The sequence below is a fragment of the Tachypleus tridentatus genome, chromosome 1 (assembly GCF_004210375.1).
Source record: "Tachypleus tridentatus isolate NWPU-2018 chromosome 1, ASM421037v1, whole genome shotgun sequence".
NCBI classification, from domain to species: Eukaryota; Metazoa; Arthropoda; class Merostomata; order Xiphosura; family Limulidae; genus Tachypleus; species Tachypleus tridentatus.
This window is the reverse complement of record NC_134825.1, coordinates 42042632-42114720: the sequence shown is the minus strand read 5'-3', so window position 1 is coordinate 42114720 and position 72089 is coordinate 42042632. Positions and strand designations below refer to the sequence as shown.

Sequence of the window (72089 nt, the reverse complement as noted above, 5' to 3'; positions counted from 1 at the left end):
TGTCTTTGTTCTTGCTTCTGAGGAATTCTATCACCTCATTAATCAACTCCCAGAATCTTCTGAGCATCTTCCCTCGACTCAGCCAGCGTACTTCATAGTGATACACAAGGTCACCATAGTTTGAATCAATTTCTTCGAGATAACTTCGAAACGGACGGCGATTGAGCCCTCGTGATTTGATGAAATTAATGGTTTTCGTCACTAATGCCTCCAGTGCCTGAAAACCAAGTTCTTTATTGCACAGGTTCTGTTGTTGAATAATACAGTGCAACTTCACCAACTGTCTGTTCTGCTTTCCTCGATGCTTCATCAACAGTTCTACCAGCCCGCTACTTTCTCCGGTCATAGCTGGTGCTCCATCAGTTGTCACACTTACCAGTTTCGTGAAATCCAATAAAACACTACTACACAGTCGTACTGTCTCCTCGAATAGAGCAGACCCAGTTGTCTGACCCATCATGGAATCCATACCAATTAGTTCCTCTGTGATATCAAACGAGGACGACACACACGAACAAAAACTAGTAGCTGTGCTGTTGAACTGATATCAGTCGACTCGTTTGCTGCCAAAGAGAAGGAGACAAAGTTGGCTGCTTTATTTGTAAGCTGCCTTGTCACGTCTGCTGACAGGTGTGAAATTCTTCGTTGAACTGTCATTCGATTCAAAGCCACCGTCTGTAGCTTGTGAACTGCTTCCGGACAAAACTTTTCCGATGTGGTAATCATACATTGCTTGACAAAATCACCGACAGTGAACGGTCGGCCAGATTTCGCTATCATCAATGAAATATCATACTGACCTCACATGCTGCACTTAAATCTGCTGATTGCTTTGAGAAAACGTTCTGCTGGTGACTCAGCAACCGCCGCAGAGATTCAATTCGAGCTGTTCATTCATCACCGACTACGTTGTGGAAATCTTTATGCTTCGACTCATAATGACGTTTATATTGGATACCTTCGCCACTGCTACTGTCGAATGACAAATCACGTTCTTCTGTTGTTGAATAAAACAGTATTGCGCAGTCTAATCATCATGAAACTGCCGGTTTTTGTCGTCAACTTTTCTTTTACGATTAGCTGCCATTTTTGTTACGAAATAATATCAAAATAGGGCTCGTAAGTAAATCTCGAAGAACAATTGGAACGCGTGAGATTTCGTAATTACGGAAATGTTGCATTATTGCACCAATTATTAAATGCCTTTGCATTAACGAGATTTGCTTATTAAATCTGCTCCACGCTAGTACAGTGGTATGTCTACGGATTTACAACGCTAAAATCAAGGGTTCGATTCCCCTCGGTGGGTTCAGCAGATAGTCTATGTGGCTTTGCTATAAGAAAAACACACATACGCTTATTAAATTTTCTTTATTGCTTAACACAAATATGGAACCATCGAGTATCTAATCTAATGCATATTCTTCTATAGCGCTTAATCTTCGCGCAGGAGCGAACACTCTATGTTTGAATTTCCCGTTGGACATCACGGGCCACTCGGCGACTCGTCGTGGGCCGGACTTTGTGCACCATCGTTCTAAGTTTTTCTTGTTATTTTTATCGAGTATTGTTGTATCATAATGTCTCGTAGTGTGTTGAGCATTTTAGATCTCTGTTGGCTAAAAATACGAGTCCAAAATGTAGTTCGATATAGATAGATAGATCGAGATTGCACGATATCAAATTTAGCTGCAAAGGTCGTATAATCACAATTTTTAAAGCGAAATTATCACGTACTTTTTCCAATAACAGAACAGAAAGAAAAATTCGTCTTGTCAAATTGTGTTCCAAAGAAATTGATCCAGCCTGTGTGAACCTTTACGAGAAATAAACAATTATTTAAACCTTTGGATAGAACTGTAGTAATCAATTCTAGAACGAATGTTTGTATATACGTTTGAATTATTTTTATATATTATTTCAATACAAAGTGGACTGTGTATGTGTGTTTAATGTTGAAGTTCGTCACCAACAAGTCACAGACACCTATGTTAAGAATCAGGCACATACGTAAAACCTGATGTCTATCATTGGAGGTGTTACTTAAATAACTAAGTATTCTTTCCGTCAAACAATTTGCATAGTCTTTCAATTTTAAAATAAGTAATTTCCAAATAAATTTATTTAATTATTTATCTTGAATATGTCATTGTAAAGTTTTGCTGACAAAATATTTAGTAATAGGTTTGGTTTGTTTCGAATTTCGTGCAAAGATACCTGAGGGCTATCTGCTATAGCCGTCCCTAATTCAGCAGTGTAAAACTAGAGGAAAGACAGATAGTCATAACCGCCAACTCTTGGACTACTCTTTTACCAACGAATAGTGGGATTAACCGTCACATTATAACGTCTTCACGGCTAAAAGGGTGACTATGTTTGGTGTGACGGTGATTCAAACCCACGATCCTCGGATTAAGAGTCGAGTGCCTTAACCACCTGGCTATGCCAGGCTTTAGTAATGGGAAAAATAATACGCGTACGTTTCTTACGTACCTGCTATTTTTCTTCTCTCTGATGTATTGTAAAGCAGTTACTTCCGAAAGTGATGTTTGTTGCTGTTTACTTCCCACTTCCCTCATGTATTACTGGTATTTTACAGTTTCACTTTGCATGTATAAAGGTAAATAATACAGTGCTAATATATTTACGTGATCTGCTTGTCAATCTAAAATTATGTAACAATAATCAGAATAGATCAATACATATGTTTTAAATGTAATGTGGAATTGATAGACAATTCTGGTGCGTGTTATAATTTTTTTCGAAACTCTTTGACGCTAGCATGAATAAAAACGAAAGAGAGTATAAAATACACAGTTGATTTTTGTATGTAATAAATGTCTAGTTTAACTATTGTTTCTAGTACTTAAGTTGAAAGAAACTACTTAATTTTCCTGGAAATAAAGATATCTTTAAGAAATTAATGTTAGTATACAGAGTGTTAAATATGTTATGTTAAAATGATTTTGACTATGGCAAGTCACGTGACAACAACAGCTGATATAAACGCACAGTTGAATGGCATTAAAGGTAACACTGCTTGGGAATTTTAGGCTTTATGTATGTGACCATGGAAATTTGATCGCTTTTGAGAATGGTATTTAACAGCCCTTTCCATGCAAATTATTCATGGGCTCTCATCATTAAGATGTTTTCAGATCGAGAATTTAGAATTTTCAAGATGAAGATATCCTTTGCACTTACTTACATTGGAAACAAAGTAATATGGATACATTTGGAGTACCCGAAAAACTCGTAAAGAGACCTGGAACGTATCGTACTATAGATATCGTGAGTGTAACTTATTGTAACAGACAATTATCTGCTGATAAAGTCTGTGGCAAAAGCTAACCAAAAGCAATATAATCAAGAATCCGTCTAAAAACTGATACAAGTTGTTCTAACGACTAATCTGTTCAATCATCGCATACCACAAGCAGCTGGATAACGAAATGGATATTCATGCTGTTCCGTATGAAGACACACTGATCAAATCTACTGATGCGGCGCCTATAGATTTTGACGTGATTAGAATTTGAAACAGATGCTGGGATACCGTCGTCCTAGTACACCAGATGACTTATGGAGAGTATACACAGAGTTCTAGACACAACAATCTTATGTGACATTCTTTTGCAAGAAAAACTATGTTGGAATACTATTGACAAGTTAAATGGTCGTCAAACAGAACATGATCAGAAGCAATGATCAGATAATGTATGAAAACCTTCTAAACATTTGTATAAAATTTAAAACAGATGAGAAGCTGAACAGCAGATATTTAGGTTGATCTTTGAATTAACAAATTTCTTTTAATATTCCTTAATGACCAAATTTGTCTCCTTCTGTAAAACGAGAAAAAAAAAAAATATTTGATAGACAGGTTCCGCCCATTCTACAAAATTCCACCGAGAAAAAATTATCTTACAATTATTGTTCATAAAAACAGCACAACCACTCTAGTATTTGTTTGTTGGAAATGCGTTTGGGCATAATTTTACGAATTGTTTAATAATTAAAATTGTCTCTTATCCTAAAACCAGAAGTACCTGCTGGAACAGCGATAAGTCTTCAGATTTACAGTGCTGCAATCAGAAAGTCGATTCCTCTTGGTAGTCACATCAGATAGCCCAATCTCGCTGTGTTGTAGGAAAAAACAACAACACACACACACCTAACACCAGAAAGAAATATGATAACAAACAAATATTTTCGTCTTTTTATATATGTTGTATTTATTATTTATAAAAACAGCAGTATTTTTCCAGAAGCTGTTTATTGTAAATGTACTTGGATATAATTTTACAAATTCATACTATGCTTTCTGATCTTTAAAAGTTCATATTTTATTTCACAGTTTATCATTAAAAAATCCAATAACATTCTAGTTAGTTGTATTCACAGTAAAATAATATTTAAAAATATATGAAGTTTGACAAATGTTTAAAATTGATTTCTGCTTGGCAACAGTTATAGGATTTTTTATTTAACTTCGCGAAAGTTTCTTGTATCAATTTTCAAGGAAATCAAACTCTCATTTTCCATCAGAATGTTGAAAATCAAAGAAATTTTTAAGATATGTTTTCTATGAATCAACTTGGTTATCGCTTTTGGTTATCCTTTCTCTTACATTAGTCTCTTAATAACATGTGAATGTAAATGTAGAAACGAAGGTATTCTAACGTCTTATCTATTAAGATTCCTCTTGGAACAATCACACATTGTGTCCATCTGAATATAATGCGTTAAATCGTTTCTAGCTTCTGGAATAACTAAGTGTGTCAATTATTTTTCAATGAGTAACATACTGAACTGAATTGTTAATTTAAAAATATAATAACAGCAACTTTTACAGAAGACAAGCTCTGTCTTTAACCATTACAACATTTCGACTCACGTTATCGAGTCATCGTAAGATAAGTGTTGTATCGAAACGACATCTGCATTCAAAAAGAACGCTACCTTAAAGAGCCCTCTATTGGCTCAGCGGTAAGAAGAGAATTTATTTCGCTAAAATCCGGGTTTCGATACATGCTAGATATGGGTGAGAGAGTACCTTGTATGGTTTTGTTTAATAACAAACAGATTCGTAATGGCCAGAAATGTTTGTAGGTGGCGTTAAATTACTTACTAGTAACATGAGATAGATAAACTATTTGTATAGATAAAGGAGGTTTCGTTTGGTTTAATATCCCGGTATGGCCAGGTGGGTTAAGACGTTTGACTCTCCGTCGCACCAAACACGCTTGCTCTTTCAGCCGTGGGAGCGTTATAATGTTTGTTCGTTTTGAATTCGCGCAAATCCACACGAGGACTATCTGCGCTAGCCGTTCCTAATATAGCAGTGTAAGACTAGAGGGATGGCAGCTAGTTATCACCGCCAATTGTTGGTCTACTCTTTTACTAACGATTATTGGAATTGACCGTTACATTATAACGCCCCCCACGGCTGAAAGGATGACTATGTTTGGTGTGACGGTTATTCAAACCCACGTTCCTCGGATTATGAGTCGAGTGCCTTAACTACCTGACCATGCCGAGCCAAGTAAAGGAGGTGCCTGAACATTCATTTGTCGAAGACCCTAAACACAAAATTTCCTTATTTTTCTAACGTTGTTTAACTACACCACGGAGTTTGTTTGCTTTTTTTATTTAACGACGTCACCTACTGTCAAATCGAAAGCGTCTATGTGATTGAAACACTATCAAATACTCTACAAAATATAGTTTTAATTTAGTTGGAAAACAGATCTTAAATACAGCAATCTCTCTTATATTGGTTGAGATATGTCCACGTGTTTTGCTGTGGTTTCAATTTTGACGAATAAAAAGAAAGACACTCAAATCACATCAACGATTTACACCTAAACATTCATTTGAGAACTGAAAATGATTAAAATTTCTTTATAACTCTTTAAGCATCTAAATCATAAAAAACCATCAAGATTTAAAAATCAAGTTCACAGAAAATGAACGAATCCGTAACAACACCGTGACTGAAAATCCACATGCCACTTACAAAAGAAACCAGGAACCTTAAAGCATATTATGTAAACAGTATTTTGCATATGCCCTGTAAAGAATGTAGGCGATAAAGTGCAAGAAATGTTTGAAATCTTTATTCAAACCAACAAGTATCTGGGAGAAGTTGTTAAAAAATAAACGACACACAAAATGAAATATCAAACAACTAAAACTGACATAACTTCAAGCTTATTACCACTACAAGTCTAGCATATATTGGGAAATCTAACTGGATTTTGGAAAACAGTCGTCAAGAAACATACCATCGACGTAAATTATCCTAATTATTCCAGAAGCCAGGCGTGGAAGTCGAAAATATCATTACTACTCATTACCTCCTTGAGAATGAAATCCAATTCATACAAGCACTTTTATATCAGAAAAACAAGGGTAAAAATGAACCTAAAATTTAACAAACATTTTAAATGCCTCTCAAAATATTTTGAAAATTTATAAAGAAACAGAACGCATTACTGAAAACAATGTTTATCCGAAGAGAATCAAGCATCAACATGAGACAAATAGCTGAAGCACTACTGATAAAGTTATCAAAGCTAACGTGAAATACAAATCCACGATCCTTCCTCTTATTTATCTATATTAATATTTTATACACCTGACTTTACAAAATCCTTATTTAATGTTTCCTACCAGCTTGTTCTGATCATTACAACTCTGTAACGTTCTCTGGCATCCAACTGCCATTTTGAATATACCTTTGGCCAGGTGGTTAGGGCACTCGACTCATAATCTAAGGGTCGCGGGCTGAAATCCACGTCACACCAAACATGCTCATCGTTTATGCCGTGTGGGCTTTATTATGTGACTGTCAATCCCATTATTCGTTGGTAAAAGAGTAGCCTAGGTGTTAAGGGTGGGTGATGATGACTAGCTGCTTTCCCTATAATCTGCTAAATTAGGGACGGCTAACGGAGTTAACCCTCGTGTAGCTCTGTGCAAAATTCAAAAACAAACAAAAATAAACCATAACACTTACCTTGAAAGAATCTATTTAGTTCTCCTTGCAGATCATCATGGAAATGCCAGTTCCAGTCTTCAATAAAACGATCTTGAAGTAAAATAATGTTCCGAGTTTGCGTGGGCTGTCAGTCATTTGTATAAAACATGTTAAATAATAAAACTATAGTCATATTACATTTTTAAGTAACTTGTTCATCATTAAGATGTACTTTGATAATTGTGTGGCCCGGCATGGCCAGATGGTTAAGGCACTCCAATCGTAATCCGAGGTTCATGGGTTCGAATCTCCGTCACATGAAACATACTCGCCCTCTCAATCGTGGGAACGTTATAATGTGATGGTCTGTACCACTATTCGTTGGTAAAAGAGTAGTCCAAGAGTTGGCAGTGGGTGATGATGACTAGCTGCCTTACATATAGTCTTACGCTGCTAAATTAGGGACCGCTAGCGCAGATAGCCCTCGTGTGGCTTCGCGCGAAATTCGAAAACAAAACAAACAACTGCGTAAAATTAAGTGTTACTTTTGTTGTATTGAATTAATACATTACATTAAACAATATAGTTATTCAAATATTTTATATCATACATACTGTATATTTTAAATAAAACAAAATAACTCGAAAAAGTTGATATGTTCGAAGTATACGTTAAGTCTCGACGTCTTAAGACCTTTAACTTCTGAGACCCTTTGGTCTAACAGTGCAGAGGCACTAATGGAACTCTGTAAACAGCCACACAAAGTCTTAAATACAAAAAAGTAATAATAATAAAAATTACAAGTTAAAGTTAATTAAGTTTCAGTTTTGGTTACTAGAAAACAATTTACAAAAAGAATACATGCAAAATATCTGAACAAATACTTTAATTTTTTCTTTTAGATGAGTGGTGCAAAAGACATCATGTAATAGTCAAAACATGTTATTTCTCTTCTTCTTTTACATGAGTAATGCAGAAGACATGTAATAATAAAAATATGTTGTTTCCCTTCTTTTTGACGAATGATGCAGAATACATCATGTAGTGATCAAAACATGCTGTTCATTTTTTTTATATTAGGCAAGAGATACAAAAGATATTATATCCTAGACAAAAGTGTTGTTGACAAAAATCGCTTTTCAATACCAATAGATTTCAGACAAACAAACAATCAAAAATAATTTAATGAAAACTCTCTTCAATATCAGAAAGGATGAAAAACTCGAAAGTATTTCCTTTTAAGAAGACAGTTGTTTGTTTGTTTTGGAATTTCGCACAAAGCTACTCGAGGGTTATCTGTGCTAGCCGTCCCTAACTTAGGAGTGTAAGACTAGAGGGAAGGCAGCTAGTCATCACCACCCACCGCCAACTCTTGGGCTACTCTTTTACCAACGAATAGTGGGATTGACCGTAACATTATACACCCCCACGGCTGGTAGGGCGAGTATGTTTAGCGCGACGCGGTCACGAACCCGCGACCCTCGGATTACGAGTCGCACGCCTTACGCGCTTGGCCATGCCAGGCCTTAAGAAGACAAAGGAGGGTATGAAAAACAGACTGTTGAAACTGTTTGCGTCTGTTCTCAACGATCAGGAATATAATCGTCAGGTACAACCTAGGAAAATAAAGCTTTAGGTATTTGAATTTTCTTTTTTTTATTTTGAAACGTGTGTTAAAAGAACAAATTTAGATACCCCAAGGCTTAAGTCATATTTGGTTATCAGATGAAGGTTAATCTGTCATGTGTACCTTTTGTTTAAACTGTTGTTTTTGTTGTAATATTGGGATTAACTTCAGCTTAATGAGCTTAAAAACTGAAAGTTCTGAGAAAAATTGGTAGAATATGCTGAGTTTGATATTAAACATTCTGGTCAACATCCCGCGCTAACCAGTAGACAACGTTTAGCCTACAAAACTTTAGGGTTTGAAATCGCATAGAAAATGAACGAATAACTTTTTAAAGGTAAAAAGGTAACGTAACATACAAGTGCACATATTGTTTGCTGGTTTCATAATTTTACGTTAACCAACAGAATGAATATTTGTGCATAACGGTTTTTAACTTTAAAATAAGATTATTCCTAATAATGAAACGTCTACCATTTGAGAGCACTTGGTTATGGAGTTTCATATTTTTGTCCCAAATTTTGAACTTATTGTCTGAAGGGAAATCGGCGAATCAGTAGTGGAATTTGAAAATAAATCTTAAAGTGTATCTACAGCCCCAAAGTGTACTGCACGTTTTTGCGGAAAGGAGTCGCAAACATTTAGTTCTCGAATCCATAGCTCTGGAAATTAAGACGTTGGACCACGCCAGGCTTATGCACATATATATAAAACCTAAAAGTATAAAACTGTTACAAAGAATTTTCTAGTACACAGATTGAAAATGATCGCACCAGTGATCGAAACGTTCTACCTGTATTAAAATATTCTTCCTTACTGTGAAAGCTGTAACTTGTATTAAAATAATATTTGTAATTAGTAAGTAATCTTAAAAAGAAACTATTGTAAAAAATGTTTTACTTTCTAATTTGCACCATTTCATGACGTTAAACATTTTCTGGAAACAATGTAATTATGGCATTAAATGATTATTGATTAAATTCACTGACATGACTATAAGTCCTGAAAATTATTTATATTTTACTAAGTTTTAATATCAAGATTAGAGGAATCTACGTTATTGAAATATGTTAGTTTTGAGAAACAGGAGAACAGCATAAGGTCATGATGAGTTTATCCATCAAGTAACACGGAGACTCCTCAAACCTTATATAACATGTTCATTAAATTATATGAACTATTAATTTCATTCTATTAAAACATTTATGTCCGTTTTATGGGATCCTCATCAGAAATACTTTAACAGAGAAGCTAGTAAACACTTTAGTGTCCATTTAAACTTTTAATAAATGACATATTGCGAAAGGAAGTAAGTTTTGTTTGAATATTTGTTATAGATAAGTGTTTATTTCCTTTAGGCCCGGCATGACTAGGTGGATAAGGCATTCGACTCGTAATCTGAGGGTCGCGGGTTCGAATCCCCGTCACACAAAACATGCTCTCCCTTTCAGCCGTGGAGGCGTTATAATGTAACGGCCAATCCCACCATTCGTTGGTAAAAGAGTAGCCCAAGAGTTGGCGGTGGGTGGTGATGACTAGCTGCCTTCCCTCTAGTCTTAAACTGCTAAATTACGGACGGCTAGCGCAGATAGCTCTCGAGTAGCTTTGCGTGAAATTCAAAACAGACAAACAAATTCAATATTTCCTTTATCGTAAGTGTGGATTACGATTCAACTATTAAATAAAACCAAACAACTATAGAATTTGATGGCATATTGAAGTTAATTAATTATTATGCTTTTCGTTAGTATAAATTAAACACTTTAAAATTCAAATATATACCTGTCACTACGTGTTTGTGTGCTTGAAGATTATGTCTTTTTGATGGCTTTTTTAAAAAGAAAGCGATAAATGAACCACCACGTTCAACCGAATTTAATAAAATAGTTATGAAAGTTGAACAAGGTGTTATTAAACTACAGAAATTAAATATCAGAGACTTACCTCTTTTTCCATTACATTCGAACTCGGTCTAATAACGTGTTAATGCCGTTACTTCTAAAGACCGTCGAAAGCTGAGTGTACGTGAAAGCAAACATAGCAGTCTCCTCGACCGATACATCATTTAAACACCTCTAACATGGAAGTAAAACACTAAAACGTTTGAATGTTACAATTTTTTCGTCGTTTTATTTTAATTTTAAAATCCTTGGTAAAGAGTAAAAACTTTCGTTCTAATTTGTACATTTCTGAATAACCATATCTGTCATTAAAACTGTAATGGGTGTGTGTGCGTTATTGGTAGGCCTTTTAAACTTCAGTAAACCACATAAAAATTAAATTAAAACTAAAGAAGTGCTGACAACGTTGCCATATGCCTAAGGGGCGGATGGGTGCAGAAAGTATTATGTATTGCAAAGGGAAAGATATTTGGGAGCCATCATCTCAGACAGCGGTGTTTATGTTTTAAAGTTTGTGTGTGAATTCTTCATTTGTTGACTTTAATTCTCGACCCCAACTCCCAGGTTTTTAAGGTTTGTCTAGATCTCGTGTCTCTTATTAGATAAGATAGTCACTTTGTTATTATTCTTTGTTTGTAATTAATCACAAAGCTACACAGTGAGCTATCTGTGCTCTGCCTACCACGGGTATCGAAATTCGGTTTGTAGCGGTCTAACTCCGCAGTCATATAGCTGTGCCATGAGGGGCTTATTATTATTGATTAGGCTCAAAGTATATGGTGGCTTTCACGTGCTGTGGAAGATATTTAATCTTGCATTCATTGAGACGCAAATAAACGGACGCAGGTAAATAATCAAGTCATGTCATTGAACTGTTTTAGTTTCTTTAAGTAACATCACAGCCCTTAAAATTTATAAATTTTCTGCATTATAATATAAAGTATCACAGCCTGAAAAGGTTTTGTTGGCAAAGCAAAATTTTTTCTCCTAGTGTTCATTAAATTAATTGTTCAAAAACTTAGGTTACAAACATATCTTTGTTATTTCAGTTAACTAGTGCTTGAAAAATGCGTTTTATATTTTATTTGTTGTAACCTTTTGAATTATAAGTTCCCACAACGTTCAGTTTTCAACAAGCTCAGTTTTGCTCAAATGTGTATGACTCAAGCGTTAATTTTATCAACTCTCTTTTTCACTACAACATTTTATATTATTTTCAATTATGTTTGGTTGTGTACTACTGGACTTATCTGGTTTAAATAGTCAGTACATTAAGAATGTTCATAAAAAAGGCGCAATCACTAAATTGTGTATTAAAGTGTTTAGTGTAAGGTTGATTATTTTTCTCTGGTTTATTCACTTGAAAGTCACTGATGATTACGAAAGTATGGCAGGAAGTAAATTTTAACATGTAGATTGTTGGTTCGTAAATTATACAATGTTATCTGTATCTTGTGTTGAGCATTTTGTCCTCAAAACTCTTCAGGGTTTATCTGTACAACAGTAATTTCAATATATAGTCTACTTTTAAAAAGAGTTTGGTGCACTACTGTATTTATTTTTACTTGTCAGGTGAATGATTGTAAGTTGAAGTTAATAAACGTAATCGTTTAACTGTAACATTGTTGCAAATGGTAATACGCGACTGAAAATTATGTAGAGGCACTACACTGAGCCTCATATACAGATACCAGGTTCAGAGATAAGCAGATTGGTTGTTGTTAAGCGCAAAGCTACACAATAGACTATCTGTATTCTGCCCACCACAGCTATCGAAACTCGCTTTTTAAAGTTATAAGACTACACACTTCTAATGAACCACTGGGAGAGAGACAATTCCGGTGGCCAACATATCTTCTTTCAAATTTTTCCATTACTCTCTACGTTACCAACGTTATAATAACTGTAGTTACAGAAAACTGTTTTGAACATTTTCTCCATAAGCTGAACAGTAATCCAGTTATGAAATTTCAAAAATAAAAGCTTCAACAATCCATATAACCTTGCATTTGCATGTAGATGCCCAAGCCGTTCCCTTATCTATTTACATATTAAGCTTCAAAAGGCATATTATACCAACTTTAATGGCAAAAGGGACGCTTATTGTACTGAAAACACCTGGTGGCCATAGCATGAGATATTAAAGATCATAATGAACCATTTCTTTTCTTATCGGAGAACTCACACACGAAACCAAGACTCAAAATATCTTTCGTGTTTCATTATTGCAAACAATTATCGTTTATACTGGTTACTTACAGGTTCTCGTGACGTTTCCTCTTAAGATAGAAAAACATAATTGTAAGTTAAATGAACAAACAGTGTAATAGAAGCCTGACGGTTCAAGCCTGCCATATGATTAACCATCAATTGATTTTCTTTAACTTTAGATGTTCTAACTCCTTGAAACAAATCACTGGTAAACATGCTTTCCTGGAAATAATGAATTTTGTGCAAAGCTATTGGAGGGCTATAATTGCAAGTCGTTCATAATTTAATACTAATAGACTAAAGCTACGAAAGCTACTCAACATCATTCATCACCAACTCTTGGACTACTCTTTACCGACAAAGAGTGGAATCGACCATCACCTTCTAACGTCTCCATGGCTGAAAGAGCGAGTATGTTAGATGATGGTCTTCAATCCCGCGACTTACAAATTGCAAATGGAGAGCCCCTAACCACTAGGTCATGTCACGCACTACATATGACAGAACATTATGGATTTATTTACATGTAGAAAAATATGATCCATTTTATCATGAAAAGTTTTAAATGTTCCAGCAACCTTCCTCATCGTACAGGAAACACAAAATACACTATAACAAACGTTAAGAAGATTTTCACAACTTAATATTAATAATGTTTTATGTTAAATGTTTCATTATCACTGACAACAAAAAGCCAGATTAAAAATAATCGGCATTAAATTTAAAGATCGTGATGTTATAACTAGTTGAGAACATGGAGAAGTTTGAGTTTAGTTCAACTGAAATCAGATTAGCTGAGTGCAATTCTCTGGAGCTATGTAATCAGATTACAACGTAAAGTTTTGAGAAACATTTTTCTAAGAAGCCGAAAATTTTGTGAACTCGAAAACTTAAACACGCCTACTAATTATATAAACAAGTTAAATAACAGATCTGATAAACTGTACGGTCTCCAAAATTAATTTGACTAACTAAAAGTAAGAACAGAAAACAAAAAAAAACTTTATAATTTATTTGATTTCTAATAGTGTTTCGACATTTGCGTAGATTTATTAAAACTTTCATGAGGAGTTGATGTTCTGGGAAGATAAACAGAGCACAAATAAAAACAACACCTACTACACTTAAACAGATTATGAAGTTTTATTGGTAAAAGTATTTATTATTCCAGCTTATTACTGGAAAACAGACATTAAAGTGTACCTGAAAAACTCGTAGTTTTAGGTATATATATATATATATATATATAGGTTAGAAATATTTGAAAGTGCTTAGTAACAAGATATGGTTCACTTGGCTAGTCTACATTATTAAAATAACAACAAAATAATGTATAAACAAGTCACCAATTTAACACTCAAAGTTCAGAGATTTCCTTTTAGAAACATTTGTTAAAGAACGACTTTTACGTAGAGGGAGGAGTCGTGAATGACCTTTAAGGGTGATGATCAAAACTGACTATTAGATCATAGAGTATCCCAGGAGTTGGCGGTGCGTATTCGTAGCAACCGCCTTCCCTGTAGTCTATTAACTCAAAATTATGGATTAATTTCGTCCGTTGTTCACTTTTCTCTAAGAGTGATCAATGTTCTCCGATGTGATAGCAGTAAATCTACGGATTTATGACGCTAAAATCAGGGGTTCGATTCCCCTCAGTGGACATAGTGAATAGCCCGATTGGCTTTGCTATAAAATACAAACACATTTCAGTAAACAATACAGCTGGTTTGTTTTGAATTCACGCAAAGCTACACAAGGGCTATCTGCACTAGCCGTCCCTAATTTAGCAATGTAAGACTAGAGGGAAGGCAGCTAGTCATCACCACCCATCGCCAACTCGTAAGCTACTCTTTTAGCAACGAATAGTGGGATTGGCTGTTGCATTATAACGCCCCGAAGGCTGAAAGGGTGAGCATATTTGATGCGACGGGGATTCGAACTCGCGACCTTTAGATTACGAGTCTAACGTCTTAACCCAAATGGCCATGCCGAGCCGTCAATATAGCTGGAAAACGGTTACAGATGTTTCTCAAGTGCTAAGAAACTTCAGTATTTGAGATGGTTCAGAAAAAAAGAAATTTGAAATTCCCTTATGAATATTGGATTTATATTGTGTTATTAGAGTTTATTATTATTATTTTATCTTATACAAAGCTTATATAATATTTGGATGGTCTCTTAATGCAGTTGTCCAGCTTGACTGTCTCTCATTTGTATGCCACTTCCTGATGTTGAATTTAAAAAAGCTGATTAACAATCTTGTTTTAATAGCCTAAGCAACAGAATAGCTGAGGTATCAAGGAGGCCTGGATGATAAACCCAAGAGATATACCTGTTGAGTCTAAAAGACGAAACTAATGAATCTAAGAGACCTTGGTTACTAAATCTAACTAAGGGTTCAACTGATAAATCTAAGAGATTTACTTGAGATACTTAAAAGACATGATTGACGAGTTTAAAGTATCTAACTAATAAAGATAAGATACTTTGTTGATGTTACTAATAAATCTAATTGAGAAACCAGGTTGCTGAGCTGAAGACTCCTAACTGATGAACCTAAGAGATCTAGTTAATGAACCTGAGAAACGCAAAGAAACAACAACTAACAAATTGATCAAAAAGCCTGATTGATTAGAGTAAAAGACATATTATATCACGTATGTTTTACGATACTGCATGTAAAAAACTAATCGTTAAATCTGCAGTAGATGATTTTGAGCAATTATATAGATCGTTATTTAACAATGTGAATAAGCTTTTATATAAGAAACAACTACCAATCCCACTTTCAGGGTTTTTCATAAATACTATGTAACTAAACGTAACTCTTGATGGACACACATTATAGATCTCATATCTATTCATAATAGTTACTTCAACGCAGGCCGAACAGTTCAAATATATTGCTTTTGAAGAGCAGAGACTGAATGTAGAAGTAGTCCATTAGTTCAATTTTGGTTGTTTTGTTTCATAATTCACAGCTTGTACAATATACCTGCTTAAGACAAGTGATTAGTTATTTGCTTCAAAGCATCGAGAAGCTGAGGAACATCACAAGCTATAAGGCTGTGGTGTTTAATATAACATCCTAACACAACACTATTGCTCTCCGCTGCAGAGTACAAAAGGCTCCTACATGATCCACTGAAGCCGCAATCAAGTTCCTCAACTATCTCCAATTACTTCTGTAGCTGCTTCAAATGGGGTTCTTACCCTGAAAGAAAAACCCTGTTTGTATACTCATCCGTTGTACCTGAGCACATATAACTCTCATGTCAAGTTTAGTGTCTCTAGCTTGTGAGTTACGGAAAGAGCATCATTTCAAACATGACGACCAAAGTTCTCAGCAGTAGTGATAAACACAGCATATTGTAACAAATTTGGGTAAAACTGCTTCTAAACCACATTACATTTACGGGTGCGTTTTAGTCTCTCTTATAAATGGAATACGCTACATAATAACTACACCTTCAAGCCAACCTGAACCTGTTTGTCACACTTGGTTCTGCTAGCTTAAAACCCGTGGAAGAATTCGCAAACAAACAAACAAACAAATTAATGCTAATTAATATTGAATTATGAAGTACAAACAATATAGAAAAACTTAAACCCAAAATAAACCAATATAAGGGAACGCCTTTATACCTATATTAATATAATAAAATAAATAAAATTATATATTCAAACATCTAACACCGCCCTCTACGTTCCGACACTCAGTTGCACAACCCCTTTCAAACATGTGTTCAGCTTCCGGTCAGTTACCTCTTTCTTTGTGAACCTGACGATGACCGAAGAAGGTCGAAACGTTGTTCGCTCTTCTTTGTAAAATATTTTCTCAACCCAAACGAGCCGTTTTTGCATAAATATAGAAAAGAATGGGTCTTATAATGCATAATATTCAAGGAAACACTTGAATATTCAATTGATGAAAAAATATTTTTCCACAAATGCTCACTCAACAGCTTAAAAAAAATTGTGTCCCTTCGATGCGGGCTCGGCATGGCCAAGTGTGTTAAGATGTTCGTCTCGTCATCCGAGGGTCGCGGGTTCGAATCCCGGTCGCACCAAACATGCTTGCCCTTTCAGCCGTGGGGGCGTTATATGTGACGGTCAATCCCACTATTCGTTGGTAAAAGAGTAGCCCAAGAGTTGGCGATGGGTGGTGATGACTAGCTTCCTTCCCTCTAGTCTTACACCCCTAAATTAGGGACGGCTAACGCAGATAGCCTAAGAGGAGCTTTGCGTGATTCAAAGTAAACAAACCCTTCGATGGGACAGCATTAAGTTTATAGACATAACGCTATAAACAGGGTTCGATTCCCCGTCGTAACCAAAACAGATTGCCTAGTATGGTTTTGGGTTAAATAAACAAACATTCAATAGCGGTTTGATACATTTAAATATTGGGCACGGTAGTACACGTATTGTTCACAAACAACACTCTTTTTAATGAAGTTATGTCAATTTCAATACAGTCCACAGTGATGTCAAGCAGGTATTTATTTCATTGGGCATGTAATGCTCAGCTAGCGACAAATGTTCTCTGCAAATATAGTGTATGTTAATGTATATTAATTGTAATTATGGCAAGATTAAGTAAAACCGCTTCACCAGGTGACGTAATTGAGATGTAGTCATTTGGATTCACAATACATTTGATATTAATTATTTTTTCAGAACAAATACATTCTGCTTATCAAGTGAAAGTAGTGGTAATTCTATGAAAAACCAAACAATACGTTAGACAACGCAAGTAGAGTAATGTACATTTATGTCATGCAACACTTATAAAGTTATACCCATGCCACCCAACACTTCAATTATATTCATCTATGTAACGCAAAACTTGTAAAGCTATATCTATTTATGTAATGCAACAAGTACAAATTGATATCTATCTACGCCAAGTAACAAGTGTTGAGTGATACCCAGTTATGTGTTACAACACGTGTAAAGTAAGTTCAATTTCTGTTATCCAGCACATGTAAAGTATTACTTTACTGTGTTAAACAAAAACTGTAGTTATACACAGCTGTATCAGGCAACAAGTGTACTGTTGTCAAGCAAAGTGACATGCAGCGAAGTCACGCAACACGTGTAGAATGATATCCAACTGCGTCACACAACGCGTGTAGAGCGATAGTCAGCTGTTTCAAAACATTTATAGAGTGACACCTAGCTATGTCACGTAACAAGTACAGATTGACACCCTGTTATGTCACCAAATAATTGAGAGTGACATCCAGTTATTTCATGCAGCAACTGTAGAGTGATACCTATCTATGTCATATAACAACTGTAGAGTGACACCCAGCTATGTCATGTAACAACTGTAGAGTGATACCTATCTATGTCATATAACAACTGTAGAGTGGAACCTAGCTATGTTATACAACAACTGTAGGGTGGTGCCAATCTATGTCATATAACAACTGTAGAGTGGTACCGAGCTATGTTATATAACAAATGTAGAGTGGTGCCTATCTGGGTCATATAACGATTGTAGAGTAGCACCTAGCTATGATTTTTAATCCGTAAGAATTCGAGTTGGAATAGCAATAAATGAGCTCCAATAAGAGATATTTTGAAATACAGTATACACGGTATAATGTACTACACTCTGAATCTAAAAAACCAATGTTGAAATCCAAATATATGTACAAGAAAAACTAGAAAATGTCCTTACAAACATCAAGGTTTTTGAGTATAAGTAGAAGAAAGCTTAAGAAAATGATTGCAATATATGACTCTCAGTGTATTACATGTACCTGTCTCCCAGAGGCATAGCGGACTTACAACGTTAGAAAACGAGTTTCGATGCCCCTGGTGGGCAGAGCATAGATATCCCATTGGGTAGCTTTGCGCTTAATTTCAAATAAACAAACAAACAAAGTCCTTCTACCACTTGTACAGGGGACTAAAGGCCAAATGATAGGAAACACAATATTATTACAGTTATAGTTTTCAAGTGGTCCTAAGTTATGTTTCTTTCCTTCCCACGTATTTGAACGATACTGTTATTTTTTTAATAAACAAAAATCTAGGAGTGTCAATAAGCAAGATTGCTGACTGGCAAATAAGTTAAATTAATATTAATTTACTTTCACTGCGAACACTGTTGATACAGGTTTCTGTCCACAAACCGTCGAGGAACTAGTGACATTATTTTAACAATATTTTTTAGAATTATTAATGTTTCCTGCTGCTATGGTTACCTCTCCGGGAACAACAAAACAAGCTTTGTGGATCAATCCTTCTTTACGATAAGTTATTTAATTCACATAAAAACAAACAACCATGATAAATAACTGGTTTCAAAATAAATAAATAACACCGTATTAATCAGTGATGACGAGAGAACCCACTTGTAGAGAAGAAATACTGACGATAACCGAAGAAGGTCAAAACGTTGTTTGCTCCTCTACATAAAAAAAAAAAAATATATCAACCCAAACTAGCCGTTTTTACATATATAACACCGCATTGTTAACCTTACCATAATTCTGAATTGTAAATGACTCATTGAAATTGATGAAAAGTTACGTTTTATCAACTTATACTTTATAGTGGTTGTTCATGCAACTGGATGATATAAATAGTGTCAAGACACTATTGATTCTTTATGCTTCGGCTGGCTTCATGAACCCAGGTATTGGGCAAATGGCATCATTAATACATCTTGGTGTATTCTTATACGTTCTTCTTTACCTGCACTCATAAGTTTTAAAAATTAATTACGATTACATTATTAGGTTCATATAAAAACTGGCTTTTATTTTTTAGCATTTCACATACAATATTGTAATACAAAGGATTTCCAACATTCGTTACTTGAATTTTTACTTTTAAGTTATTTTTACTCGGTCCTGTTTCGTAAGTTTATTACCGGAAAGTTACAAATTGGGCTATTTGCCGTATGTCCATTGGGTATTGAAGCGATAATTTCGGGATTGTAAGTCCGTAAACTTACTGATGGTCCATCCATCGGGAGACTACTTGTTTAGCCAATACTTTAGGCTGATTTTTTCCTTCTTTCAATTCACAAAGTGATAAACAAACTAGCGTGGCTATGTTTCAACTTCAGTCTCACAATCTAAGTCTGTTTTGTTTTTTTTATTCAAACTCACTTATACTGAGGGTTAAAATTAACATTATAAACTGTTTACATTTTTCTTTAGCCTACAAAAAACTTAAAGGCAAGCACTTGAAAACAAAAGAGTAGACACTTTGTTTTATGATTAAAGCAGAACACTTCCATACAAAATACCCCTTTTAACTCTTTTTAAATCGAAAGCCTGAATATATAGACTTTACTTTACTCCTAAACATCGTTAGAGTTTCAGATGGTGGAGCTAATCTATTAATGTAATGAATTGGCATGAGAAAATTTCATCTGAACAAAAAAAATCCTAAAGAAAAACTATAATTAGTAATTTTTTTAAGATCTCCAAATACGCCTGTTGACTTAAAAAGGAATTACTTGCTTTTCAGTTGTTTTTTGTATTATTATTCTTTGAATTAAATCTTGTGATTCATTTAACAAAACTGTAATTATCTAGATATTCATTTTTTTCTTGACTGCTAATTAGTCATCGAATTAAAGTCTGAAAAAAAACGTTTTCAAGCAGTTTTGGTTGTCTTCTTAGAAAACGTTTTAACTCAAGTTAATCAGCATTTAAAAAAAATACAATTAATAATATTATTTTTATTACAAAGATATTGTTAGCCATATCTTTCATCAATACTTTAAGAATTAGGCTAATTTCAAAATACAAGTTCTCAATTAATGACATGAAACATTCTTTTAGTTCTTGTTTAAAACATTCGGTTCCTTTCCATCTTACCACACGCAACCTTATAAAGAGGTTTAAGTAGTAATGCAGGATAAAGTAGTTCTGAGACTTGGAAGAGTTATAAAAATATCAGTGAGCGGTGTAGGGGAAGAGTCAAGTAGTTCACATGAATCCCCTCTTTCGGTTTCTTAAGCAAAATTATTTCATGATAAGTCTTTCTAAGAACATTTCATTTGTGTTCTCTGTGTTTATAGATACTTGTTTAGTAATTATTTTCACTTTCTTTGAGAAAGGAGGGGTATTTCGAGAGAAGACTTTCGAATTTCCATTTTCAGCTTAAATCACAGTAAATGACTCCCAATTTTGTAATAAAACACCAGTCATGGCTCCAGGTATTATTCAACTTTTCGTCACTATTTTTCGCAATAAAAATAAATTGTTGTTTCCAATTTTTAAAAAATATTTCAGTATATTATTATTTTCAAAACGGGTTTCCAAACTATACAATTTGTATTGTAATTAATTTTATCACCCCGTTTAAATTAAAGTCAACGCTTGTTTGTTTGTTTTTGAATTTCGCACAAAGCTACTCAAGGGATATCTGTGATAGCCGATCCTAAATTAAGAAGTGTAAGACTAGAGGGAAGGCAGCTAGTGATCACCACCCACCGCCAACTCTTAGGCTACTCTTTTACCAACGAATAGTGGAATTGACCGTCACATTATAACGCCCCTACGGCTAAAAGGGCAAGCAAGTTTGGTGCGACGGGGATGCGAACCCGAGACCCTCAGATTACGAGTCGCACGCCTTAACGCGCTTGGCCATGCCGGACCCAAAGTCAACGCACTATTCTCAAAAGCTACTCTGTGTTCGAATATGTCCAGCTTGTATAACATTGATGGATATTAACCCTTAAAAGCGAGTGATTTATTCTGTCTTTAATAAGTTCTGGGCCTGGCATGCCCAAGCGCGTAAGGCGTGCGACTCGTAATCCGAGGTTCGCGCCCACGTCACGCCAAACATGCTCGCCCTTCCAGTCTTGGGGGCGTTATAAAGTGACGGTCAATCCCACTATTTGTTGGTAAAAGAGTAGCCCAAGAGTTGGCGGTGGTGGTGATGACTAGCTGCCTTCCCTCTAGTCTTACACTGCTAAATTAAGGACGGCTAGCACAGATAGCCCTCGAATAGCTTTGTGCGAAATTCCAAAACAAACAATTTACTAAGTTCTAAAGCGTGCTGTTTGTTTTGTGGATATCTTTAAAGCTCAACTTTAAGCTAAACTTTATTTCGATTTCTGACGGTTTCAGTGGTTTGTGGTTTTTTCTTATAGCAAAGCCACAAAGGGCTATCTGCTCAGCCCACCGAGGGGAATCGAACCCCTGATTTTAACGTTACCGCTGTACTAGCGGGGGGCCGGTTACGAAACAACTCTCAGATTTCTACAGTATTTATTGCGACTCTGTGTTTGTAACGTGAATGTGTATAGGGTTATATACTATGCAAAGATTTGGAATGATAATTTTGTTTGATGTTTAATAATCTTCAGTTTATTTTAGTTCACCTTATTATTAATGTATTTGGTAATAATTTTAATATTTTGTTTTTGTACAACTAATTTTTTGTGTAAATATATCTCAAGTAATTACCCGTAGCTAATACTTCTTTACTACCAGATAAGTACAGCTATTTTCTCTGATGTATTTCTTGTGAAGAGTGGATTAATAAAAAAAAAAAAAAACCTTTAAAAGCGAAGTATCTCTGAGATTCGTATAATCGTCGTTATTAGCTCTCAGCAGTGTAAAACACATTTATTTATCAATTAACTTCTGATCAAGAGCATCTATTGAAATACCTTAACAAAACTCCCTGTTTCTAACTTGAAAGCTAAAAGCTGTAATTTCCATCAAACTAGCTATGCTTCATTTGTTGCTGGGAAATACCACTGCTCTAATTCTCACGTGACGATTCTTTGTTTGAAAATGTATTGAATCTACATGATATTATGTACCGTGTTATATAGACCAATTGTTGGCCGTTTCGTTGACGTAGTACCAAAGACATACTATACTAATAAATCACTGTTTATATATTCAACTGAATATCTTTTTTACTCAGCTTAGAAATAACACTATAAACCAAAGTCCATGTTAGATTTCTCATTGTTCTTAAGAAAACGTAGAATTACTATAGTAAGGTATCGCGTTTCTTGGTTGTAATTAATTGCATGAATTAATTGTTGACTGCTTATATGTTTTTTATTCAATTAAAGTATAGTTTCTAATTGAATTACTTTGCAAAGCTTAAAATCTTTCAACATAATGCAGAAGTTACTTGTTAAAACATGTGTTTTCGGGAAAACAAAAGTAATCTGTATGTGTTAAATACTCAACTGCATTTTGTAGAGTTTACCGAATAAAATGTATAAACTACAAAAAAATTAAAAAACGATTTAAAAGTAATTTAAAGACGTTAACAACGGTTAGGAGAAAAATACAGATTACCATTGTTATTTCTGCGTTTAATTCTACGTTATACACAAAATGCGTGACTTTTCTTCGAAATTTTCTCCCTGCTGAAACACCCATATGAAATATTTTTTTCAGTCTACGCTCAGTGATTCGATTTGTTTCATTACGATTTATCCAGACATCTTTGTTTGAGTTTAATCTTGAGAGAATAGTGTTATACTGCACGACGTATATGAATGACGGTGAAAAGAATTTGAATCTCTTTTATATATTCCAAACATTTCATCTCTTCTTTCTTGATTTATTAATTTGTGAATAGTCTGTGATAAAATTCGTCTGTGTTCTGAGTACAGTAATAAGTTTACTTCTGTCGGGAAGCGTAGTGAAGCCATCTCGATCTGTGTATTCTATGTAAATATCCATTCAAAAAAGGCGAAAGAACAAAGATTGAAGCCTTGTCTGAGGAAATCATAAAAAAATCTTGAATATTTTCTACTAAATTCAAAACTGTTTAATCCACTTTAGTTTACAATGAAAGACTCATAAGTTTTATCTTTCATCAAACATGCTGACCCTTTCAGCTATGGAAGCGTTATAATGTGATGGTCAATCCCACTATTCGTTTGTAAAAGAGTAGCCCAAGAGTTGGCGGTGGGTGGTGAAGACTATCTGCCTTTCCTCTAGTCTTATACTGCTCAATTAGGGACGGCTAACGCAGATAGCCCTCGTGTAGCTTTGCGCGAAATTCAAAACAAACAAACCAATCTTTCATCCTATGTGTACCAATCGCAACTATTCACGCCAGTTCCACTCAGTTACAATTAGAGCTTTTACAATTACCCTCAGATACAATTCCTGTGTGAAAGGAAGTAATGTAGTTAGAAATCTTATTAATTACCGTTAAAATCCAAGACTTCCCGTTCTTGTACACAAAGAATATACCAACTAATGGCAGTATTAACCATATTATAATTTTTACAAAGTTTCGTTCAGTTCGTGGATTCGTAATCATCATGTCGACTAGTTAATCCAAAAGCCGTTGGTGGAGTGATGGATGTGTTATAAGAGTAACTATCAAATTCCATTACCTCATTAGAGTTGGCAGTGGGTATTGCTTACTAGCTGCCTTTGCTATGGGTTACCAGTTTTTGGGTTCCAATTCCCGTTGCTAAGCATGCTCGTTGTTTCAACCATGGTAGATATTATATTGTCATAATAAATCTTTGTTTGCTTTGCTTTTTGAATTTCGTACAAAGCTACTCGAGAACCATCTGTGCTAGCCGTCCCTAATTTAGCAGTGTAAGACTAGAGTGAAGGCAGCTAGTCATCACCACCCACCGCCAACTCGTGGGCGAATAGTGGGATTGACCGTTACATTATAACACCTCCACGGCTGAAAGGGTGAGCATGTTTCGCGCGACGGGAATGCGAACCCGCGACCCTCGGATTACGAGTCGCACGCCTTCACTTGCTTGGCCATGCCGGGCCCACAGTAAATTCTGTTATTCTTTGGTAAAATATTAACACACGAATCAGCGGTAGATAGTGTTGACTAGCAACCTTCATTCTAGTTTATCTTGTAGGTATTTCCAAAGAACTAAACTATTTTATTGTAGGTAAAGATTAATGTTATCAGTGTAACACTGTAACGCGAGAGAGTACGTAAGTCAGGCTGGTCAGTTATCTTAACTAATTATGATACACGGAAATCCACAACAAAGAAATCCAAGCTTTACACCAAAAGTTCAATGAAATTTCTGTAACCACTTGCTCCATGTCGTGGTTTCTCTTTGTGATATTTGTGAATTTGAATCACATGAGGTAACTTTCAGTTAACAGTTAAATTATGCTGTACTTGCAGTTGTTTCAAGCATAAGGATACCCAATGAGCTTCTTGCGCTGTGCTCATCGAAGGAATGAAGTTTTTGTTTTCAGTGTTATAAATTCTTGGGTGCTTAAAGTACTCAAATCTTAGTTCATAAAACGTAAGTAACATTTAACTCACTTTGTTTTTATCCTATTATTTTAAAGTGAAAAACAAATCAGCACTGAAGGGTACAGTTGTGAAACTTAATAGAAAACGATGTAACATGTTTCATAGTATGAATGAAAAATTTATTTATAAAAACCACGCATTTCTTCCGCGTGTAGATCTTAAAGTAACATTGTACACAGTATAAAGCTGAAAGACATCTTTGTGTAAAATGAACTTCAAATGTAAAGTATAATATTTGTTATATTTTAAATAATAGAAACCATAGCATAAGTGTGATTATTGGAACTTTAAAAACTTTATTTACTAATGTCTCCTTATACTTCAAATCAATTCGTTAGCTCTCGAGAAGAATCTGATGACTTGCAGTATCGATCTGTGTACAGAAACAAGAAACTGTGGAAAGCAGCTTAAAATGCCCTGCCCTCTGGTGGTAATAAGAAACTAAATGTAAATGCTAACGACGACTAACCTTCTAACGCATTTTTTTTTCTGTATCTTAAATACGTATTTGTAATACAGCACGTTCACTCAGTAAAACAGGCCTGGCATGGCCGAGCGCGTAAGGCGTGCGACTCGTAATACGAGGGTCGCGGGTTCGTGCCTGTGTCGCGCTAAACATGCTCGCCCTCCCAGCCGTGGGGGCGTTATAATGTGACGGTCAATCCCACTATTCGTTGGTACAAGAGTAACCCAAGAGTTGGCGGTGGGTGGTGATGACTAGCTGCCTTCCCTCTAGTCTTACACTGCTAAATTAGGGATGGCTAGCACAGATTGCCCTCGAGTAGCTTTGTGCGAAATTCCAAAAAACAAACAAACAAACAAAACTCAGTAAAACAATTTTCATGGAAAGACCAATACATGAAAAATCTTCAATAATGATTGTCCTAATGTTCATTTATTTATTTTATAATAAGTGTGTGTGTGTTTTTTTTTCTTATAGCAAAGCCAAATCGGGTTATCTGCTGAGTCCACCAAGAGAAATCGAATCCCTGATTTTAACGTTGTGAATCCATATGCCTACCGCTATACCAGGATGCACTTTTCAAAAAGTCATTAAACACTGATTCCAATAATATAAGGTTCTTTTACTTAGATATTTCTAAAACCCTATATAGCAGATATACTCCACATAATAATTGTGTATGTTCTATGCTATAGTTCGTTTGTTTGTTTATGAATTTCGCGAAAAGCTACACGATGGCTATCTGCGCTAGCCGTCCCTAATTTACCAGTGTAACATTAGAGGGAAGGCAGCTAGTCATTACCAGCCACCGCTAACTCTTCGGCTACTCTTTTACCAACGAATACTGGGATTGACCGTAACATTATAACGCCCCCAAGGCTGAAAGGGCGAGCATATTTGGTGTGACGGGGATTCGATCCTGCGATCCTCAAATTATGAGTTCAGTGCCCTAACCACCTGGCTATAACTGACTCAATATCATTATTGTCAGTTGGTTAGGCTAGGCATGGCCAGGTGGGTTAAGGCTTTCGACTTGTAATCCGAGGGTCGCGAGTTCGAATCCTCGTCGCACCAAACGTGCTTGCCCTTTTAGCCGTGGGGGCGTTATAATGGTACGGTCAATCCCACTATTCATTGGTAAAGGAATATCCCAAGAGTTGGCGGTAGGTGGTTATGACTAGTTGCCTTCTCTCTAGTCTTACACTGCTAAATTAGGGACAGCTAGGGCAGATAGCCCTCGAGTATCTTTGCGCGATATTCAAAAACAAACAAATAAAAATTGTCATTTGGTTAACATAAGGGGATTTAGTATTTAATGTCAATTAATGTAATTTATGTTCCTATAGAACAAGAAGAACAACAAATAGTATTATATTATATTATATTATATTATATTATATTATATTATATTTTAAGCTACTTAATATATAGAAATACCGTTCAAAAATCACTTATTCTGCTACTAACTATTCTTGAGCAAAATGTCGTTAAAAACGTTAAGACTTTACACTTGTAACTTGTCTTCACACATTGTGATGAGTTTCGGATGTACAATTCCAGCTTTAAATAAATCAGAAGATTCGAGAAAGTGATTAAGAGCTTGAATTTATGTGATAACTAAGAGTTACTGAATATAAGTTACTACTTAATATTAATATGTTGAACACGTAAATGTAGCATATATCGATGGCTAAGTTTTCGTGACATGTCCTATACTTCTTACACAGTTTTGTTTACTCAAGCTAGTTTTTCTGAAAAAAAAAAAGTATTGACTGACAAATTTTTAAACTTGTATTTGATGTTGCAGTCAAAATAAAGTGCTGCATAAAGAATGGAGTAAATTGATGTGAGATTGAAAACACACACATGTTCCAGGCGAAAACTTTTTCTTAGCTATTGTGTCATTCCTCTGTTTCTCAAACATTATAGGCCCGGCATGGCCAGGTGGTTAAGACACTCACTCGTAATCTGAGGGTCGCGGGCTCGAATCCCCGTCACATCAACATGGTTGCCCTTTCAGTCGTGGGGGCGTTATTATATGTAGCGGTCAATCCCACTATTCGTTGGTAAAAGAGTATGTGTATTTTTTTTATAGCAAAGCCACATCTGATTAACTGCTGAGTCCACCGAGAGGGATCGAACCCCTGATTTTAGTGTTGTAAATCCGTAGATTTACTGCTGTACCAGCAGGGGAAGGTAAAAGAGTAGCCCAAGAGTTGGCGTTGGATGGTGACGACAAGCTGTCTTCTCTTTAATCTTACACTACTAAATTAGGAACGGCTAGCGCAGATAGCCCTTGTGTAGCTTTGCGCGAAATTCAAAAAACAAACAAACAAAGAAATCAAACATTTTTGGCTCAACAATAGGAACTAGCAGTTATTTCTTCCAAACACATTTTCAAGCAGTATTTTAATTTATTTTATATTTCAAATATTAGATAGTAATACTTGTCATTATATTTAGACCTATTATATATTAAAACATTACTCTCTTTATCTAGTCCCTTAAGAAGTTTCAAAAATGAGAAGCGTGTATAATTATAGTATTCTTACAACACTTTAATCCCTATGTCCACTGCCCATGACGCTTTTCGCTCAGTTCAGAGCTTTTCCGGCCGGCTGGGGTACAACAAATACAGCGTTGGTCGGACCACTAACATTGTTTATCACATTAATAGTTGTAATGGTGTGAATGCCTTTTACAAGGTGACGAAGCATTATCGTAATTATACTTGCCATAAGACAGTAGGATTAGGCCTAATTACAGGTACTAGATATTTTGTTGTTTCTACTCGTACTTATTATTCGCTACTTTGTTGTTCTTTTTCAATTTCCTACTTTCTTTCATTTTTAATATAAACTTTTATGTCTATTAAACTCAACAGTTATGTTTCCTTTTGTAGAATTTTGAATATTTCAGATCACTTCCAAACAGCTGTATAATTTAATAAAACACTGATGTGTTTGATTAATCTTGGAACAACATTGTTCTATACTTATCGCTGGCTTGTTATTGTTATTGATCATCTTTATACTTGACGAATCGTTTGCAAACTATGTTTTCAATCATACATATTATTTGCTTGTTGGCAGAAAAATAATTTTAACTATTGAACCTGGGAGCTTACGGTGCACATTTACAGGGTTCCTATGATGCAAATTAATAAATGAACTACAATTGTACACTTTTCTAGTTCGATCATCATCACTGATATAACACAAATTTCATTTATTTAACCTAATTATGAACAGTAATTAGTAGGTCTACTTATTTACGTGCTCTAATGTAAATCAAATTTGAGGGCCGCTTTCGGAGACTCTCTGTGAAAGTATTTTCGCGAAATACTCAAATTTTCTAAGTGGTTAGGTGAAAAGTTTTTTCTTTGTGCAAACCTTGGAACCAAGACGATTCTTTGGTGCCATTTAAATGATGGTGCAACCAGAGGCTTAGGGTGAGTTACGTGACACACGTGAACCTTATTATACAGACTTGCATATTGACTGTGAAAAACGACAGACAAGTACTACTACCTCCACCCTATAATGTACCCTAACCTCACATTTCATAGCTAACTGAAATAAACAAATTTTGCTGAATCAAGTTTGACTAACAAAGGGGCAGAAGCGAGTGGTCGAAGTAGTCAAAGGTCGATAAATTCCTTTGTGAGCTCATCAAAAGTGAGATCATTCATGAAATGAAGTCGTGACGTATTCATAAAATAATTATTGGAAAAAAATCAGATTAATAACTTATAATGTATAGAAAAGCCAGTCTTCCAACAATAACTTTTAGGTCATGTTGCTTAGCAACAAAGTATAACTGTAATAATAAAGTCTATCTAGTGAAACTATAATATGAAATTTATATACAAAAAAAAAGGAAAAATAAATATCTCAATTTACAATCTCCGTTGATTAAATGGGTATTTTTTATTAAAAGCATTGGTGATATAATATATAACGTAAATATACTTGTATGTGCAAACAATAGTACAAGTTATAATAATAATTATTACAAATAATGAGTTATATACAAAAGTTATACAAACTTACGACCAACATCTAGTCTTCTATCCGATCCAGAACGTTCTTGATATCGAGAATTCAGGAGAAGCAAATTAGTTCTGAGTTGATATAGATACACGTGGGTGGCACGGATCCGTTTCCTGGGCGACGCAAGAATGACATTTTTGCTTTGCGCGAAAATTAAAAAAAATATATATATACATATATATAGGTATAATTTACTTAACGAGGAACTAGTTAGCTCTTCACAAATCACACGTAAATTCTTCACTGCTTAAGTTATGTAATGCTTTTTTTTTTTTAAATACTAACGTCCGATGCTAGCCCGCTGAAGTTAAACGATTTGTAATGTGCAAAATCTATAACTTTCCTGAACAAATGTATATAGTTTCCCGATTAATTATTCTTAATCACAATCACAGCTTCTGAGGTTTATAGTATACAAACTGTAGCAAACCAACAATATAAACTGTCTCTTGGCACGTCGGTTTGTAAACTTTTAGATTTAGTTCTAGAAATATCAGTTGGCCCAGCAATACTAAAGATACATTAGTGATTTCATAAAACACATGTTGTTGATTCTTACACTCGAGAACATTCTACAACTTTAAGGAATAGGCGGGAATTTCGCAAAATCGGTTTAACAATATAAGTTATATATATTTCTAACTATGTATTTAACTGACACAAACATGGATATTAAAATAAATATATACCAGTAAATCAGTCACAGTATAATCCCTTGTAGACACAAATAGTTTTCACTAGATGTGTGTATGTGTGTTTCTTATAGCAAAGCCACATCGCGCTATCTGCTGAGCCCACCGAACCCCTAATTTTAGCGTTGTAAATCTGTAGACTTACCGCTGTACCAGCGGGAGACTTAACTAGATGAGACAAACTAAAAGTTCATGATAATTTCGTTTGAGAAAAAAATTTAAAAAAGAAAAAATCTAGAACTGCTTGTTACGAAATTAAAAGGATCCTGCACTTCGAAATCAATAATAGTTTAAAATGTGTAATGAATAAAGACTGCATTCACGCTTCACATATAAAAGTAGTTTTTTTTTTTATGCATCTCGATAGGAGTTTGTCCCGTTATTTTCCTTTTAATTTACGTTGAGTATTGAAAAATGTTTTTTTTGGAACTAGCAGTAATATTAATATCAGTTTATAAAACATCAACTTTCATCTAGACGTTTTGATATAAATATGAAACATTTTTATCATCCCCAAATTAAATAAATAAACTTATCTAATATATATTTAGAACTCCAGTGTCCATGTTGTTCCGTGTTATAAAACTGAATTTCATGACTATGGTCATAGCGAAGTATATAAACCAGTTCAGCGATGCTCAACTTTAACATTGTTTTATTTGTGGTAGCAAATACCAATCATTCTTACAACAGTCTTTCATAGTTTTATGTGTTCTGTTCGACTTCTGAATAGGTCAGAGATGATCAATAGGAGGTATTCTATAGCCGTCATGTATACCTCTCTAACTTAATTAGGGGTCATGGTTTCGTGAAACAATCTGTGTCATATGTTAACGTCGTAGCTGTAAAGCTTGATAAAACTAGCATGATATAATTACGAAAAGCTTCCCACGTATTTGTTCTATTTGTTGGAACAAAATATTAATTGGTAAAGTTATAGTTCCATATTAATTACACCGCCATATGTATTGTTTCATTATAAAATCTATGAACAGTTTTACTGTTTAGTAGAAAAAAGCGACAAATAAAATTTATTCAAATACACAAGATTTATAATTATTCACGCACATTCCAGTTTGCAATTTCTAATACTAAAAGTAAAAATTTACATTATTTCTTCTCCCATTTTATGTTGATATATAGCTTAAAACACTGCATATTTAAAACGTTTTCTGTACTGTGAGTTATATAGATGGTTTTACCATTGAAAGATAAGTGATTTTTGTAATTTACCAGTAAATACACGTAATACTGTGTTTTGTATAGGAGTTGGCTTATTTTTCATATCCATGTGTAGAAAAAATGGTTAAATAATTACTGATGTGCTGATTGTTAGCTGTAACCTCATCAGTATCACATAATCTGACCATAATTGAAACAAGCTATAAGGAGATCTTCAAACCCTAAATAGACCAGAGTTAGAGAGAAATATCGCTAACCTAAGCTCTAAAGTATGATACAGAGAATAATAACGTTTATTCGAGTCAGTGTAGAAACCCATATATTTTATATTTATTTCTGAAATTGAATTAAATAAAAAATGGGAATTCCAGGAAATATTATTTTCTTTCTCAGATTGTTTACTTTAACAAAACAGTTTAATGTCATGGATACAAACAGTAATCTCTATCTTTCCAAACAAAGCTACCTTCTTAGTTTAACAAAACAGTTTAATGTCATGGATACAAACATTACTCACTATCTTTCCAAACAAAGCTACCCTCTTAGTTTAAGAAAACAGTTTAATGTCATGGATACAAACAGTAATCACTATCTTTCCAAACAAAGCTACCTTCTTAGTTTAAGAAGACAGTTTAATGGTATAGATACAAACATTAATCTCTATCTTTCCAAACAAAGCTACCTTCTTAGTTTAATAAGACAGTTTAATGGTATAGATACAAACATTAATCCCTATCTTTCCAAACAAAGCTACCTTCTTAGTTTAACAAAACAGTTTAATGGTATAGATACAAACATTAATCTCTATCTTTCCAAACAAAGCTAGCTTCTAGTTTAATAAAACAGTTTAATGGTATAGATACAAACATTAATCGCTATCTTTCCAAATAAAGCTAGCTTTAAGTTTAACAAAACAGTTTAATGCTATAGATACAAACATTAATCCCTATCTTTCCAAACAAAGCTACCCTCTTGGTCTATTGACTGACTCTAGAAATTCCCCTTACTACACATACACTTAGATGTTTTACAAATACATCACCTGTAAGAGATGAAACATTCCTTCATGTTAATTATTCAGTCTACCTCGCAGATATGATAAAAATAATCACAACAACCTTATAAAATTTAATATTTGTTTTGATCTATCTGGCTCTTCATTAACGTATTGACACTTAAAACGCTAGAAATACTATCACAATAACTTGTAAATAATCGCTTACTAAAGAACCCAACTGATAATCTCCATAATAATAAAACTTGCAATCTTCTATGTTTACGCAAGCTATATCAATTTGAAGATAAATACTCGCAACAACAAGGCCTAGCCGTGGATTTACTTCTGTTATCAGTATTTAGTGACCTTTACATGAAACATTTAAAATATATCACCATCAAAACAGTTCATCTAAGTCCCAGGATTTGGCTGAGGTATGTTGACGATACATCCATAATGTGTAGTCACACACTACAGATAACATTCCAGAATTTATGAACCACTCTATCTACCAATGTTATGTTATACAGTTAAAAATCAAAAGAGAAGGTAACAAACCCCTAGATTTAAACGTAATGGCTATTAACACACATAACTCATATGCCACAGGAACTTACAAGTGCTCATAAATATTTTGACAATAGATCAATCAAACAGAGCAGCATAAAGATAAACGTAATAGACTGCTTAGTTTCCAGTTTGTAGTTGAAAATATGCTAAAGACAATGAGGTAAAATACATCACAAAGATCTATTTTGACAGTGAATATCATTGACATATAGGAAGAAATAAGCTGAAGAAGACAAACAAAAAATACACTATACGAAAATGACAGCTGCTTAGCCATATTCTTCTAGTTCAGTAGTATTTCTGGAAACATACAGATGATACATAATATTTTCAATACATAGCATGAATGTTGTGCTCCCCAGTTATCTGAAGGTCCAGTGAATAGAAAATACACCCTTTGAAATATTTCGTGTAAATATTGACTTCAATAACGCGGAGAAACAAAATTTTATAAAATTTAGAATTCAAGAAAGCGATAGACATATAAGATGCTAGTAATCTCAAACTATCTCCATAGCCCATCACAAAAGGGGAGAAAATATAAAAAAATAGAAGAATGCTGAAACAATGGGATATGTACCATGTCCAAACGTATTACGCGCCGAAACAAACTGGCATCACCTCTATTTTCAAATAAGATTCACATTTGAATCCCTGCCTCCACGTTAAGTTCATAACAAGACATCTCTGAGAAGATGGCAGCCGATGAACAGTACACCCACTTTCTCAACAAGACTCACAATTGAATCCCTACCTCCACATAAAGTCCGTATAAGGACATCTCTGAGAGATGGCAGCCGATGAACAGCACACCCACCTTCTCAACAAGACTCACAACTGAATCCCTACCTCCACATAAAGTCCGTGTAAGGACATCTCTGAAAAATGGCAGCCGCTGAAAAGCACTTTTACTATCTCAACAAGATCCACAATTGAACCCTACTTCCTGCCACCGTATTAGGACATCCCCATATCTGAAAAATGGAAGCAGATTAGCGATTAGCAATTAAACTTTATAAATTGTATAAGTTACTATAACAACGTTTGATATCTGCCAACCACATGATTAGATAAGTAACGATTAGCTAGCATACGATGTAATCTTATAAATATCAAATAACCTAGAAAAAATATCATAATTTTGTCTTTAGAAACATCAAATTAAATTGGTTAATTATCCTAATTTTTTTAAAAAAACATTAAAAACACTGGATAAAGTAAATTCACAGATTTATTAGAAATGGTTAGCAAAACTATTTGTATAAGATTAATTTTGTCAAATCTATGAAAAATAAATAAAAACATTCCACAAAACTTTTTAAAGTATTTCTTAAACCACTTACTCATGTAAAACAAGTTAATGATATAAACACATAAGTTAAATGTTATCCTGTCCAGTACTCACGCTACTGTCGTAGACATGGTTAATGCTTATCAGCTTATCCCAGGTCCAGGTCAATGTCAAACATAAGTATCGATCATTAACTTATCGCAAACATGGGTCAATATCATAGACGTACGTATCATTTATCATATTATCCAAAAGTCACGTCATTGTTATAGATACAGCTTACGTTATTACTGTTGGCTTGAAGAAAAAACAAAACACTTTCAGATAAACATAACTTTACATCTTGTGGAAATGCATTATATCTTCAAGTATGCTAACAGAATTGGATATAATATGTTTTGCAAGGGAACGGTTTTCATCTTTACACGACACCAAGTTAGGCATTATACGCTCTCTTCTTTTATTCCACCATTTCGTTGGTTCGCTAGAAATCCAAGATTTCACCTATAGGCTGGTTGAGAAATTACGTCACAACGTATTCAACACGGGTCTAACGTCTTCAGAGAACGTCAGCCACTTGGTAACTCACATGATGCGTGACCCACAACCAGATTCTATCATGTTAACTATATACGACTAACAGGCACTATTTATAAATGGCAATATTAGTATTTGCTACTCCTTTATTCAATACTATGTCACAAGCACGTGATATGACTTGTGATGAAGACAGTAAGTAAATCTAATTTTTATTGTAGTTTTGAGAATTAACTTATATTATTAAGGAAATAGAAATAAATAGAGAGAACTTCTATGTGAAGAAATATAAATGAAACGCAGGTTTTTACATTTATCAGAAAAACTAATGTGTTTGTATTCTATCAGAAACAAAAACGATAATTTTACAAACGTACTAAACATAAAGTTTTTGTGATATTAGAGTTTGTTTTTCAAAGTTTAAAATAAAAACATAATTGTATATTATCACTCAAACAACAGCTTTACCCTTCTTCACTCTTAAATACGAACCTTTTATACAAGTCATTTGTATGAGAAATAATACGAATGTATCGTTTTCGTCCTATAAGGCTTTTATTATTTTAATGTGGTATGAAAAAATTCTAAAACTCAAATCAGCTTACTTCGGGATAGCCTTCTCTCTCACCATTATACGAATATTTAATGGAAAGTACGTTTATGATGCACGTTCTTATAATTATAACGTTAATTGTTACAAAAATGTCTTGGAAGTATTTTATCGCTTCATATTTCTATAAGAGAACCTTGTAAAATAAATTTTCTGAAGTATAGACGAAATACAACTGACGATCTTTATTTCATGTAACAGGTTTTGTTATTGATAACCTGTGAGGATTGTAGGAGCGAATAGCTGGCTTTTATATGTTTTGTAAGTAGTGACAAACATACGTCAAACCTTTTTAAAGCTGTTAAGTTAATATTATAAGTTATAATGTTTAAAATCATTTGAGCATTATTATTATTAAGTTTTACATTTATAATGATTATCCCACATTGCTAGCTTAGTGTATTAAATTAGAGCTAACATAAACCTACTCAACTCGCTGAACCTATTGAGGTGTTAGTGGAATTACAGCCGAAATTGTTGATAGTAGCGATGGTACCAAACTTATGAATCAATCTGTTCTAATCGCTACAACTTTGTTGATATATGATATTGTGTTCGTTTGATCGATACGATTAGCACTATTTCAAAGGTCACATTTTAGTTGGTCTACATACAACTGACTTATTTTTTGACTAAAAGTTACAAGTACATTATCACTCAAACAACAGTTTTACCCTTCTCCACTCTCAAATATGAACGTTTTATACAAGTCATTGTTATGATAAATAATACTAGTGTATATCTACTTCCTATAACCCTTGTTTAAATCTACTGCGGTGTGAAGAATTTTAAAATTCAAGTAAGCTTTCCTCAGACGATAAGATGGTGGTGATATTTTTTTATTAGCTCAAAATTAAGTTCGGCTAAACAAATGTGCTATAAGAGTTTTCTTTATTAGCAACATATTCACTTTACGAGATGTATTGATATTTTCAAGTATAAGTTACCCATGGATATGCTGGTTAATTGTTATGATATAAAGTTGCAGACTTAGCTGATATGAGACTAGTTATAGATTGTTATAGCGATCATATACTTTTTCATTTAAATAGAACATGTTGACTATTATGAAGTGGAAAGTTCTTCCATGTTGCTTATTTATTTAAATACAGCTTTTTAAAGGTTACTGGAAAAATAAATGAAATCTAGGCTGTCGACCTTTATAAGTTTCAAAATTATATGTTGAATATCACTAAAGTATGTTAAATATACTTTGAATTTTTTTTAAATTACATCTTTTTTTCGTAAATAAAGTAAATAAAAGTACTTTTAAAATGTATTTCTTTGCATGTTGCGATGTTTTGTAGACGTTTATTTTGTACGGTAACCTAAAATTAACTATAATGAATAACAAGTTTACCACTTTATATAAAAACCAGACGTGGCCTAGTGGTTAGCGTGCCCAGATTGCGGGTCTTAGGACTCAACTTTAGCGTCTTGTAGCCTGAGGAATGCGCATCGCACTTCAAGACCGTGATGTGAGAGGAATGATCAAATTTCACTATAGCGTCAGAGAAAACCAGAATAAGTGTTAGTTGTGGATGCTGTTAACTAGCTACTCTCTCTGTTCTGTTAGTTCAAAATAAGCTTGGTTACGACAAATGTGCCATAAAAGTATCTTTTATTATCAATCAGTGATGTCGAGAAACCCACTTGTAGGGAAATATATATGCAAAAACGGCTCGTTTGGGTTGAGAAAATATTTTACATAGAAGAGCGAACAACGTTTCGACCTTCTATGTAAAATATTTTCTCAACCCAAACGAGCAGTTTTTGCATATATATTTTATTAGCAATGTATTCGCTTTGTGAGTTGTTTTGATAACTTAAAGTCTGAGTCCTCCATAGATTTGCTGCTTATATTTTATGATTTAAGGTTACAAACTCAGCTAATATGAAACTAGTTATAGAGTGTTGCATTGATCATAACTTAATCGCCCCCCGCTAGTACAGTGGTATGTCTACCGATTTACAACACTCAAAAGCAGGGGTTCAATTCCCAACGGTAAGCTCAGCAGATAGCCCCATGTGACTTTGCTATAAGAAAACACACACACTTATACTTAGTTACCTCAGATTATTTGCTGGGAATTGTTTATTTTGAATTTCGCGCAAAGCTACACGAGAGCTATCTTCGCTAGCCGTCCCTAATTTAGCGGTGTAACATTGGAGGGAAGGCAGATAGTCATCACTACCCACTACAAACTATGTGGACGGCAAGTAAGTAAAATGCTTTTAACTGAATACATTCTCTCTGATAGCTCAAAACTTAAGAATGCGGCAGATAGACTTAATAGCCAGGGGCGTCGCTAGGTGCTCAAAAGGCTCAGCAATTTTCAGCGTTTCAATATGATATTGATCATAGTTTTCTATTCTGAATTTTCAAGACACCAACTGGGGATTCGGTGCACTGTCAAGTAGAATCGAAACACAGTCACTGTGTGCCAGTATCTAGCGACGTCTCTGTTGATGTGATTACTATAAGTAAAAACAGAAATATTCATTTGACTAATTATTACTTGGCTAAGTACATAGCTACACAATGGATTATTTGTTCTACGGCCACTGTCAGTTTCAAAACAAATATTTTAACTTTATAAGCCCAGAGACTTACCGATGAGTCACTAAAGGGACTTTACAAATAAATAATAAATGTAACATAACTTATTTTTCCCCAAGCACAATGTTTAGGACATTTTTCAACGAAATTACAGCATTGCAATCTCCTGTTAAACCTACTAATTATCTTACTAAAATATAAATATTGTAACTGTACGTTTCATAAACCTCCGTTAAAATGTTAACATCAGAATTACTGATAGAATTACTCCTTATTCAGGTTTTCAAAGAAAATTTCCTAAGTTATTTATATCCCAAGTTGCTTGTTGAAGGAAACATGATCCATATCAACAAATTAGGCCCGGCATGGCTAGATGAGTTAAGGCGTTCGATTCGTAATCTGAGGGTCGCGGGTTCAAATCTCGGTCGCACAAACATGCTCGCCCTTTTAGCCGTGGGGGCGTTATAATGTGACGGTCAATCCCACTATTCGTTTGTAAAAGAGTAGCCCAAGAGTTGGCGATGGGTGGTGAGGACTAGCTGCCTTCCCTCTAGTCTTACACTGCTACATTAGAGACGGCTAACGCAGATAGCCCTCGTGTAGCTTTGCGCGAAATTCAAAAACAAACAAACAATCAACAAATTAGTCACAAATAAAACAGTAAAAACAAACTTCATTAACGTTGATCCACTAATTACTGATGTGCCTTTAATTTATTTCATGAAAAAAATGATTAATTTTTTCTGTCAATTTTTTTACAGTTATTGCGGTAACAAGGAAGGAAACCAAAATGCTCAATAATATATTTTTACAAGTTTACATATCTTGCAGTAGGGAAGATTTGTTTCTTCAATAGTTACGACGTTTCGATTACTGGTACTATCATGATCAAGTACACAAATCTTTATACTTCAGATTGATCGTCCCTGCCGTAAAACCTGTAAGTTGTTAAGAAATAATAGTTAATCAGTAAGTACACGTAAGTGAAAATATTAAAAATATTCAATATAATGAAATATAAAAGACTTAAGGATAGAAAACGTTCTATGGAATGTTAGTAATATGAGAGCTAAAGAATAAATAAAATTTAAATTTTTTTTTTTACCAGTGACACAATGCAGTTTTTTTGGGGTGGGTTGGGAGTACAAGCATTCAGGAAACAAAGTACTTCTGTTTGTTTGTTTTCAAATTTTGTTGAAAGTTACTCGAGAGCTATCTGTGCTAGCCGTCCCTAATTTAGCAGTGTAAGACTAGAGGGAAGGTAGATGGTCATCACCACCCACCGCCAGTTCTTGGTCTATTCATTTTACCAACGAATAGTGGGATTGACCGAACATTATAACTCCCCAACGGCTGAAAAGGCAAGCATGTTTGATGTGATGGATATTCGAACCCGCGACCCTCAGATTACAAGTCGAGTGCCTTAACCACCCGGCCTAGTACTCTTGTTATCAGTAATTTTTCATATTTTTAATTGAATTCTTATGCAAGGATTTGATATTATTGAAACAGCTATGGACAGTATGGGTGGGCTTGCCCACCACTGGCCTATGGTCACGACGTTACCGATTCACTTTTTGTTTGTTTGTTAGTAAGCACAAAGTTATACAATGAGGTTTCTACCTGAAACTGATCTTTAGTATTGTAAGATTTTAGAATCACCGCTGAACCATTGGTTCACGCCAGGTAACTATAGTTTTAAAGATATATCTTGCGATCAATCTGTACTTTCTGATATTTGCTGAGACAGGCCCGGCATGGCCAGGTGGGTTAAGGCATGCGACTCGTAATCCGAGGGTCGCGCGTTTGCATCTCCGTCGCGCCAAACATGCTCGCCATTTTAGCCGTGGGGGCGTTATAATGTGACGGTCAATCCCACTATTCGTTGGTGAAAGAGTAGCCCAAGAGTTGGCGGTGATGACTAGCTGCCTTCCCTCTAGTCTTACACTGCTAAATTAGGGAGGACTAACGCAGATAGCGCTCGTGTAGTTTTGCGCGAAATTCAAAGCAAATCAAACCAATCAAGTCCTAGTTCAATTTCACTATCTAACGCAACTCTTAGTAATCCAACCAGTCTTTTTTCTACATCATGACTAATATAAGGACATTTTCACCCTCCATTAGCAACAGTGATGGAAGCTCTGTAAAACTATCAGTGTGATAAAAGTGTTGGAATGTGGGAATGCCAATGTGTTATTGTACCATTCTGAGAAATGTGATCTCTTACTCTTATCCATTCTATTAAACATGAATTATTTATCTCACATTCTGATAACCATAATTAAATACAGAATATTGAAATAAGATCCTTAAACTTATGTATATAAGCCAGCAGTTCCTACAGTACAGTAAACTCTAATGAGTTGTGTTATTTAGTTTGGAATCCTTTCTTCAGCGGATTTGTTGGTGTGCCAAAAATTTTGCTAAATAACTTGACCTCGAAATTTTACTTTGGATCGAGTATAGGATCCTCAAACTTTGTGTACGAAATCTGTTTTTATATCCGTGATCAAATGTTTTCTGTTCCCACCAGTGTTTCTTGTAAAATGTTTATCAGTCCTATCGCGCCATAATACGAAACTAGTCACAAATATGAAACATGTTTCTTTGACAGCAATTGTTTGCTTCTGTTGCAATGTTTTTCCACTGATTTGTCATGTTACGTGTTATAATTTTTCTCAGACGAGTCTCCGATTTATTATGTTACGTAATACGATTTCAGATAGCCTGAAATTTTAATTTTAATTTAGAAGTTAATTGAGTGTCGATATGTATGAAATTTATATTTGCCAACAAGATTAATACACACAATTTTCTTTCTTAGCACAAATATATTTCAAAATACAAACAACTATACAATTTATAATAACGGTTGCTACTAATATTTATTACAAATAATAATACATATACAAAGAATTTACAAATAGAACTGAGTCTTCTACCTGTTCTGGAACTGAATATTTTATCGATGGTTCACGATGAGCGAAATAACTCTATATTAATACGAAGGTAGCTAGTTAGCTAGTTAAGTTGACGGGAAGCTAGTTAGATTCTTCACACGTGTGCTTTTCACCGATAAAAATATCTACTGTTCTCGTAGAAATACTAACGTTTACTAAAGTTAAACTGTTTATAATTTCTAAGTCTATAAATGCTTATTAATCAGAAAACTACATATACATGATTAGAAGCATTTATAGAATTCGACAGTTAGAACTTTCGATTTTTATAGTATACCAACGGTAGCAAACTAACAATAACGTGAAACTGTTTCTTGGCCCATCGATTTATAAACTTTAGGCGAGGTTCTCAAAAGCTCAGTTGGCAACAATATTTTACTTACACACATGATATATTGTTAAATTTTACATTAGTAGAGAATCTTCTACAAATCTAGAGAATTGGTGAGAATTTTGTAACATATATTTAACACTATAATTTACATCCATTCCTAAATATATATTAAGCTGAAGCTTAACTTATTTATTAATTAATTTATTTAATTTATTAAAATAAATATATAATAGTAAATCTGTTACAATATAAGCTTATGAATGGAAACACAGAAGAAGTTAACAATATGTTAACCACATTACTTATGATATATGTTGTACCGACATGTTCATTCACCCAGTACCGGTAGACATCAATCTATCTAAGATACTACAGACGTAGTAGCTGGTGGTCGAGATAAAACTGAGAGTAACGATATGGCTCTCTCTCAGTCAGTCTCTAAAAGTTTCAATGACTTCTAAATGTCGTAGCAACACGTCCTAAAGAGAAAGCACAGAGCTAAATATGTTTGTGTTGAATCAAGTTGAACAACAGTGCTAGCGCTACTTTAATGCAACAATTGGTTAAATCGTTCGACGTGGTCCTCAGAGAGTGTAAATTGCTTCTATGAAAAATATATCTGAATTTTATTCTTGCAAACCATTGTTATTGCGTTTCATAATGGCTCGATTGTCGTACCTTCGGTCTCTCAGGTATTTCAAGATCAGCGCCATCTACTGTAGTTTGATCATAACAATTTCGGTTATAGTTGCACTACATTTGTTTTTCAACAACAAAAATCCAAGGAAGTGCTCGTTGATTCGGATCTCACTATCTTCGGTTCCAGATATGTCGGTAGCTGTGACAAATCGAATGACTGTTGTCAACTGTTTTGTGTGGTTTATATGTGGAGTACTGTCAAATACAATCGAGTAATACTTGGAATTTGTAGAAGCGGTCAACACGAGTCTAGGTCTTACTGATCCGTTACTGAGTGAATTAACTATCTCTTGTTGTCTGTTCATAGACAGTCCCTGTTGGTTTGTTATATATTCGTTCTTCTCAGGTTCTTTTATGACAAGACCACGCACAGTTAAATATAAAACAAATTTCAGTATAATTATATTTTCAGATGCTCAACCTCTATGAAAAGTGATACCTGAACTACATGTGCTCTTATCAAGGCAATAAGTATTTAAACACAATTTTGTAGTATTTCTTTTATGCCTCTAATTAGACATAAATTAGTGTTTATTTTATTTTAATTTGAGAGTGTAGTTAATTATTCTGTTAAAATGCTTGTAAATTCTCTGCAGCCTTTTCGTTTCGACTTAAAAGTGATATAACTTTTAAATTCGTTCATTCATTAAATAAGTAGCCTATGCCAAAAATCTTACAGTAAAAACATTCAATGACAAGTGGCCGAACACTTTATCAGTTGTCTTAGTGCTTCTTCGTTGATAGTTCATTCATCTTGCATGATTACTTGTAATTTTTCTTCCCTTCCAGTCTTGGGAAAGTAAAATATCTTCAGCTATGGTGGATCCATTTCGACCATATTAAGCCATCTAACTAAATTACCTAAATGAGGTACACAAAGCTTTCAATCTTTGCCTGTTTTTTTCCCTCAGAATTGTCTTTCATATATAAAACTAAGGTCTTTTCAATTTTTTGATAATGTGTAGCAAAAAGCTGTAGCAATGGTATTTTCTCTAGTTGAAGAACTACAGTTCTATAATTCATTCTAATGGTATTCTCTCCACTTTGTTTTGATGAGTTGCATTGTTTGGTTTGATTTAGTAGATCTTCCTGTTTTACAGCTTTTCTCTTCGTTATCAGATACCAGAAAGATGATGCCTCTATAAACTTGTTCTTAAATCCAATGTTTAACGACTTTTTATTGTTTCAGTTGTAGCTTTTTAGCAAACTCTAGTGTCTTACGAACTTATACAAAATAAATTTATGTTTCCATATTTTGTTGTACGCATTTATTGACGAAAATGAGAAATTCTAATGTTGTTGTTTTGAATTGAACATAAAGCTACATAATGAGCTATCTGTGCTTTTACCCACCACGGGTATCGAACCGCGGTTTTGAGCCTGCAGACATACCGCTGAGCCACTGGGAGGCGAAATTTCTAATCTATAAGTTTATTTGTTGAATTTCTAGCAAAGTTACTCGAAGACCATCTGCAGCAGCCGTCCCTAATTTTGATGTGGTAGACCAATGGGAAGGCAACTAGTCTTATGACAACGAATAATAGAATTGACTGTCTCATTATTACGCTCCCCACGCCTTAAAAGGCATGCACATTTTGTCACGAAATTCGGTCCTACGACCATGAAATTGTGGGTCAAACGTCATAATCACTAAGCCACTATGTAGGGTGGAAGATCGAACATTCTGCCTACTCTCATACTGGCTAGCCGTAGCAGACGACCTCAACAAAAGGTAAATTAGCAATACATGTGACATTATAAAATTGGAAAATTAATTCATGTGTAAACCAAAAAAAATCAATTCTAATTACCTCTCACCTCCGTAGCTTCTATAATTAATGGGCAGCGCTGCGATTCTCATTTAACTCAGGTCTGAGCTCCTTGATCAGTGGACTCTCTCTTATTATCAAAGCCATAAAAATAATTTTAACCTATCTTCCATTTATGGATTCGTTACGATATTTTTATATACCTCATTAGAAGTTTTATCCAAAGATACTCGATCCTTATGTCTAAAATAAAATATCTCTAGTAACAAACAAGCTATAACATATATCTCAATTCCCCTTGATGACATGTTGGATGGTATATATAATTTAACTGAGTTCTAATCAGAAACATCTGTTTCCCAGTATAGGGTAGAGCACTTTCTTTTTTTTTTACTTTGTTATAGAATTGAATGTTATAGAAAGGACCGTCTTGGCAATATAATTATGATTCATAAGTTTTACTGCAAAATCATTTTTTTAATAAGAATTCCTTGATATTTTCAACCTTTCAATGAAAAATTCATAAATCTTTGGTTACCTCATATGCTCGGTAAACCAGTACTCTTTTTCTTTAAATATAATTGTTTATAAATTTTAAAGTTGAACTGTGATCCTGCGAACACTTTCTTAGAAAACATGTAATATTCAAATGTTGAATCATTATTGCAGACTGAAAAGTCCAAAAATGAAATTTGTGTTCGTCTTGATGCTTAACAGTGAATTTGATAATCGAATGGTTGCTAATGAGGTAATTCAAGAACACGCGTTCAGTTTCTCTAAAATATATGAAGGTATAATACACACATCTTCTGCAAGATGGTACTAGGAAATCCTACAACTAAAAGTTTTTACGATGACAGAGGTACAAAGTAGCAAGTTAAAAATTCAATTTAAACCTTACAACAGTTCCATCTAGTTGGTCGCACATCTCCTTATTAAACTAGAAATAGGATTACTTGGTTGTATAGCTCAGAGGGTCCTGAAATATTTTTATGTAGAACTTCATTTGATTAATTTCGTTGGGATAAAATAATAAAGTAACACCAATTTATAAGCGTCATTCTTGAAATTCAAATGTTTCATTTCTTGCAAAAACTCATAATAGTTTTCCACAATATACTCATTTCTAATAAAAAGCTTTAACAACTTAACTAACTGAACCCATCTAGTTCATAATTGTATGTGCCTTTACCAAACATTGTCATTCCGACCGGACTACTTTCTTAATGATCTTTAGGAACCCTATACATGAGGGCCCCGAGGGTTAAGGCACTCGAATCGTATTCCGAGGGTCGAGGGTTCGAATCCCTGTCACACCAAACCATCCTTGCCTTCTCAGGTGATGACTAGCTGCCTTCCCTCTAGTCTTACACTGTTAAATTAGGGACGGCTAGCGAAATTCAAAAATAAACAAAAGAAACCTACCCTATACTGAGGAACAAAGGATGTTTCTTAAAGATAAGTTAAAACAGTTATGGCATCGAGCATATCCTCAAGTGCAGTTGGGATATCTGTTGAAATCTCTTCGTAGACTATAGAATTTCTTTAGCTATAATGCAGCATATGAATACAAATATCTTAAATGTTATTTAGGTTATATACGTTCTACTATACCAAGAGCTAACAGTACACATGTAAAAAACGTGTAAACTTGAGAAATACATCCTACTGCATGCGCTCTAACGAAAACAACTTAAAACTTCTCGCTGGAGTTAACAATAGACAGAATTTGAAAATAAAATAGAGCCTGTTAAATAATAGACTCAAACTTGAGTTAAATGAGCAGAATAGTACTGCCTGTGTATTATTGAAGGTATGAACGTTAGTGGTAATTAAATTTCATGAGTAAATTATTTTAAATTTCGGTCCCACTATTTGCATATTTGCATTTGTTTGTGTTCTTTTCTTATCTAGCTTAACTGTGTGTTTTTGGTTCATGAACAATGAAACTACTAGTTTGAGGATGTTACTAGTTAATTATAGCTTCATGTAATATTAATATATACAAATAAGCAGACTGTAATTTACTTATGTTGTAAAATAATCACATAATAGACACGATGAATATTTTGATAATCGGTTGTCTATCATGCATAACTGGAAAAGGTTTGTTTTAAATTTTGCTCAAAGCTGCTCGGGTGCTAGCTGCGCTAGTCGTCCCTAATTTAGCATTGTAAGACTAAAGGGAAGGCAGTTAGTCATCATCACCCACCGCCAACACTTAAGTGACGGGGATTCAAACCGCTGACCCTCGTATTACGAGTCGAGTGCCTTAACCACCTGGCCAAGCCGGGTCCGGTGTTTTTTTTGTTGAAACTGAAACCTGTCAGGTTAAATATAACAAAGATTTCTTTTCCAATGTGGCCTCGTCACGTCAAACATGCTCGCCCTTTCAGCCATAGGGGCGATATAATGTATGGTTGATCCCACTATTCGTTGGTAAAAAAATAGTCCAAGCGTTGGCGGTGGGTGGTGATGACTAGCTGCTTTTCCTCTAAATTAGGGACGGCTAGCGCTAATAGCTGTCGTGTAGCTTTGCGCAAAATTCAAAACAAAGCAAGCTATAGAACACCGTGGTTCGTTCAGCGTTGATAGCTCGCGTTCAGCAGAAACGCAGAAGAAACAGGTAAGATGTATAAAACCGCGAGTTCTATAAAATGTATCACGTTACCGTAAAAGGAGTAAGATCAATGTTTTATGTACTTTTATGCATTTTACGTATGGTAAATCAGATTTTGTAACGTTTCTCTTGTTGCAGTCCTCAAACAAAGAAGTCCGCGTAGCAATATTTTTAACATTTTATACAAAAATAAATAAACATCTCCATATTTTATTAATTATTATAAATTACGAAACATTTATTGATTAACAATGAAGAAGCGTAACGAAGAGCTTTCCATTGTGTAACAGCTAAAGTAAACACTGTGTTCTTCACTCATCTCGTACCATATGCTTCAATTATCATGTCTTATCTCGTAGATAACAGAACCTTAGGTCGATGTTCAGTTTTCATTTCTACAGTTCTTGCATAAATCAGCCCAAATCTTCTCAACATTTTATAAGAACTATATATCAATGGTAAATAAGTTTATATGTATGTATAGCCATCAAAACATATATAAAATATAAATTTCTCTCCTCTAACAACATAATTGTCCATCATTGTTGGAAAGTAAAGGGTTTAAAGACATAAATAAAAATATACTAAATTTTCTGAGAAATTAAAACTGTTTAGTAAATAAATTACTAGTTAATAGTAGTTTATAAAATGACATATGCTAGTGCAGTGGCCACAGATGAAAGTTTCCTCACTAAACTCACTTAACTAGCATCTATATTTATCTCAAGGTGCAAATTCCGGTCATTGGATAGTGCAGTTTCGCAATGATTGTATTTATAATTTAGGTGCATGTTGCAAAACTCTTCGCGTAAGATTGTTAAATGACGTCACGTCTTAGAATACAATTCGAAGAAAAAAGTTCTTAATGTTTTCCAACGAAGCAATAAAAGTTTCACAGGAGACAGAACAACAACCTGCAAAGCCAGTCTGTAAGAACACTTTCCTTTGAAAAGTTAAGTCGTTGGCTACGAAAAAACACTTTCCCGCTCAAATAGACATTCCGATGAATCCGTGTATGTCTTTTGGTGTCGTTAACAAGATAATAAACAAGTGCTGGAAGGAATGAAACTTACAGAAAAATTAATAATCTTCCAGACGTATCTCGAAATAAACAACTGTTTTCACGTATCACCAAAAGATAAGAACACAACAGTATACACTCGGGTATATATTTGTTCTCCAATCCAGCGTCGATAAGCTTTCCTGTCTGTGGTCTGCTTAAGTTGGTTTTGGAAGACCAATAGATATGCAATGTCTTGGCCATCAGGATAGTGGAAGAAGCACTTGTGATGGCAGCACGAAAACTACAGTTTTGTTTTTATAAGGGGTGGTTAAATTTCAGTATAGATGTTTAATTTTTAATTTTTAAGGTTACGCTTTGTCTTGTAAGACTTTCTGTAATTATTCATCTACTAGTTGTTAATAACAATCAGAGGAAAAAAGCAGGAAAAAGTACAGTGTATAAATTACATGATAAACACTCTGTGAATTAAAGGATTCCGAACTAAACATTGTGTAAATTAAAGGATTCCGAACTAAACATTCTGTGAATTAAATAATTCCGAACTAAACACTCTGAATTAAAGGATTTTGAACTAAACATTCTGTGAATTAAATGATTCCGAACTAACCACTCTCTGAATTAAAGGATTCCGAACTAAACATTCTGTGAATTAAATAATTCCGAACTAAACACTCTGAATTAAAGGATTTTGAACTAAACATTCTGTGAATTAAATGATTCCGAACTAACCACTCTCTGAATTAAAGGATTCCGAACTAAACATTCTGTGAATTAAAGGATTCCGAACTAAACACTCTCTGAATTAAAGGATTCCGAACTAAACATTGTGTGAATTAAAGGATTCCGAACTAAACATTGTGTGAATTAAAGGATTCCGAACTAAACATTGTGTGAATTAAAGGATTCCGAACTAAACATTCTGTGAATTAAAGGATTCCGAACTAAACATTCTATGGATTAAAGGATTCCGAACCGATGTTCTAAAAACAACATAATATATTTTTGTTATGAGTTTCAATTTATAATTTCGTCCTATAAAGTCTCTAAGTTAGTTGATAAAAAAAAAAGAGTCTTAATGTTTCATTTGCCAAAACTAAATAACATTTATTGTATAGGATCCACCGTAGTTGAATAAGTATTTTTGCCTTACGCTGTTTGCCAAACCAAATGTTACTGTTTCGCTGTGACGTGGATAATAAATGACATCTCGTGATATATGTTTTAGTTTCTGGAATTTTAATTCACCTGGTAGAACTTGAACAGATCGATACAGCTTCGAAACACGTCCTCACTAATAAAATAAAGAATGAAATATGGATTGCAAGCAACATTGTTCATGAATTGCATACGTCATACAATATTGCAGGGATGACCTTTAATATATTTAAATTCAAACATATGAAAGGACACTGTGAAAAAAACAAAATATTAAAATTGTTTTTAAAGAAACTATAATTATCTAAATTAATAACGGAAATACGAATCCATGAATACAATATTTTTCTACTGTAAGCTTTATAAATTCTTGTATGAAACTTAAGATAATGTTTCATGTGCGACGTTTAAGAAACATGACCATTGTTGGTTCACGTAACAACATGTAAAGCGTTGCGTAGAATAAAAAAATGTGATAAAAAACATGTATACGTTGAAACTCAGCTGATTAAACGTTGATTTCGCACGTTTTGGCCTCCTCTTTAAAAACCTTAGCAACCTTCTTTTCTTTTCTGAATGCCACTCGGTCTTTCTGACCACATTCTCTTGGAGAAGTGTTGTTCTCACGGGCGTCTCTTGTGGTACTTACTACATGCGATACCGGCTCATGAGTTTCGTTCCAGTGGAACGACCACCTAGCAATACTGTCACTTGCAAGTTCTAAGTACAAGTTTGAAACCATGAAAAGTTAGAAAATCAATAAAAGCTCCCTGGTATTGATGAAATACTTCTATACTTGAGACATCACACAAAAGAATGGTGGAAGAAATAATGAAAATAGTGTTGACAAGGTTGTTTTTCAATGGAAAATGATTCGTAGTTGATGATCATACGTACAACTTATTGCGTATTTTAGACATTAATAATAGAACAAGTAAAGCTTCTCTGGAACAGAATTAGTTCCATGTTTCAGCTGCAAATAGTCTTTTAAAATAATGCCATATGGAAGAATGTTGGACATCTTTTACAGTGCAAACCAACAACTGATTCTATAGTTAAAATCATTTTGTATATAAGCACTTATTAAGTTAGTCAATTTTTTATCAAAAATAATTATTTTAAATGTCACTTTTTAAACGCTGATAGAAGTATGAATTCAACATATCTATCATTTGTGACAAACATCGTGTATATTAACACTTTTTTCGCTTGCTACCTAATTTGTCCACTGTTTGTTCGTTTGTTGTTAAGCGCAAAGTTACGCAATGGGTTATTTGTGCTATGCCTACATCGGGCATTGGAACCAGATTATTAGCGTCATAAGTCTTTGGACTAACCGATTAGTCATTTGGGGAGGGGGTATTTCGAATTTAATATCAGAGGTTTGTGAAAGTTACATGTTATATCTATGTTTTGTCTTCCACAAGTCACTGTTAAAGAGACCTGTCTTTAATACCAAAACAACTCGTTAGCTGTTAGGCTTAAGAATTTATTTTTATTTATACATTAGGGAAAATTACAGTTGAATCTACGAATTCAAGTTCAGTCAAATAGATAACAATTGCTCTCGAGAAGAAGTTTCGCGTAGCAGATCCATACGTTACACAATAAGAACAAAATTGTTTGCTAAAGAGAACCAAGCGGCAAGGTTTTACAGGGATCACAGTATCGGACGTGTATACTTTTTAGTTGTTACTTAGAAACTCAAACGGCGCTTATGTGCAAAGATATACTTAATTATTAAAGTCCAAATGTGTGTCATTTAATACTATATATATAATAAAATTAACAGCCACTTGTCTGTCACGTCGATTACGTTACCAATCAACATCCAACTTGCATGAAACGAAGGCGCTTCCGACCGCGATAAATAATTTTGTCTTTTAAAAATTCCTCTAGCCGTATATATATATATATAAAACAGATAATGTGTTGCTTTGGGCATATGATTAGTCCCCGTCGCGCCAAACATGCTCGCCCTTTCAGCCTTGGGGGCGTTATAGTGTGACGGTCAATTCCACTATTCGTTGGTAAAAGAGTAGCCCAAGAGTTGGCGGTGGATGGTGATGACTAGCTGCCTTCCCTCTAGTCTTACACTGCTAAATTAGGGACGGCTAGCACAGACAGCCCTCGAGTAGCTTTGTGCAAAATTTAAAAAACAAACAAACAAACAAGCCTATGATTAGACTTCAGGGTATGCTGGTATAGAAATCGTGATGAGTAACATTATCAACTCGGGTGTGTGTGTATGTGTGTGCCCCTTGCTGGCACACAAAAATCATAATATTTTACTTAAATCCCTCAATACCTTTGGATTGCTATCAAGAGACACATTGACACATCACACATTAACACAGTTGGCACTGCGATACTACAAATTACTTCACTAAACTAATTCTAACAAAGTTAGAACTCCTGTACCACACGATACGTCATTATACTTTTTAACACATTGGTACTGCAGCGCTAGATTACATTACTTGTTTAACTTTTAACACAGTTAGTACTATCATACCTAACGATACATCATTAAACTATTTTTAACACAGTTAATCCTTTGATACTTACCTCAGTACACCATTTTTAATAGAATGTATATTGTGATAATACAAAATCTTTATTATATCACTTTCGAGGTAGTAGATACCCAGAATTAAAGGTACTTCATTATACACGTTCTTATACCACAGAACTGAATCGCAGGACCAGTTTGAAAATAGCTGATATTGTTTTACATGTTCTGTACTTAAAAACTGGTTAACTATACCTCTCAATCTCATAATTCAAACATATCAGAATCAGTCTTAAGGTAACATTGGATAAGTTTATAGTGTAAGGAAATCTTGTTAATACATCTTACAACCTTGTTTGTTCGTTTTGAATTTCGTGCAAAGCTACTCCAGGGCTATCTGTGCTAGCCGTCCCTAATTTTGCAGTGTAAGAATAGAGGGAAGACAGCTAGTCATCACCACCCACCGCCAACTCTTGCGCTACTTTTTACCAACGAATAGTGGGATTGACCGTCACATTATTGCGCCCCCATGGCTGAAAGGGCGAGCATGTCTGATGGAACAGGGATTCTAACTCGCAATCCTCAGATTACCAGTGGAACGCTTTAACCCGTCTGGCCATACTGGGTCAGAGAAAAGTGTAATATCGACAAGTGTAATAAATTTCGTGATTATATTACTTTTAATGATGAAATGGAAACAGAATTAAAGCAAACAAGACTTTTACTTTTAATCCTTTAGTACAAGTTAGTTATACATATTTAAGACAAAAATGAGTTATGTATGTAGAATATAGGTTAAATTATCGATTTAGAGCAAATTGGAAAAATGTCATTTTTGAAATATTGAAATATTTAAGGGTCAATGCTACTTTAATAATAGCGTACAAATATTAGTTTTGTATCTTATTCAGCAACAAAGCCAGGACACTTCGAAGAAGTAGTAATTTGCGTACAATTAACAACATATTCCATAAAATAATTACAAATATTAGTTTTGTATCTTATTCAGCAACAAAGCCAGAACACTTCGAAGAAGTAGTAATTTGCGTACAATTAACAACATATTCCATAAAATAATTAATTTGGTTAAGTCTGATTCAATTTCACTTTAATTCACAATATACATAAAAACATTTTGTTAACTCAGCATATTATAATGGAGTATTTTGTTTTAAAAAATACATTCTTTTTAAATATCTAATTGTGCGTATTTGAGTTTGTCATTCAAAACTAAGCATTAGGCACCCTTGTTGTGTATACCTACCACCATTGGTAGTCTAATAATTTATGTGCCCAAACTGAAAATATAGTATGCGTCCCGTTTCAGCAAAATCATGCACCGCTCTTTGGGGCTTTAGGTGAGGTATAAAGGCGATAGTTAGTCTAATCCCACCATTTGGTCAAATAACACAAGCTCAGAATGCTGTTGAAATATAGCTGTTTCTCCTCTAGTTTTTCAGTTACAAATTAGGATCAAGTACACATAGCTATATATAGCTTTACACAAAATTCAACAAACAAACATACATGACTACCACTTGAAACTAATCAAATAAATAATGCTAATATAAATTATAGTTATTTTAGAAAGTTTAGATTAGGCCTAATTCAAAATACCAATTAACAAAAATTGTTTATTATTACACTTCAGTTGTCAATTATTAAAACCGTCTTGCATTGCACAAAATAGTCATAACATTGAAAAATCTCCATTATTGCATAAGTTTGTTAAGGTAGTGCTAGTTTAGATCCAGTGATTAAAATAATGCTTTTGTTTATCAGAAACCTGACTTTAAGAAATATCCGTGCAAAGGTTTATCAGATATGTTTTTAATTTATTCAAGAAAGCTTTTTGAGATGTTCTAGAGTGGCATCTAGTAGTTAGTTTTATATAATCATTCTCCACTGGTAAATACGGTAAGTGCTTATACTTGTATGTCATTGTAGAATATTTCATGGCTAGAATAGCATTCTTCACTCTTAAGAAATGTTTTCCAGCTGATGGCTTAAAATATTTTCTGTATTTTGGGACAAGATCAAGAGCCTCAATCTCTTGTTCTCCGTATTTAAACCATAATATTCTGTTTATTAATTAATGCGATTGTGTTAATAGTTATGCAATATGTTTTTACCTCGTTAGTTTAACTTTGTGCCATAAATAATAAAAGATATAAGATTTTTTTATAACTTATGTTTCATATTTAGATCAATTTATGCAAAAGAAATATTAAAGCAATAAAACGTCTGACTATTCTACAAATTTAACAATAAATATACTCAGACTTAAATACTACTGTTAAAATTGTGAGTGTACTGAGTAATAACACTATACCTACCATTATTTAAATTGTTTATTGTTCCTAAAATGTGCAAATAATCCATATTTATGTGGGCACTAAACGGGAACTGGGATTTCATAATAGTGATAGCAAGTAACATAATGTGTACGGTATTTGAATTTTCCTCAAAAACTTACATTATATGTACTGAAAGAAATAGATTAATATGGGACCAGGCGGTGAAAGTGTTTTGTTTTTTTGAAGCAATCTCGTCTCCATATTCAAAACTTGGCTTAAAGTCTTCTGATTCTTGCTACCTTAAAAAGGTGCCATTTATTAGTTAATCATTTAACTTTAACATATCCCTCTTAACTTTAATATATCCCTCTTACTTTCTTCCTTCATCCATAAGATACAGCGGTAAGTCTACGGATTTACAAGCTAAAATCAGGGTTTCGATTCCCCTCGGTGAACTCAGCAGATAGCTTGATGTGGCTTTGCTATAAGAAAACACAGAACCTAAAGACAGCACTCAGCCTCCTTCAAAACAAAGATGACTTTCAACCCCACCTGGTCTTTGTCTCTTCTTCCATTCCCCCATGCTTACAAATCTCCCAAACAGGTACATATATATATATACTCTTCAAAAAAAGAAACGCAAAAGGCAAAATATGAGACAAATTGTTAACAAGTTTATTCCGGGTAGTTCTGTATGACATGTATGAAACTTTGCACATTCACTTCTGAACATCCAAAGTCTGCAAAAGCGAAGTCCACGCTCACTAGGTGAAGTTTAACGTCACTCAACACCAATAACAAGTATGCCCCCCCGTGAGCATCAATAGCTGCTTGGCATCTCCTGCCCATGGAAGCGATGAGATGACGAATCACATCCTGTGGAATGGCTGTCCACTCAGCCTGCAAAGCTGCTGCAAGCTGAGGTAGAGTCTGCGGTTGAGGTTGTCGCCGTCGCAGACGTCGGTCTAACTCGTCCCAAAAATGTTCGATGGGGTTTAAATCTGGTGATCTGGAGGGCCAGGGAAGAACATTGATGTTGTTGTGTCTCAAGAATACAGTGGTGAGTCGGGCTGTGTGAGGACGGGCGTTGTCATGTTGAAAAACGTCGTTGACGTTAACCATGATGGGTTGCACATGGGGCCTAAGAATCTCGTCGACGATTGCGTACGGTCTGATCGGAAATCCTACGCAGCCCTGGTATGGTTGAGGCAATAGACGTCGCAGTGGTGGTCCTATCCCGAAGGTGACGTAACCGGATATAGCGATCTTGTGCGGGCGTGGTCACACGAGGTCTGCCAGATCGTAGACGGTCACGAGTTGATCCCTGTTGTTGGTGACGATTCCATAGCCTTGTGATGGTGCTTGGGTGGACATTCACAGCTCTGGCAATATCTGATCGAAATTCGCCTGCTTCCAAGCGACCAAAGGCGTTGTTGCGTTGTGCTTCAGTCAGTCTTGGCGTAACTGTATTGCGTGTTAGTGGCTTAATACTGAACTATGGAAACCGAGAACCCGTCACTTTTATAGGGATTTTGCACATGTTGCACTTGCAGAACATGCAGATCTCTCAAACAAATTTATTGGACACGCATGCGTTTTGGCGAAAAATCCGATGTTTTCCTCCGTTTTCAAAGTGCACAACTTTTATAGTCATTTTGGTCTGACAATCAGTGCCTTAACACGTGTAACATCACATACTCTGAGCTTGTAACGTTATTACAAATATTTCTTTTTAAAGTAAAAAAAATATCCCTTTTGCGTTTCTTGTTTTGAAGAGTATATATGTCTATATACCTATATTATTCTCATTTTTGTTTTTCTATCCACGTGTTTTCAAACTCATTTTGAGATGAACAAAATTTCTGACCTCCCTTGGTGTGTTTTTTTCCAGACACAACATGTCAAGAAGCCTTAAAACAAAATACTTTCCGAGAGAAAGGAAAAATCGAGTAATACCAGTCGTCAAACTGTTATTACATCTGTATTATGTAGGCTACTAGTTAATTAACTCGAACATTAAGTTTGTAACTTAACACTGAACGGGACTTAATTCTTAATTTCTCTCAACAGAATCGATAACTATTCAAACATAATGTTTTTGGTAGCTTATAATTTTATTCTTCATCGTTACCTTCTCTGATAAAACAGAGCGTTATTATCAGTAAATGTTTGTAAGAGTTACCTTCTCTGATAAAACAGAGCGTTATTATCAGTAAATGTTTGCAAGGGTTACCTTCTGTGATAAAACAAAGCGTTATTATCAGTAAATGTTTGTAAGTACTTATTTCTGAATTAAATCAGTTGTAGTTTTAAATACGTGTAGTTGTTTTATTCTCGAAAACTTTCAATGTTATAAGCTGCCGACTGACAGTCCCATAATCCCATTATACCTAGTGCAGCTGTCCTGTTGGTTTATAGCTATTGAAACACTGTTGGGAATTAACCACAACTGGAACCAGGAAGATAAGCCTGATGGAGGTTATTGGGGATGTGAATCACGTGACTTCTTACTTCTTCAGCTTTGTTGAACCACTGTGGTCAGAAAAAAACATTTTCATGTTTTCTTTCGTGACTTTAATAGTCTTGTAATCACATAAGTCAGTACCGATGCAATACTAATGTCATTATAAGTATTGTTAGTTTTCTGATAAAAAATAAATAAGTAAACAGTTCACTTTCAGAAAATATTAAGCTAGTAAATAATGACAAAAACTATATGTATATTAATACAAACTCAACAATATAAACATACCTAAATTAACCAAATTTTCTTTTTGTTTGACGTTTTTCCGTACGGATAAAGTATGTATCCTTATAAATATTTTTTGTATCTAGTGGTTAATTAAAAATGTAACTCGGAATGCTGTAATACTTTGACTAACATTATTTTGATAAATTAGCGATACAAATTTTAAAATTTGGTTCACTTGACGTGTATATGTATCCTAGGCCTGTGAATTTAACCATATCTTATGATTAGAAGCAACAGTCACGTTCTAGTCATTAGAATAATTTAGTACTTTCCATACATAGATTTAATAGTTTATACGTTCATTCTATTTCCTCATTTGTTATTTTTCAAACATAATAAAATTTTTGTGCCAAACATCAACTTAAAGATAAAATCTACTCAGGAAAATTTAATTGCGTGACAAATTGTAAATTGTACCAAGAACAAGTGTTTTCTCAGCCCAAACGAGCCGTTTTTGCATATAAATTTCTCAACAAGTGGGTTTCTCGTCATCACTGATAAGTGTTCTAAGTGTTTCCTCGTAAGTTAAAAGAAAAATGACACATGCAACTCCAAAATAAAATTTGATAAAAGTGTCACGTATGGAAAAATACTCATCCATGTCACATCAACGTAAAAAAAGATATCTGAACATATTGTACACATAAGAAACCGGTGTTATTAGTGAGGTTAATGACAGTTTTGAATGTTGAAGAGAAACGGAAAAAACACCAATTTGCTCGTTTCACCTCAAACTAGTTGTGGTGAATAATACATGGGAAACAGGGGCTGGAGCTGAGAAGTTATCATCACCGATGAGTTATAAACTTAATGTTTACTTCCTGTGCTTTGGATTTCTTGTGTTGAATGAATTTACCAGCCCAGAACTGTATAGGAAGAAATGTAGGTATCATCGGATGACAGAAATGAATTTTTGGTATACATATACATATATATATATATTATAACCATAAACTTTTCAAGCCATAAACCAAAACACATTAACATGAAATAAAATACGATGCATTTTTTTAAATGAATTCTATGGTACGAGTTACAACGTGGGATTATAAAATGTAGCCTAGAGTTTGGAGGTGACTGTATGGTAGTAGGACCCGCATTGCGGTGGGGATACACCGTCTATCACTCTTAACCTCCAATCGCTAGTCTGACATAAGAGAACGAGATGTGGGTGCTTAAGCCCACAACGCCCCACATATATGTTACTATTCACTGCCTGCAGACAGTCGTGGGAAGGTGGCTGCTTTCTCAAGTTAAAATAAGAATAAGAAAACGATGAAAATAATAAATAAATAAATAAATAAATAATGAAAATAAGGTACTATCATTTGGGAGTAACTAAGATAAAACTTTCCTCTTGAAGTTAGCATTCGTGTCCTCAATGTGGTAGAGGCACTAATTAGCACAACATCAGCAAAGTGATAGTTTACTGTGACTGTCGTGCTTTTATATGTGGCTTAAGGTGTACATCCGCATAAAGTAGTGTCATGTTCTTAGATGAGCTTATTTTTAACTAAAAATAATTTTTAGTAGAATTTCTCTGATTTTACTTTCTCTGTATTTATTTACTACATTTTTGTATATATACAGGAAATTCAACAGCCTAAAACCATAAGTGATTTATAGGTTTACAGATGTGTAACTAATTATGGCGCTGTAAAAGCATGAGAAAAACGAATTAACTCGGTTGTTAATGCAAACTTGTTTCAAATAACATGTAAAACGAACTATAAAATTAGTTGAAGTGCCTATAGTTTCAGACCTTTTTGACATTGAAATATTTCCAAAATTCTAAGTCATTGTTGGCTTCACCGTGACATTCCTAACCAGTTTTCTGCTTAGTTTGGAAACCTGATCTGGGTAGACACTTGGTGGCATGAAGCACATTCTTCTTCTTAATTCCACTCAAGGAATAATAAGCGACTTTGAAATTCTATTCTAACCTTTTTCTGATCTGTGCTTCTCTACTACTTTAATCTTGACTTATTATGAAATTACCTTGGTCTTCACGGTTGGTTTGTCACATGTGAGTAGTAATTTTAACAGGTTCATTTTCTCTGAAGTCAAGCTAAATCACTTTGATTACATGCAAACAGAGACCATTACATTAAGGTTTTGGCCTTTGAAACTAGTCTTTTGCACTTGAACTGGTTTAAGGTTGCTGTATAAAACGTACTAAATACCGAGCATATTTTAATGTTCTTTGAAAATTAAACTTACTTACATAATATCACAGTTTTTAGCTTTCATAGTTTGGAGTAGATTGTATAAATTATAAAATATCATGTGAAAATTCCATAAGTGCAAGATCACACGCAACAGAATGTGTAACTTCACACAAGGGAATGAATACTATCCCAAAACTCTTTATGTTCACTAATGAAACTTATTGAACATTTGTATGTAGATTTTTAAGACAGCTTAATATAATTTTCAAACAATATCAAAACGTATTGAGCAATTGTGAGCATTTTAGTTGTGTCAAATTTTACTCGCTTGGCGTTTAACGTACAGGGCTAAGATTAGTGAGATCAAAAGCTAGAGCCGAGGCATGACGCTGAATACTTTTCTCATTTACAGAGTCAATCTCGTTATTTGGTTAAAAGCCGTTGTATTCCTTTAGATTACTTGTTATTAATTAGCTTGGCTAGATTGACATTTATTGGCTGATCGTGGTTATGGTTAGCTGGCCAGATTACCTATCAGAAGATCCGAGTTAAGGTTCTCAACATGTTGTTGAAACTGCTTTACAGTTTCAGATTTAGGGGGTGTTGTAAGTGTGACTGTTATTTTTTCTGTATTGTTTAAACCTGTCACGTCCAAATTTTACCCCTGAACCTCAATGTTCATCTGTGCATGTGGTATAATTGAGACTTAAAACTTTAGTGTCCTAAAATAACAATCCTGTAAAGAGCTACAGCGAATCTAATGAAGGGTATAGCCATTTCTTTACTGTGTTTGGATATATTTTTCAAGTCAATGTATGAGTTTAATTTCGTTTTGTTGTATCCAAAATTAGAGACTGGAATTTTAAACCAGAGTGGCACTTAATTAGTCAGGAAGGTGAGACTAGCATGCAGGTATAGTTTTACATAAAACGGAACTGCTATCAGATGGACTATATCAGTCGGATAGTTGCACTGAGAGTTACAAGAAATTCATACACTTCTTTGAACGGAATTACAGGATTGAATGTTGCTTTTATAATACGTTCCATCTGAAAATATACAGCAATTCAGTAGTTTCACACCTCGAACCTCAGACTTCCAATATGTATTCTGGCACGCTAAAAATTGGCCAATAAAAGTGTCACGTGTATTAGGATTTTAACAGGAAATAAACTGTAGTGTCAAACGCTATTCAAAAGAAGTTAAATGGGTTGCGGGTGATGTCTATTGATTAGTCTTTGGTTTGGTTGTAGTTAAGCGCAAGATACACAACGCGCCATCTGTACTCTGCCTACCTCGTATATCGAAACTCGGTTTCCAGCGTTATAAGTCTGCAAACATACCGCTATGCCACTGTTGGGCAACTCTTTGATATATAGTTTTAAATCAGGAATGATTAAGTCTGATATTAATAGTCTCTAACTTGGTAGATTAATCCAAACATGACACAAAATTACGGTGACCAGTACAAGGAAGAAGAAAGATTCAGGTCCTAATAGTGGCATATTGGTTAGCTTGTCAGACTGTGGATCCAAGGTTCATGATTCGCATTCTTTTGTCGCAATAGTATTTTCCGCACTTTAGAACTATGAGTACATCACAAGAGTGATTGTCCAATCCTTCTGTTTTATTAGAGTAGCACAAAAGTTGGTGGTAAAGGCTGTTGACCAGCTGCCTTCTTTTTACTTTATTATCTAACTATTACGGACCTTAGGTAATTTGCGAAAATGTGCTAAATAAACGATAATTATCCTTAATTAAGAGTTATACTTGAAAGTAACGTCTTACGAATTAAGGTTTTATTTACGGAAAACTGAATTTACTCTTTAAAACGACAGTAATATGAACAACTAGCTCTAACAAACTTCCAAAGGAATAACTGGATGAAACACAAAAAAAAGTTTTATTTAAATGAAAAGTATGCGAATGATCAGTATTTTACTTCATTTTAAGATTATCCTGAACATCGATAAGAGATCAAATCTCACATGTTGTCATATTATTTCTTTTTGTTTTAGGTACGTAAACACTCAACGTTGAGGGTGAAAGTCTGAGAAATAGCAGTAATGAGATAAACCTACTTAAAATGTGGACATCTCTGAAAACTCTATTGGACGATTTTACAGTGCTTTAAGGAGATACCTGATTTTAGATGAAACATTTCACATATGGTAGTAGTTCTTTCATGGACTGAAGGAAGTAGCTTATGGATTATTACTGAAACGATAGAGACACCTTACGGTTGGAAGTTTACTTCTAGCTTCATTTTCATCGTGAGAATGCTTTTGGAAACATTTTACTTGTTGCTGTACAAGTCATCAGGTTGCAGACAATAAGAAGAATGAAATACTTTATGTGGAAAGGGAATATAGAGAAATACATAGCAATCTGTACATAGAACCTTTGACAGGCGATGACCAGTTTGTTATTTCTATTCGCTACTCAAGTGATTGGAGAACTAAATACTGTTTTTCTACAATCAATATACCATCTAGAATGTTTTCAGATGACTGATTTACAAAGAATAACCTAACAAAAGGCTTATAAAACGTTTTTTCAAGACGACCTAGTCATATAACCAATCAGTATCCTTACAAAATTCCTATTAGTCCAGAAAAAAGTCAATGGACTCGAGTATTACAATGGAACTGTTATTTTCACATCACTCTAGAATTATATCAACGGCAAGCGACGTGAAGCCTAATGAAGTTCATTTAAACGAAACTGCTACACTTATACTGGATCTTTCAAGTGTTCTAACTAATAATGTTTCTACACTAGATCGGAAGCTGTCATTGACCAATAATTTACTAAACGGATATAACTTATTAAGCCTACTTCTTCTGTTTTTTGTAACTTCGGGAGCATTGGGAAATATATTAGTATGTCTCGCAATATGCCGAGATCGACGGCTTCAGAACGTCACCAATTATTTTTTGATGTCCTTAGCTGTAGCAGACCTACTAGTATGTCTCGTAGTAATGCCTTTTGGTATTGTGGACCTACTTTTTGGTAAGTATGTTATATTCTTCAATACAGTTTGCAAACCAACAGCGAACTTTGTGTTTATCTCATCCCACAAAAAGTCAGTAAAAGAGTTACATAACCTCATTTATGTATTATCCCAGCGATCAAAGAGGGGCTGCAATTAATCATCCTGGAAGGTAATGGCGTAGTGGTTAGTGTACTGGACTGCAGGTCAAAAGGTACAAAGTTTAAACCTGCTATATTCCAATGACAGTCCATGTCGCTATTCATTTAAGATAATTATTGTAGATAACAGCTGCTACATAATGACTACTTTCTTTTTTCGCAGCAGTTCCAAACTAGGGATGTCAATAGATGCTTGGGTTTTGAGGTCTTGTCCCTTAAGAAGCATACTGTTTAGGCTTATAAAATTCAGGTTGTCAAATTAAACAGTTTGATGGTCAGGTGTGAAGCTGTTCTTAATACTGCAACCTCGTGGTTAGTTTTAAAGCCCCATGAATACATCAGTCTTGTGATTAACGTGTAAGTGCTATAAGCAATATGGCGTCAAGTTGAACACTTTCTTTTACTGGAGAATTCCAGTGGTAAGATATGCAATACTATAAATCGACCTAATGACAGTTCCTCACAAAAAAAAAAAACAACTGAAATATATCTTTAAAACTTTCATTTACTGCTTGAGTCGTAACACAAAATTTTGAAATTTTGGTACAACTAGTTTTGTACTATTTTTGTACTAGTTTTGTAACAACTATTCTGTGATTTTCATATCCATTTCCCTTTTACTGTACGTGTGTGTAAAATGCTTTACGTTAAATCCTTGACTTATCATGTTGTACCAGAAAAATTGGTTTTACATACAGGTCCACTTTTAATGCTCTGTTTTTGTACGTATAAAAACATTTCTTCTGACACTCATTAATTCTATGCTTACCGAAGTAACAGCGTAATTATTTAAAACCTAAAGGTGAATAAAAACATTCTGAGAAAAACACAACATTTTGATTTTAATTTTATATTATAAGTAACAAGTGATTAAGATGAATCCACAAGTGTTCAGGGACTAGTCTCTTATCGCTGTGGTCACTTTGTTTGAATCGATATTTTACTTCATATGCATGAGAGCCATATTGAAGGTTGATACAATTGACTATTGTACCTGTTATATTCTACTCAATAATTATAAAGCTAGTTTGCTTCCATATCCTTTTAATACAAAACAAGAACTTAATGCTTCCATTCATCATTTTGCTTTCATTGTAACAAATTCGACTGTGGTCGTCAATAAAATTCCAAATAAAAAACACCAATTTTCCTTTCAGACACATAAAATATATGTATTTAAGATAAGTATTAAAATCGCTGTATGGTAAATACTAGATAAAGTTTTAAGTAGCTGTCTAGTACAGTACGAATTGAGAATCATTTAGCGCGTGTGTTTTTGACGAAAGCAACAATGATCTATCTGATGTGTAATTTAAGGCTATTAGTCTATAGACTTATCGCTGTCCCACTGATGGGCGTTTTATTTAGAAATAATGTGTTTACATTTCTATTAGTATTGAATTAAATATCTAAGTATAATGGTTTTCGCCATTTGGGGCGGCCCGGCATGGTCAGGTGGCTAAGGCATTCGACTCACAATCTAAGGATCGCGGGCTCGAATCCCTGTTACACCAAACATGCTTGTCCTTTCAGCTGTTATAATGTGACGTTCAATCCCATTATTGGTTGGTAAAGGAGTAGTACACCGCAAAATTAGGAACAGCTAGCACAGCTAGCTTTCGGGTGACTTTGCGCGAAATTCAAAACAAACCAAACCAAGCCATTTGGATTCTGGCCCGGCATGGCCAAGCGTGTTAAGACGTGCGACTCGTAATCTGAGGGTCGCGGGTTCGCATCCCCGTCGCGCGAAACATGCTCGCCCTTTCAGCCGTGGGGGCGTTATAATGTTACGGTCAATCCCATTATTCGTTGGTAAAAGAGTAGCCCAAGAGTTGGCGGTGGGTAGTGATGACTAGCTGCCTTCACCCTAGTCTTACAATGCTAAATTAGGGACGGCTAGCACAGATAGCCCTCGAGTAGCTTTGTGCGAAATTCAAAACAAACAAACAAACAAACCATTTGGATTCTAATGATTAAAAATACCCAACATTATAGAACCAAAGCTTAAAGTTCAAAAGAGTTTCGCAGAGATTAGTCATTAATCTTTCCTTAATTAAGCGACTTAGTGATGTGTTTTGCACAATATAGCTATAAAGTATCTCATTTATATAATGATCCATTATCAAGTTATATAATTTTGGTGGGTTATTTAGTACCCCTTACATGTACTTTTCTGAAAATTCTTGTAGATCTTGTCTTACAGTAATGGTCTATTAGAGGAAGATATAATTTTCTGAGTTGGCCTTACAGCGAAAAATATCGTTAGTTGCTAGGCACCCAAATGATGAAACAACGCGTTCTAATATTTTTAGTTATGAACATGTGAACAGTATATTAATTTCGTTATTACCAGGTTGCCTTCACTTATTGTAAGTTAATAGTAATTAAACAGAAGTTTAAACTTCTTAAACAGAAGTTCCCATTATACGTATATAACACATTAACTGTTCCTTTTGTTTCAGTTTAGGTGTCAAGATTACATGATTTCTCCTAAAACACAGTAGTCATCCACTGTGAATTATTAAAGCTCGTTCATTGGGTTACATTGTCATATTTTAGGACATTAGGCACAAGTTGTGATTTAATTAAACCCTTGGTGGGTTTAGTAACTGCTGTGAATGTTTAGGAAAGTATCTATGCTCGTGGCTTTTTCTTTTCTGTGCAGCATGTCTTAACTCTTTGTAATTTTTGTATGTATTCAGTTTGATAAATTGATTAGTTAAAAAGCCAGACACAAAGTGAGGTCAAAAGGTAAGGTTCAAGATGTCCAAAAAATCAATAAAACATGAGATTATTAATACTTGTAAGGTGAACTTATTACTAGGAAAAAGTAACTTAGGTTTGATGTGTGTCCGTTTCAGTGATCTATTTAATGGAATTGGTGAAGATTAGAAGAAAATGTCATTACAAAAGTCATCTTCAACTTGAAAACAAAATACTAGGTCAATGGTTAGCGAACGTCAGGAAAAATGTTAATATTAAAATATGAACACAGAATGCTTTCGGAAAGTAAACTTGGATCAACGGAGGTAAATAGTAAAAATAAAATATTAATTTCCTTGTGTGTTTATTTGTGAGTTTTCTTATAACAAAGCCACATCGGGCTATCTGCCGTGCCCACCGAGGAAAATTGGAACCCCTGATTTTAGCGTTGTAAATCCGAAAACTTACCGCTATCCCACAGGGGACAATTTCCTTTTGGTTAATTGTTAGAAACTGAAGATTTTATATAAGGAGAAAAGTCCAATCTTTACGTTAGTATTTTAAATACCATGCTAAATAGTTTAAAACGTCCTTTGTGATTTTCTAACATTAGAAAAACGTTTAGATTTTGTAGTTTTACAATGGATCTAGTTTCCGTGCAACCTGATTAGGTTCTCACAATTTTTTCTCTTATTCGCTATTCACAAAACGATAGTGGGAAAAAACAGTTATAGGCTCCAAAACATTAATCAACGTGTTTCGCTCGAGAGATCTAGGTGTTTAATCTGACTAATCGAATCTACTGTTTGATTTGGTGAGTGAGTCTAATTAATTATGTGAATGATTATATCACTGTACAACTGTGAGGTATACGTTTCAGTAGTTACATCAAGAGTAAATGACTTACAACATTTAATATGCATCTTTTTTAAACTGTTCAACGCTAATGTTCACAATGCAAGTCAGAAAATTTAAAGAGAGTGGAATTCATATCTTTAAGCCTGACACATGTATATACTATAATACAAAACGACTATGATACAAAACTCGGAGATTTCAATACATTAAGAGTGAATAACTGTGAAGAAGGCTTATATAGTCAAAGCTTACACTTTCCGAATTAACAATAGGAACCATTCGGCAAAGAATCTTTTCGTTAATGTACAAAAGTCAAGTATTTTTGTTACTAGATGATAGAAGGATTTAAAAAATATTCAAAGAGGATTGATTAAAAGTACGTAAATACCTATATACACGCGGATTAGTTTAAGCTATGTTATGTACTCATCGTAATACAAAACTATAACTATAACCATAAGTTAATCAATTCATGCTGTTTAAATAGGTATACCTGAACTGCGCTGAGGAGATAAAGATGACTTGCTTCCTTTTGACCAAAGTCATAAGCCTGAAATTTTCAATTAATGTATATGTTGTTATACTTTGTTTTTGTTCTTTTGATTTTTGCACTAATCTGCATATTTCGTTATCTAAGATGTGCAAACTACAGGGACTGAATTACAAAGTTTAGTATTATAAGTCCTGAAACTTGGCAATGAGTTATCAATGTAATCTGGGCAGTTTTGTTACTCCTTCTCTACATGTTAACATTTAGACAAATGCGGGTCTTTCGACAAAAAATGCTAGTATTAGTGTACCGTATATCAGACAGATTGTTAATTTGTTTTAAAGCAATTGTTGTTAGCTGTAAGATAAATATCAAATATGTGATATGCGTGAAGCTGATATACAGATATTTAGTTTAAAATTAGTTTTCCTACTTATGCAAGATGTATACATACCCAGTCTACCAATAACAAAATAGATTTCCTCTCCAGAAATTATGCCTTTTCATAAAACAAGCCAGAGCAAAACTTAGAATATAAGATTACTATTAAGATTTAATGCATCCCATTTGAGATATATTTACCTCTTGCAATACTGTTGGGTTACATTTGTCCCAGCGTAAATTTGTGCAGAACCGGTGGAATTCATTTACGTCCTATAAAAAATAATTTGAACATTTCCAGTCCTTTCCGTGTATCGTAAGTTATATATAAGTATTTAATATCTCTTTGTTTTGCGAATACAAAAGTTGTACTGAAAGAATTAAGGCAGAAATGTGGTTATATATTACAAGATCATACTTGGGCCACTGGGATCGTACTACATTCCTTATAAAGAATATGGGAGAGAAATTTCCTATATAACTTGTTTTTTGTGGAGAACTATTAAGGATGGACCAGACGTGTTCTATAGTATTGTTGTGACTCAGATCTAAGATAACTTTATTTTCATACCCAGCATATATATTGTATAGGTTAATGATAAAGCTTTGTAAAAACAATATAAAAATTAAGCTTTTGCACTTTCACAAAATTTTTATTTATAGAGAAATTTTAGATTTTTAATTATGGATTATGCAATTTTTTGTTTAGACACTGGTGTTTTACTTAATACGAATGTAAATGTCTTTTTTAAAGATTTTTATTAAAAAATAGCAAGATAAGCATGCTAAATTATGATACAATCTGTCAAAGAATAATGGTGTGTTCATTTTTTCTTGAAGGCTATTGGCCATTTGGACCGTCAACTTGCAACGTTTGGGTCACTTGTGACGTTCTCGGTTGCACATCATCTATCATTCACATGTGTTTTATTTCTCTTGGCCGCTATTTAGGAATACGGAATCCGCTAAAAACTCACAGAAGGTCCAAAAAGGTGGCACTCACAAAGATTGCTATTGTCTGGCTAGTATCCATGGCAATAACAAGCCCAATAACAGTTCTGGGGATCATTGACACAGAAAATATACAACCAAATACTCAGGTGTGTGCCATTAATAATAGATTCTTTTTCATTTTCGGATCTTTGTCTGCTTTTTACATTCCTATGATCGTCATGGTGACGTCCTATGTCCTTACAGTCCGTCTGTTACAACAGAAGGCCAGATTTTGCACAGATAAGCCTAGTCGTAGAGTTCCCTTCATTCGGCGATCTGAAAGGTACTTGTTACAACACAGTGAAAGAAGCAGAACGACAAGCGTAGAATGTAGCAAATGTGACAGATATGGTTCTTCTCAGACTCAAGAAAGGAGTGACGAAAGCACATTTCGCGATGATCATCAGAGAGAACGGTGTGAGAATTATGATAATTCTCTGAAAAGACAGCCTCACATAAAGTTTAAGGTGATCAGTGGTATGATCTGTATTCTGGGTTCCAGATCTCACGTAATGAATGAACAAAAGGCTACCAAAGTTCTTGGAATAGTATTCTTCTGCTTTGTTATCTGTTGGACTCCTTTCTTTACTTTGAATATCTTATTTCCAATTATGGACCCAACGACCTTTTCTGACTACTTAACAACTACCTTCCTGTGGTTGGGCTATGTGTCATCCACCATCAATCCTATCATTTACACCATCTTTAACAAGACATTCAGAAGAGCTTTTTGGCGACTTCTCTCTTGCACATGTTGTTTAACTAATATTAGATCTCCCATCAACGAAATGGTCATGTGGCCAACCAGCTCTAAACGTTTTGCTAACGTAGCTCACTCCCCTCCGCCTAACCACACAGGGTCAATGTAACGACTGTTTTAAAGCTATAACTCTAATATATTAATACTGACTTAGTTTTTATTATTTCACAACTTGAGAATTGATATCTATTTACACCGTAAAGAACTCAAAACTCGGGTAATTATAAAACAGAAATGTACTGTGTTTTTCCTAAATTAAAAAGGATATAGATATTCATTGGCGACTATGTAGACCTTGACAGGCATATAAGAAAAACGAATATTTCGTCAAGATACAGAAATGAAGTGAATTCAGAAGTGTACACTTGTTAGTAATATAATGTGATAGTGAAATAAGAAAAAATGACCCGATGCAATAGAATTTAATAAAAATACTCTGTCGTTGTATGTTTTAATAACAAGGTATTGTTAAAGTGTATAATATTTATATATCTTTTGTTGTTCACCATAATACGTGTAGATGTGGTTTATTGAGAAATTAAAACAAGAGAACTGACAAAGTTTTTTATTTGTACAAATGAGGAAACAAAACAAGTAAAGTAAACAAATTGTCAGGGTATTATGTATATGTGTAAGCTTAGAAATTTTCTACAACAGGTGTCTGTGACTTCTTGGCGATAAATTCGACAATATACGGATAATGCACACTCCACGTTGTTTTAAAATAATATATTTAAAACATATTTACAATTTTTTTATACTACTGAAATCACAGTTATATCTAAAGCTTGAAATAATTCTCTTATTTTTGTCAAAAGCCCACTTAGGCTGATTCAATTGACAAGACGAACTATCTTTTTCTACTTTGAACATAACAGTATCAATTGTATTTCGAACATTTAAATAACGGCTCGTTAAAGCTAATCACTCAGACCTCACTAAGCTTTATGTTTTGGAACTTTTCTCTATTTCTACCTTACTCCACATGGCTTGACCTCAACTCGTTTAATCACCGCTATTTATAAGTTTGTCACTAAGGTATCTGGAGTATTCTGTAAAGTGCGCGAACAGCGTTTATGTAACAATACTGGTTTGATTTGAACTTCGCGCAACGCTACAAAGGGCTATCTGCACTAGCCGTCCCTAATTTAGCAGTGTAAGACTATAGGGAAAGCAGCTGGTCATCACCATTCACCGCCAACTCTTGGATTACTCTTTTACCAACAAATAGTGGGATTGACCATTACATTATAACACCCCACGGCTGAAAAAGCGATCATGTTTGGCGCGACCCTCAGATTACGAGTCGCACGCCTTAACACGCTTGGCCATGCCGGGCCACGTATCTAAGAACTGAAGCCACTAATGTGCGATAAATAAAAGCGTTTTACAGTTATGGTTTTTGAATTATGACCCAAAGTGGAAATATTGAAAGCGAATTATTAACATAACCATCAACTGCAAATTAACACTTAAGTTACTGACAAACAATGTTTATTTTGTACTGTTTCAATCTTTGTCGATATTCTGTTCCGAAACTTCTTTGTTATTACTGAGATGCAGGAAAGTGACTGAAAATGGAGAGAAAATGAAAGTTTAGCAAATGAAACAATGGGCGTGTTCTTACTGAAGGGATGAGTTACTGGTGTTGACCTTTGCAGCTTCGGAAACAGGAAGGTTGACCAATTCAATTTTCCACCTTGGTTAAGAAATAACTGTTTCAGTTCTTCGTAAGAGAAATGATGACATATGTGGTGATTCTTCGTAACTTTAAAAAATGTCATTTTACCAGTTAAGTCATTAAAGATCTTAAGAAAATTTCAGAGGAAGGTTATCATAGTTTGTGAATGTTGGTAGTATTACAACCTTTAAAATTAAATTGACTAACTTAGGTAATTTTAAGGATAACTTAGCTCACAAATAGTGACAAAGACTTTGGTGAAGGACATTTACATCTGACATTACCAAGTGGTTAGGGCGCTCGACTCCTAATCTGCAGGTGACGAGTTCAAATCTTTGTCATACTAAACATTTTCGCCTTTTCATCTGTTAGTTGGGCGTTATAATTTGATTATTAATCTCACTAGTAGTTGACAAAAGAGTAACCCAAGAGTTTGTGGTGGGTGGTGATGACTAGCTGCCTTCCTCTTAGTCTTACACTACTAATTTAGGGACGACTAGTGCAGATAGCCCTCTTCTAGTTTTGCACAAAACTAAAAAAATAAAATAAAAGGAGGATATTTACACATAATAATTATTCTTTCTTGACTTGGCTTTTAAAACCAATTTCTAAAAATACCAAAGCAGACAAAAGGACTAAAAACTAAAGCTTTCTCTACACTTGGCTATCAAAAACACTGTCCAAAACAATCATAAGAAAATAAAACAGCGACAGAAACACTTTTAATTTATACTCAACTGGTAAGAAGAGAACAATAGCACTTTTCTTGCTTCTTGTTTTCACCTGACTGAAAACAGCCGTTAGAATATACATCATACAAACAAGCAAGCATTCAACACTTTAGAAATCAAAATATTCAATGAAAACGTCCGAGAATACCATATTCACATCTCAGATGTGAGCAACGAAAACCTTTAACAAAACAACTTCATTGGAAAAACGCTTAGCTTTCAATGACAAAGATCATGTTAATTGTGAAGTTGAAAATAAACGTCTGTATTTTCTACATACAAAATCTAACCCCTCTGAACACAACAAAGAATTATTAATTACGACATTTAAATTAGATGTCTTGCTACACGAACTATTAATTATCCACCTTGTCTATTATATGTTCACTTAAGGGAGAAGGGTATTTATTCAGCAGGCTAATGTAATCGTGGAACCATAAACCTGAACAACGAAAAGCTACTATTGTTCACATAAGCATCTGTAAGTTGCTCGACGATTTATCTGTTGGTGCTTCTTTACACTAATTATCGTGAACTTACACATAAATACAATAATCATTCGACCAAAAGCACCTGTTAGTTTCTATATTTAACAAAACAATAGTAATATCGTAATTTGTTTAACAATTACTCTCACAAAAACAGAATTTCAATTTTAATTTCTTACTTTGAAATTTCTAGGTGTCGCTACTTTTCAACACTTAAAATCTAAATATATATCTTTTATTATATATATCATTATTCTACTCCAATGCATTTAATTAAAGAAGGGCCTGGCATGGCCAAGTGCGTAAGGCGTGCGACTCGTATTCCGAGGGTCGCGGGTTCGCGCCCGCGTCGCGCTAAATATGCTCGCCCTCTCAGCCGTGGGGTTGTATAATGTGACGGTCAATCCCACTATTCGTTGGTAAAAGAGTAGCCCAAGAGTTGGCGGTGGGTGGTGATGACTAGCTGCCTTCCCTCTAGTCTTACACTGCTAAATTAGGGACGGCTAGCACAGATAGCCCTCGAGTAGCTTTGTGCGAAATTCCAAAACAAACAAACAAACTTAATTAAAGAAATGATAAATTACTAAGTGCGTATAACTACACAATCCTAAAAAAAAAAATAATATTATTATTCTTTTTCCAGGACAGAATTAATTTTTGGTTTAATCTACAAAACCCCAGGAAACAACTCTTGGCATTGTACTATTTGTTATTACCAACATTTCGCCCAGGAAATTACAATTAATTATTAATTCAACAATGAAAATCTATGGAAATAAATTTGCATTATTTATTAATAGCTAGAATTAAATAATTAATTGATAGAAATTATATTATTGGATTCTGATCGTGATTTTTCTACTTTTACACATTACATTTTCCTGACAAAGACATGCTTCACTTCAATACTCCACCTAATCTCCAACTTATCTCACTTCAACACTACTCTAATTTTCATCTTGCCTCATTTCAACAGTACATTAATCTTCATCTTGTCTCACCTCAACACTACTCTAATCTCCATCTTGTCTCACTTCAACACTACCCTATCCACCTTGTCTGACTTCAACATTACCTTAATCTCCATCTTGTCTCACTTCAACACTACTCTAGTTTTCATCTTGCCTCATTTCCATCTTGTTTTACTTCAACAGTACCTTAATCTCCGTCTTGTCTCACTTCAACACTACCCTAATATCCATCTTGTCTGACTTCAACAGTACCTTAATCTCCATCTTGTCTCTCTTTAACACTACTCTAATATCCATCTTGTCTTACTTCAATAGTACCTTAATCTCTATCTTATCTCACTTCATTGCTACTCTAATTTCCATCTTGCCTCATTTCAGCACTTCCCTAATCTCCATCTTGTCTCACTTCAACACTACCCCAATCTCCATCTTGTCTCACTTCAACACTACTCTAATTTCCAGTTTGTCTTACTTCAACAGTACCTTAAAGGTGAATTTTACAGAAAAAAGAAAACTTTGGAGTCAAAAGAACTACTCATACTGATTAATTTTGCAGGTTCACATTTTTTATAAAAAAAATACGTGCGAATAAATGAAACATAGAACTTGGTGCGGAAAAAGCCCTTTCCGAGCGGCAATCCAAACGTTTTAGTG

At 34.4% G+C, this 72089-nt stretch overlaps 1 protein-coding gene across 3 annotated transcripts; it reads left to right on the top strand.

The window, feature by feature from the left end:
* Positions 1-34503: 34503 nt before the first annotated feature.
* Positions 34504-68126, top strand: LOC143247016 (5-hydroxytryptamine receptor 2A-like). Of its 3 annotated transcripts, XM_076494326.1 has the most exons (4): positions 34568-34961; positions 35578-35637; positions 60245-61238; positions 66652-68126. In XM_076494326.1, exons 3-4 carry the CDS (start codon positions 60851-60853, stop codon positions 67671-67673), a joined length of 1410 nt encoding a protein of 469 aa, XP_076350441.1. In that variant the 5' UTR covers positions 34568-34961; positions 35578-35637; positions 60245-60850; the 3' UTR covers positions 67674-68126. The 3 variants fall into 3 exon arrangements, with proteins under 3 accessions (XP_076350458.1, XP_076350450.1, XP_076350441.1); XM_076494335.1 differs by lacking the exon at positions 35578-35637 and having other exon boundaries at positions 34564-34961; XM_076494343.1 differs by lacking the exons at positions 35578-35637; positions 60245-61238 and having other exon boundaries at positions 34504-34961.
* Positions 68127-72089: the final 3963 nt, after the last annotated feature.

Coding starts and splice junctions, on each gene's coding strand:
- LOC143247016 (XM_076494335.1), top strand. CDS start 60,851: ATGGACTCGAGTATTACAATGGAACTGTTATTTTCACATCACTCTAGA. Junction 61,239..66,651: donor TATTGTGGACCTACTTTTTG/GTAAGTATGTTA, acceptor TTTTTCTTGAAG/GCTATTGGCCATTTGGACCG.